This window comes from Fundulus heteroclitus, chromosome 7 (genome assembly GCF_011125445.2).
Source record: "Fundulus heteroclitus isolate FHET01 chromosome 7, MU-UCD_Fhet_4.1, whole genome shotgun sequence".
Classification (NCBI taxonomy): Eukaryota; Metazoa; Chordata; class Actinopteri; order Cyprinodontiformes; family Fundulidae; genus Fundulus; species Fundulus heteroclitus.
Window position 1 is genome coordinate 33,859,629 of NC_046367.1, and position 72,089 is coordinate 33,931,717.

General features: G+C 40.3%; 3 protein-coding genes across 5 annotated transcripts in view; 1 reads left to right on the top strand and 2 right to left on the bottom strand.

The window, feature by feature from the left end:
* The first annotated feature begins 10,313 nt into the window (after positions 1-10,313).
* On the top strand, positions 10,314-11,344 carry LOC105916466 (olfactory receptor 52D1-like). Its single transcript, XM_012850996.2, has one exon. The coding sequence runs from the start codon at positions 10,314-10,316 to the stop codon at positions 11,241-11,243; it is 930 nt and encodes a 309-aa protein (XP_012706450.2). The 3' UTR covers positions 11,244-11,344.
* A 10,288-nt stretch (positions 11,345-21,632) lies between these two features.
* On the bottom strand, positions 21,633-52,628 carry agpat3 (1-acylglycerol-3-phosphate O-acyltransferase 3). 3 transcript variants are annotated; one of them, XM_012850998.3, is made up of 10 exons: positions 52,293-52,628; positions 35,716-35,773; positions 33,790-34,021; positions 31,781-31,950; positions 31,517-31,678; positions 30,037-30,190; positions 29,835-29,937; positions 28,441-28,516; positions 28,088-28,286; positions 21,633-25,519 (listed from the first exon to the last, which is right to left on the bottom strand). In XM_012850998.3, exons 3-10 carry the CDS (start codon positions 33,965-33,967, stop codon positions 25,428-25,430), a joined length of 1,134 nt encoding a protein of 377 aa, XP_012706452.1. In that variant the 5' UTR covers positions 33,968-34,021; positions 35,716-35,773; positions 52,293-52,628; the 3' UTR covers positions 21,633-25,427. The 3 variants fall into 3 exon arrangements, with proteins under 3 accessions (XP_012706452.1, XP_012706453.1, XP_035995431.1); XM_012850999.3 differs by lacking the exon at positions 52,293-52,628 and adding an exon at positions 42,153-42,603; XM_036139538.1 differs by lacking the exon at positions 52,293-52,628 and adding an exon at positions 41,101-41,199.
* Positions 52,629-58,282: 5,654 nt separating this feature from the next.
* LOC105916469 (pyridoxal kinase) overlaps positions 58,283-72,089 on the bottom strand; it is a 14,517-nt gene continuing 710 nt past the window's right edge. The window contains exons 2-11 of the mRNA XM_036139539.1: positions 70,710-70,764; positions 65,080-65,184; positions 62,727-62,810; positions 62,586-62,620; positions 62,310-62,395; positions 62,165-62,210; positions 61,967-62,078; positions 60,791-60,927; positions 60,595-60,661; positions 58,283-59,358 (exon numbers count right to left, since the gene is read on the bottom strand). Coding sequence (XP_035995432.1) covers positions 59,222-59,358; positions 60,595-60,661; positions 60,791-60,927; positions 61,967-62,078; positions 62,165-62,210; positions 62,310-62,395; positions 62,586-62,620; positions 62,727-62,810; positions 65,080-65,184; positions 70,710-70,764 — 864 coding nt within the window. The 3' untranslated portion in view covers positions 58,283-59,221. The remainder of the gene's footprint in view (positions 59,359-60,594; positions 60,662-60,790; positions 60,928-61,966; positions 62,079-62,164; positions 62,211-62,309; positions 62,396-62,585; positions 62,621-62,726; positions 62,811-65,079; positions 65,185-70,709; positions 70,765-72,089) is intronic.

Below are 72,089 nucleotides of genomic sequence, written 5' to 3' on the forward strand. Positions count from 1 at the left end.
CAGCCTTTAAAGTTTATACATTAAACAAAAAAAAAAATAATTACACAAACTCTATGACCAAACTATTTTGTAGTAAAGCTGGTGACATTTTAGCTATTATTTTAGCAAGGATTCATTTTCACAGAACTATGTTTTTCAGTGCAAAGTATTTCTGATGCAGCATTTTACAAGAATTAGTCTTGTTTAGACTACTTTGTTTTTGCTCCAGAAATTTGCCATGTTTTAGCCAGCACAAGGGCATCAGTGTCAGGCATCAGGTCCTGAGTAGCAGCCAGTTTCAGAATGTAATTTTAGTGTCCCCTCCGGACGTTTTGCCCTTCATAGTCATGCGTGCTGCCTAGATTTGTGGCAAAGTGTGTGTGAGCCTTGAGCACAGTTTTGTTTTATTGATGTTAACTACAGAGAAAACCTGTTCACAAAAGGTAGGTAGTCCCAAACATGCACAACATGTTTACAGCCTGGGCTGTAAATCTGGAGTACCCTGGCAGAAGATACTGAAAAAATGTGTCCAAGTCCACTTGGCTTTTCTTTCTTTTTCCCGACAGCAACACCCTCTTAAATAACATTGCTTCATATGCAACAATTTTAATCTATGTCTCTCATGGCTGTTTCATCGTTTGGACTTACATGCACCTCGTCTGAACATGTGCAACCTCCAAAGATGACAGGGTGAAGTTCATGCAGACGTTCGTGCCTCATTTGATCTCTCTGACCACTTTCGTGACTGTGATTGTTTTCGATTTGATGTACATACGCTTTGGCTCTGCAGAAATTCCTCAAAGCCTTTAAAACTTCATCGCTATAGAGTTTCTGCTCTTTCCCCCAATGATGAACCCTTTAATATACGGATTCAAATTGACCAAATTACGAAACAGAATCCTGAGCTTAATTTATGTGCGGATACAATAAGAATTTGTATTTTTTGTTTATTTTTTGTTCTTTCAGTGTTTTTCTTGTAAACTAGCTGTTGTAATCCTCCATGAATGTCAAATAAAAATTTATTCACATTGTAGTTTTCTCTATAGTTTTTCGGGAACCTTGACAGAAAAGCTGTTTACCAAAACTGCTGAGATAAAGTGCCTTTTATCTAATAAGTTACCAATAATTACGTTTTTTTGTTTGTTTTAGATAAATATAAAGTATTTTACTATATGCTGTATTTGTGTTAATGTGTTGCACCCATTTATTAGAATGTTTTATTCTTATAAATGATATGAATATTTACATTATGATTGCGTTATTACTATGAGAATGTAGATTTAGGTGTGGTCTTTTGATAACTGAAAGGAAAACGTTCCAATCAATACCTAAGTAAAATCTGAAATACACCACAAATATACTATTGAACACGTTACATATTACTGATATGGGATTCCTGACATTTCTGAGTGAATCTAAAGTTTTATCATAGTTATCAGGAGTCTGTATAGTTTCAGTGCCTTCTCATGTTATCAAACTCATTGGCTTATTTCCATGCTCTGACTTTATTCCTTGGACCAATAAGCTGCCCAGGGTGGTGTGACAGATGGTGTCAAAGGCTGCACTCAGGTCGAGGAGGATGAGGATGGTGAGTAGTCGAGAATCAGATGCCATGAGGAGGTCATTGGCGATTTTGATGAGTGCTGTTTCAGTGCTATGGAGTGGCCGGAAACCAGACTGGAACTCTTCATACAGGCTGTTGGCAGATAGGTGGGAATGGAGCTGGGAGGCAACTGTTTTTTTGAGAATTTTGGAAATGAAGGGTAAATTGGACATAGGACGAAGGTTGTTGAAGTTGATGGGGTCGACACCAGTTTTTTTTTTTTTTTACAATCGGGGTGATGGCAGCAGTTTTGAGAGGTGTAGGGACAGTTCCAGTGGTGAGGGAGGTGCGGATGATAGCGGAAATGAGGGGGACCAGAGAGGGGAGGCAGGTTTTGACAAGTTGTGTTGGGAAGGGGTCCAAATGATAGGTGGATGGTTTGGATTTCCGGATGAGCTCTGTAATTTCCGAGACAGTGGGAATATGGACGGAGGAGAATGAGTGTGCAGGTGGGGGGAGATCTGCTGAGGTACTGAGATAAGGCATTGATCCAAGGTTCTGGTGAATGTTCTTGATTTTTCCTGTGAAATATGACATGATGTCATTGCAGAAGGAGGTTGTGTAAAGGTGCAGGGGAAAGAGTCCTGGGGTTTGACAGTATTGTTGAGTATAGAGAAAAGTGACTTAGAGCTATATTGATTGACAGTGATTAAGCTGGAGTAGTACTGTAATTTAGTGCTGGCAATGGAGTCCTTATAGTGAATGATGTGATCATTGTACATTTCTTTGTGTATAGTGAGACCAGTTTTTCTGTGAAGTCTTTCAAGTTGCCGTCCTTTGGCTTTCATTCGTCGGAGATTGGGGGTGAACCAGGGGGCGAAGACGGAGAAAGAAACAAATCTGTTTTTTAGTGGAGCAAGTGAGTCAAGAATATTATGGAGACCAGTGTTGTAGTGAAAGACCAGATCATCAGGGGTGAACAGATTATTGAAGTCAAGGAGGCAGGAAGAGTGGATACTTGTGGAATGGGATGAGGGCCATCACAGGGTTCCAGCAGTCCACTGGCATGGGGTTGGAAAGCAGCGTGGACCGGGCCAATGAACTGAACTTATTTTTTAATAGGTTTGATACTGCGGCCCACCCCCCACATCACCCCCCACATCCTCCTCCTGACAGAGCCCCTGTCCGCTCCTCACCACTCCAATCCACATCCACCGACTCCACCCCTCCCCCCTGCTCACGTCCCTCACGATCGAAGGTCCTCACCCCTCCCCCTGTTGCTGCCACTACAATGTCCTTCACACCTGACATGGTGAGAAGACAGCTTACCAGACTGCATTCCGGCAAAGCTGCAGGCCCAGACGGTGTATTCCCCAGGGAGCTCAAAGCTTGTGCCGATCAGCTGTGTGGTGTACTTAGCTTTGTCTTCAGCCTGAGCATGCACCTCCAGGAAGTCCCTGTGCTGTGGAAGTCACCCTGCATCGTTCCTGTGCCAAAGACGCCACGACCCAGCGGCCCTCAGGACTAGAGACCTGTAGCACTGACATCCCACATCATGAAGACCTTTGAGAGGCCAGTCCTGGAGAAGCTAAGGCCCATGGTCAGGCCCTTCACTGATCCACTACAGTTCGCTTACCAGCCCCACTTGGGAGTTGAGGACAGCATCGTCTACCTGCTGAACAGAGTCTACGCTCATCTGGACAAGCCGGCGAGCACTGTGAGAATCACGTTCTTTGATTTCTCCAGTGCCTTCAACACCATCCCTCCGGCTCTACTGGGTGAGAAGATGACGGCGATGCAGGTGGAGGCACCCATCGTGTCCTGGATTGTTGATTACCTAATGAGCAGACCACAGTATGTATGCCTGCAGAACTGTGTGTCTGACAGGGTGGTCAGCAACACTGGGGCCCCTCAGGGGACTGTCATATCCCCTTCCTCTTCACCCTCTTCACCTCAGACTTCAACTACTACACTGAGTCCTGTCACCTTCAGAAGTTTTCTGACGACTCAGCAATAGTTGGCTGCATTGAAGAGGGTGATTATAGTATAGGTGAGTATAGGTAATTGGTGGACAACTTGGTCACTTGGACTGAGCTGAACCATCTGCAGCTCAACGTGACAAAGACTAAGGAGCTAATAGTTGATCTGAGGAGGACAAAAACACCTGTGACCCCTGTTTCCATCCAGGGGGTCCCTGTTGACACTATGGAGGAGTATAAGTACCTCGGAGTGTACTTTAACAATAAGCTGGACTGGACCAGGAACACCGAGGCGGTTTACAAAAAGGGTCAAAGCCGACTCTTCTTCCTGAGGAGGCTGAGGTCCTTTAACATCTGTGGGACACTGTTGAGGATGTTTTATGAGTCTGTTGTTGCCGGCATGCTCTTCTTCGCTGTCACATGCTGGAGCAGTGGGCTGTGGGCTGCCCACAACAACAGACTAAACAAAGTTGTGGGGAAGGAGCTGGACACTCTGACGACAGTGGCAGAGAGGAGGATGCTGTCCAGGCTAAAGTGCATCTTAGACAATGTCTCACACCCTCTCCATGACACACTGGCCCAGCAAATGAGCTCCTTTAGCAGGAGGCTCCTCTCACCCAGATGCACCACTGAGCGCCACAGGAAATCATTCCTGCCTGTGCCTATCAATCTCTACAATGCCTCCCTCAGTTATCCTAACATTCCCTCTCTGTGTCATTTATGCATTCTCTGCACTGTTCTTTGCACAAGTCACCATCACTTCACTGGGATTCCCAAAGTGAAGTGATATGACTATTGTGATATGGTATTACCTTGTGTGGAATGTTGTATATATATATATATATATATAACAATGTGTGTATTCTGGAGCATGTAACAAAAGTAATTTCCCTCTGGGATCATTAAAGTAAGTCTGAGTCTGAGTATTTGAAATAAGGGGGGAGGGATCAATGTTCTTTGTGTTCCGGAAGGATACGAGGCGGGATGTTTTAGAGATAGAGAGAGTAAGATTCACTGCAAATGAGAGGAGAAAATGGTCACTTATGGGGAGTTCATCAGCTGTTATGTTGAGAGGGATGACGCCAGAGCAGCAGATTAAATCCAGAATATGTCCTTTGGAGTGTGTGGGAGTAGTGGTGTATTGCTGATATCCAAAATTCTCTGGGCAGGAAGTAAAGTCTTTGATGAGAGGCAAATTGCTATTGTCCATGTGGATATTGAAATCACCCAGCAGAACTAAGTTTGGTGAAAGAGAGGATAGGTGGGTGAGAAAATCAGCAAACTCAGTTAAAAAGGCACTATTTGGTTTTGGGGGGCAGTAGACAGTAGCAATGATGGATGGAGTTGGACCAGATAGCTTGCAGACAGTGGATTCAAATGTGCTGGAGACTGACACAGATACCGGCGAGACTTTCCATTTCTCGTGATGAATTATCGCGAGACCTCCTCCACGTCCGGAACAACGGGGTTGAGAGATGTAAACAAACCCACTAGGAGTGGAATCGTTGAGCTGAGAGTAGTCTTGGGACTGTTGCCAGGTCTCGGTTAAACAGAGAAAGTCCAGTTTACGGTCAGTGATGAGGTCCTGAATGAGATGTCCCCTGCTTGTCAGTGAGCGGATGTTAAGCAGAGCAAAGTTGAGTGCGGTGGTATCGCAGCTGGTGGTGGTGCTAGCTGACCGAGCTAGGCGGGCTAACACGCATTGGTCGACAGCCCGGCTGGTGGAGCATGGAGGGCGACGAATCCACCATCGGGAGCTGGACCAGATGGATTTTATTGGTGTTGAACCCAGTGGCGGCTAAAAAAACTGAGGGGGCGCACACAAACAAACAAATGAAAAACAAACAAAACAAATCTTAAAAAATAGCACTATTTGAACATGAATTTCACCCTCCTTTCCTTCTGCCCTGCAAATTTCTCAATTACATTCTTGTTAAAGTCAGTCATCTCTGTGACTAGTCTTTTTTCCATTGACAACATGGTCAATGCATTCAGCCTGTCCTGAGTCATTGAGTTTCTCAGAAAAGTCTTGATTCTTTTCAGAGTTGAAAAGCACCTTTCAGCTTCTGCTGTGGTCATGGGTGTGGTGATGAGGATCTTCAAGAGCGTGACAGTTTCTGAAAAGACTTCTTCTAGATTGTTTTCCATAAACAGCTGGAGTAGACCCACAGCACCACAACAGGCTTTGAACTCTTCCTTGATGTTGATGAGAGTAAGCTCTGTCTTCAGCTTACCTCGATTGAGCACTGGATAGGCTTTTAAGGTGTTGCTCAGTGCATCTTCAGGAAATGCTGTGTTGTATTGTTCAAATCTGTCCCCCTGCAGGAGTGTGGCACTAACAAGGTGGTTTGTGAAAGAAAAGCGCTCCCTGGTGTGTTCCAGTATGATATCACAGACCTTAAGAGAGAAGGACAAACATGAAGATTATGATTTTATAATCACATTTTTCATTCTAAATATGAAATGTTATTTTGTCCTTTCTATTAAGTCATAGAAAGAAGGAACACAATTTATTTTTAAACTTACTGATTTTAATAACATTTGCTGCCATTTTTTAAGGCTGTGTTATGAAATGTGTTACAGCATTTTTGTGGGACAAGATTATACAAAATTCAGTAACTAAATGTTTTATTCCCCATTACCCATAAACTTCAGTACAACTTAAATAATAAAATATCTTGCTGACAAACATTACATCAACATACCTACACAGCATAGACAAAACTAAAGGTATTTCTAACTACAACGCACATCTTCCTAATATATTAAATAACACTACTATAAACCAGTGTAACAGTGATTTTCCCCAACAACTCACCTCTGCAGCAATCCTTTCATGGTCTTCTACACTGAGTGTCCGACGCTTCTTCACTGGCTGAGTACTATCTACACTGCTTTGTCCAACCATGGAGTGGAGAGAATTTTTGCCAAAGAGAAATACTTACAATGTTATAATAATGAAGAAGAAGAAGAAAAATCAGCTATTTAAACAATTACCTGATCTTTTGAATGTCCTGCTGGAACTGTTGGATGCTCTCCTGGATACAGACTGAATCTATGACCTTCTTCTGGAGTTTGGCATAGAGAAGGTCCACATGAGGCATGATATGGTGGAAAAGTTGCAGAAAGAACTTAAAATCCTGATCCTCCAGTAGCATGGCAAATGCTCCAGCCTCTCTGACGGTAATGGGGTCAAAGTCACCAGAGTCTTGTATGCTTTCGAAACAGCGGATGAGGTCCTCTCTGTGCTCAAACACAGTATTGATGACACGGCTGTGAAAGTTCCATCTGACATTGCTGGATGCTGGTAGTCTGTGGGCCACAACTTTATCAAGAACGCTTGTGCGCTTGGATGATCTGGGAAAAAAAGCTGGAAAATCCACTAAGGTTAGAAAAAAAAAATCTAACTTTGGTTATGTGAGAAGTAGCCTGTTGCATTATTAGATTGAGCTGATGAGCATAGCAGTGGATGTAGTGGACATTTGGGTACACATCTTGTATCTTCTTCTGAACACCTGCAGTGGCACCTCGCATCACGCTGGCTCCATCATATGCCTGACAGATTAGCTTAGCCTTTTAAACCTCAGGAAGAATAGTTGCAAGACGTTCTTTTAGGGCTGTAGCAATGGAATCAGCTGTAGCTGACTGCAGAGGGATAAACTCAAAAAACCTTTCTTGCACAGTGTTTTTGGCATGGATATAGCGTAGTACAAGCACAAGCTGGCACTGCGTAGCAACATCCACAGTCTCATCTGCCTGGATTGAAAGAAAATCACTGCTCTGTGCTTCTTTGATTATATGCTCCTTCAGAACAGACAACATACAGTCCAGTAGCTCATTCTGCACAGTTTTCGAAGTTCCCTTAAACACAGTAGCATTCTCAAGGTGCTCTTTTAGTACTCCATCAAGAGAAGCAACAAAATCAACCAACCCACGAAAGATCCCGGGATTTTCAGAGCTCTTACTTTCGTCATGACCATGCAAGGCCAGCTCAAAGGCTCCACAAAACTTAACACAGTCTATTATTCAAGAAAGGATGTGCCGATTTTTTGTCACCTCTTCATTGTGCCTTCTAACAGCAATCCTGTAGCCTTCATCTAGCTGTTGAGCAATGCTAAGTTTCCCCCAAAAACTTAGCTTCATTACATTGTCTAGGTGGCTGCGGCTGTTTTCGTGCCGTTTGCATTTTTCTGAAAGATGTTTTAAGTCTCTTACCCCAGTTGTTGTCCACATTGCCTCCGTGACAGAACTTTGAAATAGCAAACACGGAAAGCAGTAAAAGGCATTGCTTACATCACATCCAGCTAGCCAACTCCCCTTGTCATAAGAAGAGCTGGAAAAAGCTCGCGTGTAGGATCGTCCACGATCACTTGCCTGCTGCTGAATTTGTAAATTGGGACGATCCGGTCCAAGCTCCTTTATCCTGTTTTTTTCTTCAAGTGAACGCTTTGTAAAAGCATTTTTTTGTAAAGACAAAACAGAATTTTCTCTCATTTTGAAACTACTCCACTTTGCAAACGTAAACGTGAATCGACCTAACGAACTGCAAACCTGCCACTTGCAGGTGAGCGGGAAGTAGAAATATCCAGACGCAGACAAGCAGGATGTATGTCCTGCCGGTCCACATTATAAAAAAAAATGCCAGGTGAGGCTCAAACCGGGGCAGGACAGGTGAGCTACCGATAGTAGCCTAGCTTGGACTCACACAACCTGTAGTGCCGTATTCCCAGTAAAAACAATTGCACTGTCCGTTAAAAAGTTAAAGTTAAAAAGCTACCGGTGAGCAAAGGCCACGGGCAACAAAATTCAAAGATACTGGCGAGCAGCGGCAGCAAGTCCTGCCAGCGTTCACTCACGTCAGATCAACGTCATAACCCTAGGTCAGGGTTCAAACTTAGGAGTTCAAACTTAAGTTCTAGACAAGTTCATCAAAGTTCAATGCGGCTTATGTATGATTACCATTGTGCTTAGTGACTGATTTTATGTGGTACAATGCGCTAAAAAATATGTTAAAATGTGTGAGTATGACTTTGGTAACATATGAAGCTGCTCCCTCCGCTCAATGGATATTTAGAGCATTACGGTACACCGTGTCACTACCTAATCGGACCCCTGAGCTGTCTACAAGACTGCCTGACTGTAATTATCGAAACTAGAAGTGCATTCATGTAACGAATCCCACATTCTCAGCCATCGTTTACTCTGCAGAGGTCTGCGCCTAAAGGTACGTGCACAGCTCAATTTTTACGACTTCTCGGCGGCAAAAAGTCTTTACATCGAACTGTTATATATGTGTCACCGAGCTTGAAACACGGAAATACTCCAAGCAGGCGGACGCAAGGACACGCTGCATCACAGTCCTTCCCTGTTCTCACTGACAGGTGGGAGCCAGTTGGAGTGGAAACAGCTCTAGGTGCTCAGCTAGCTACTCACACATTTCATCATCCGTTCTGCTGCTTCGTCCCATTGGCAGAAAGTGTGGAAATTGTAGGAATTTGCTACAAGAAACGTAGGTAACAAGAATGCTCAACTATGAAGGGTAAAACGTCCACAGAGAGTCAGCGTGGAGTCCACCAAGCTCACAGTATGCACACAGTACGCCGAAGTATGTGGGAGCCTTTAAGGAGCCCACGCCCAGAGCACACCCTAGCAACGAGAAACCTAGTAAATTAATCCAATATAAAAGTTATGTTTATTTTTGCCTTATGTTTGAAATAGGACAGTGTAGTCCAACTAATCTGTCCTCCTGACAGAGACGGATAGTTCTCCCATTCAGAAGAGAACTGTGTACGTGAAGGGTGGAGTGATATTACACACTTGGGAAAAATAATTAGTGCGCCTTATAATCCGGTGCGCCTTGTATGTGGACAAAGACACACACAGACACGTTAATTCACAGTGTGCCTTATAATCCGATGAGCCTTATGGTCCAAAAATACGATAAAGCTTAAAAGTCTTTTTAAGTGGGAGCCGAATGTCCGCTAGCATTAGCCTCTGTTAGCTTCTCTAATAACTCGCTAAACCACTAGTAAAACATAACTATGGCTAGTTTTAAACATTATGTTTGTTTTTGTTTCACCCCACCATCTTTCAATGGGGCGTTAGTACGGCATTATTAGGGAACATTAATGTTGATTTAAGGGTGTTTTGTGCCACTTTAAGATTAACCCATCAAGCTAATGGCCACATGTCTGCTACAGCACCCTCTATTTTTCTAAGTTACCAATTTGAGTTTTGTTTACAGGAGAAAAAAATACATTACTAAAAATCAAGTGTCCTAAATGTTATTGAATTTTATTCAGCAAATCATTCTTTAAAATTGTATTTCCTCAAATACTGTCTTATCTAACTTGGAGTGGCATTGTGAGTGGGTTGAACACATCAAATGTTCCAAATTAGTTAAACTATTTTAACCTCATTCCACGTTCTTTAAGATTAACTTTTGTTCTCTAACATGGATCTGCAGTGAACCCAGAATTCACAGAATAATTCTTGATGATTACTTTTGATCTTTTGCGTGTACATAGTTCTTTAGTTTGTACAGCAATAATCAAATCCATGTAATTTAAACAGAAAAGTAGTTTGTTGTTAAGCCACTAAGGTTAGTGAATAATCAGCTGTTTTTTTGTTGCTCTAATTGGTTCATTATGTTTGTAGAAACCAAAGGCTGGAGTCTACATACTGAGCTGTCAGTCAGACTGGTTATTAATAGCTGAAGCAAAAGGAGGAGAGTCAGAGCAGAGGGCACAGCGAGCCTCTCAGCTCTATCGTGCTGTAACATTTTACAGGATAAACTCTGATCCTCTTTGATTATGGATAATGTTTCTGTTGTAAGAATCTTCACTCTCACTGGGTTAAATGAGACAATGGACCACAGAACTGCTATATTCTCGCTTACTTTGGTGTATTACTGTGTGGTTTTATTTCTAAACATCTCCCTCATTGTCATTATTGTTTTGGATGAAAACTTGCATGAACCCATGTATGTTTTACTTTGCTGTGTTTGCATTAATGCAGTTTATGGCACGACCAGTTTTTACCCTAAATTGCTGATAGATCTGTTGTCGTTTTCTCAGGAAATGTCATACAACTGGTGTCTCTTTCAAATATTTGTCTTGTACTCCTACGCGTGCTGTGAGCTGTCCATCCTGGCCCTCATGGCCTACGACCGGTACCTGGCCATCTGTCGGCCGTTGCACTACCACACATTAATGACCAGGAGGATGCTCTCTCAGCTGGTGAGTTTCTCCTGGCTGACTCCTTTCTGCATTGTATCAATCAATATTTTGGCCACATCCAGACTGGAGCTATGCAGGTTTACAATTAAGAGACTCTTCTGTGTGAACTGGATCATTGTTCAGCTCGCCTGCCCCAACAGCAACACCCTCTCAAGTAGCATAGCTTCATATGCAACAATTTTAATCTATGTCTCTCATGGCTGTTTCATCATTTGGACTTACATGCACCTCGTGCGAACATGTGCAACCTCCAAAGAAAACAGGGTGAAGTTCATGCAGACGTGCGTGCCTCATTTGATCTCTCTGACCACTTTCCTGACTGTGATTGTTTTTGATTTGATGTACATACGCTTTGGCTCTGCAGAAATTCCTCAAAGCCTTCAAAACTTTATCGCTATAGAGTTTCTCCTCTTTCCCCCGATGATGAACCCTTTGATATACGGATTGAAATTGACCAAAATACGAAACAGAATCCTGAGCATAATTTATGCAACAACACATTAAGAACATATTTTTTCTGTTTATTTGTTTAGTTTTATTATTAAAATGTTTATTCTCCATCATCAATTTGTGATCAAGCTTTGTGTGCAACCCATGTAGGATGTTTTTCACATCACAACATAAAAAATTATGTTTTTCTTGTAAACTACCTGTTGTTATCCTCCATGAATGTCAAATAAAATTTTATTCATACTGTAGTTTTTTCTGTAGATTTTTGGGAATCTTGAATGAAAAGGGGTCTACCAAAACTGCTGAGATAAAGTGCCTTTCATCTAATAAGCTACCAATAATTATGTTTTTTGTTTGCTTGTTTGTTTTGTATAAATATGAAATATTCAAGAACATGTGAATATTGTTGCTATATACTGTATTTGTGTTAATGTGTTGAACGTCTGGGATCACATTGTTTCCCATTTATTGTTTCCCATTTATTTTATTCTAATAATATGAAGATTTACATTATCATTGCATTATATCACAATGTAGATTTAGGTTAGGTCTTGTGACAACTGAAAGGAAAACAAATATTTACAAGATAATAGCAAATAGTCAATTTCCAATCAATACCTGAGTAAAAACTGAAATATACCACAAATATACTGTTGAGCATATTACATATTAGCTTCAAGTTCCCTTCTGTGGTTTCTAGTCTCGCTCTAATAGCCCAGAGGAGATACAAAATGGTTGTTACATGTATGGAAATACAGGTACGTCCAAAAAAATGTAAAGTTGTTTAAAAGATCAATATTTTTGCTAGTCATCTCAGAAAGTATGCTTGTATATTATATAGAATCTTTACAGAGTGATGTATTCCAAGCCTTTTTTCATGTAATCCGGATGATTATGGCTTACAGATAATGAAAACCAAACCCAAAATTCAGTGTCACAGAAAATTTATGTAATTATTGGAAACTAATAGTGTCACACCCTAATCAGCTTATCAAAAACAATCTCAGTCCGTCACTCAGGGTTAGTGGGCGACATGATCACAGGGAAGCCTGCTGACTACACCAGGGGTGTCAAACTCATTTTAGTTCAGGGGTCGCATACAGCCTAGTTTGATGCTAAGTGGGTCAGACAATTAAAATCATAGCACAGCTCATAGCTATAAATAATAAATTCATGTTTTCCCCTTTGTTTTAGTGAAAAGAAGTACAACTACATGAGGATATTTGACTTAATGAATTATCCTTTTACAAAACATGTTATGAACTTCAGATTTCTCAAGAAAAATGTGCAATTTGATTCAGTTTATCATTTACATGTGTGCATTACAACTGATCAGTGTTTGTACACAGGAACAAAACTTTAAGTCACAGGTATTTAGAACTGAAAAATATGGGAGTTTGTAGCCTTTAAGATTAAATCAACAACAACAAGATATAGGAATTATTTTTACTCCATTTTCCACATGTATAACAATTCTCAAAACTTATATTGACTCCCTACATCTTACAAACCAAAGTGGAGGCCATTTTAAACAAATAAGAAAGAAATCTCCCGGCCTTTAAGGTTTATACATTAAACAAAAAAATGTACACAAACTCTATGACCAAACTCTTTTGTAGTAAAGCTAGTGACATTTTAGCAATTATTTTAGCAAGGATTCATTTTCACAGAACTATGTTTTTCAGTGCAAAGTGTTTCTGATGCAGCATTTTACAAGAATTAGTCTTGTTTAGACTACTTTGTTTTTGCCATGTTTTATTCAGCACAAGGGCATCAGTGTCAGGCATCAGGTCCTGAGTAGCAGCCAGTTTCAGAATGTAAATTTAGTGTCCCCTCCGGATGTTTTACCCTTCATCGTCATGTGTACTGTTGCCTAGAGTTGTGGCAAAGTGTGTGTGAGCCTTGAGCACAGTTTTGTTTTATTGATGTTCATTACAGAGGAAACATGTTCACAAAAGGTACGTAGTCCCAAACATGCACAACATGTTTGCAGCCTGGGCTGTAAATCTGGTGTACCCTGGCTTTGGTGAGAACACCAAAAGCCAGGTGTTCTCACCTTTTTTTTTTTCCCCCAGTGTCCTGTCTAGCAATGTGGCAACAAGAATTGGTATCTTAATGCCAAATAGAGCTCGACAGATTTTACTTTCACAAGTGGAGCAAACTTACCTGACGCCGCCAGATAGATTTGCTCCGCATATCCATCTGGAAACCTTCCGTTGAAGTAATTTTGGGAAGGGGCGAAAATACAGGTTAGCTGATTGGCCTATGTTGGTGATAGACGGCCAAATAAACCAATCAGATTCCTCGTCGCTCTGTTACGAGCGACGACGAAAACACAACCACAAGCCAAGCTACTCTTGCTGCTGCAGGTAAAGGCTCGTTAGCTCAGCAAAGAAATATTCTGTAATTCCGATAAAACTTGCTCGATAGCCACGCTAACGCTAGTTTCACCGGCTGAAGCCGCCATGTTCTTTAGACTGAACTGTCGCACTTCCCGTTGCGTCACACCTCAACCCGCCTCAAAGCCAACGCTGATTGGACGTTCGTTTGGTGAACGGCTCCAAATTTTCTTTAACGGAGAGTAGCCAGACTGATCTGCGAGTGAAACCTTGAAAGCTCGCGAGATCAGGATGGTCTCACGAGGCTAGGAGCAAACAGCTTTCGCCATAATGCTCCGCTTGATTTGTGCATGTAAATAGCTTTATTGTGATTCCTGCAGGGAGAATTTCAAATTATATTGACACTACAATGGGAAAGTAGGAGAGTAAAAGAAAAACAAGAAGAGAAAAAAAAGAGAAAGAAGAGGTGAAAGAAAGAAGAGATAAAAGGAAGAGAATGATAAAACGTCCTCTGTCTGCTCCATCACCTGGAAAGAGACACAAAAAGAACAGCACAACCAACAGACATAAAGCAACAGATACAATCGTGTAACACCTTGATACCATTGCTAAATCATATGTATTATTATTTAAGCTGACATGTGTAATGTGATACCTAAAAAAGAAAGTAAAAGAAAGTAAATAAATAAATTATAGCCTTTCTGTATATAAGTGAACATTTAATACGGCAGAATATGGCAGAAGATACTGAAAAAAACGTGTCCAAGTCCACTCGGCTTTTTCTTCTTCTCCTTTCAGATGCTCCATGTCTAAAACAGCGTGTCCCTAGAGGACAATTTAGAGATAGTTAATTTAAAAAACATTCTAGTTCTGTCAGGGTTTTGGATAGGTTTTTGGCCCACATGCAGAACACACTCAAGAGACAGGAAAAAAGTTAAGATGTTTATTTAAAAACAGTAAGAACTGGTGGTTGAATGTCCGGGAATGGGGAATGGTTCTTCGGCTCTGCAGCAGAGTATGACAAGGCGGTTAATAATGAAATAGATCAATGGAATCAGCTGTTGAGCTGAGGCGCCAGGGAGGAATGAGTGGGGTGATTTGTGGTGGAGGTTAGGAGCCGGTCTCTGGAGGTGGAACTGTTAGAGGGTGAGTATCTGGAGGCTTGAGTCTGGTCATGAGAAACCCGAGGAACGTCTGGAGATGGAATCCATGGAGGAACACGGAGCCAATCTGAGGAGGAATACAAACCACTATGAGCCATTGTTGTCTGAATCAAACAGTTGCTTCTCTGATACGTCACATCTACGAAAATCCTGCCCAGTGATCCTGATTGGCTGGTCCTTTTTATGTGGTATTGAAATCCCTCCCAATGGCAGCGAGTCCTGGTGGATGTGTGGAGCCATGTGGAGATCTGCGGAATGGAATCCATTTGGTGAGAGTCAGGTTAGGTTGATACAGCATCAACAGGCCTTTAATGTATTTTAGTGCTAAGCCATTCAGTGATTCATAAACTAGCAGAATTACTTTAAAGTCTATTCTCTGAGCTACGGTGTAAGTATTGGGTTAATGTGCTCTATCTTCCTGGCTTTGGTGAGAACACCAAAAGCCAGGTGTTCTCACCTTTTTTTTTTCCCCAGTGTCCTGTCTAGCAATGTGGCAATAAGAATTGGTATCTTAATGCCAAATAGAGCTCGACAGATTTTACTTTCACAAGTGGAGCAAACAGCTTTCGCCATAATGCTCCGCTTGATTTGTGCGTGTAAATAGCTTTATTGTGATTCCTGCAGGGAGAATTTCAAATTATATGGGCACTACAATGGGAAAGTAGGAGAGTAAAGAAAAACAAGAAGAGAAAAAAAAGAGAAAGAAGAGGTGAAAGAAAGAAGAGATAAAAGGAAGAGAATGATAAAACGTCCTCTGTCTGCTCCATCACCTGGAAAGAGACACAAAAAGAACAGCACAACCAACAGACATAAAGCAACAGATACAATCGTGTAACACCTTGATACCATTGCTAAATCATATGTATTATTATTTAAGCTGACATGTGTAATGTGATACCTAAAAAAGAAAGTAAAAGAAAGTAAATAAATGAATTATAGCCTTTCTGTATATAAGTGAACATTTAATACCTGGGACCCAGCACCTGTGGGAGTTTGTGAGAGTGCACTAGTTTAGGTGAAAATTATCCAGAAGGAAATAGCTTGATAGTGATTGTGGAGAATCGAAGACCCACCTTCCTCGAGCACAGAGGCAGGAGTCAGGGGACCCGTAACCCCGGACTCCCAAAGGGGCCCCCAAAGCAGTGCGCCCGAGAGGGGCCTTCACAGGAAATCTGCAATCCCCCCCCCCACCACCGAGGAAAGAGGAGAGACGACCCCGAGGAAATCCCCCAGCCACCGCAATGCTGATGCCCCCAAGAGCCGCGGGGACGAGCCAGTGGGCTCCGCCGGCAGCCGGCCGCTCTCAAGTGGTCCTGGCCATGGGCGCCCCACCCCCGCGGCAGGGGCCCCGGCCGCCCCCCGGGGGGCCAGGCCCCACAAAGTCACCGCCGGGAATGGGCCGGCGCCCACCTGGGAACCCGCCCCAAACCCGAGGACCGCCAACGCGCCAGAGGGCCAAGGCGCCCGCCAACGCAGCGGAGGAGGGCAGGACGTGGGGGGATGGGCTCTGCACCTATCGGAGACTTGAGATGATCTTGGGAGAGGGAGCGGACCGAACCCGAACCTGGGAAAAAAAAAAAACTCATTCACACCATCCCTCCCTTGTGCCCCACTCGCCACACACAGACACAAAAAAAGGGACGCTGTACACACATTCCCACATAGCATTCACATCCAAAAATCCCAAGTGGGGGGGGGTCACCACAATTCAACAATACGACTGCCTGTGCCCGACCCCCGGCCCCGCCCCCGGACCAGATGCCCCCCGGACCAGACGCCCCCCGGACCAGGCCCTCCAAAGAGGGGGGGCTGACACGACCCGTACGGGCCATCCGACCAGAGCCCCCCCTCACCCACTATAAACCTAATAAACCCCCTCCCACCCCGACCTTACCCTAGCCACCCCTGCCCCCCATCCCTTCCTGGGTAGAGCAGAGGCGCCAGCCCCAGACCCGGTAAGCCGCTGGCTGGCCGCAGCAGCCCCCCGCCAAGACCCCGGACCCAGTGGCCCGCACCTCCTCCAGGCCCCAGACTCCGTGCCGCGATCGGAGATCGGGGGTGTGCAAAAGACCCCCGATCCTCCCTACGCCCGCTCAGATGTTGTGTTGTTGCATGTTGATCTCAGGTGTGTTTAAAACTGGGAGCACCGAAGGGGGTGCACGGCACAGCCCACCCCCCCTCCGGAAGGAAGCTGGTGCCAGCGCCCCCCCTCCAAGCAACTACCCAGAACCCTCAATGTCTAAATGCAAGAGGGGGTGAAGGGAGCCGCCCGGGGCGAGGCTCACACAACATAACCCCCCCCCCCCCCCCCCAGACGTCTTCCCCCCACCCCCCCATATCGTGGCCTACATGAATGTGCGTTGTGAAAATGTTTGGAGTGAAAGTGTCTAAAATGCATGATAAAATTGGGGAGAGGGACGTCACCAAAAGGTGGCAACCTCCAGTAACGCCCTCTCCCCAAGGACCTACATGTGTGGCGGCGTGATGGAGCAGGCAGAGGGAGGAGTCCGGGGATGGGGAGCAAAGGACTGGGGAGCCAACCCAGGGAGCCAGCTCCCCTACTGACTCCAATAGGCACTCCCGCTCCCCGAAAGCTCCACCCGGAGAAAGGGGCCCCTCCAGCGGCACCACCATAGCTCGGGGGCCGGGGAGAGGCCGCAGGGCCCGCCAGCCAACCACCCACCAGGACCAACACCTCTACCTCCCCCAGCCCACCCCCCATGCCTACTGTATTTAACCCCCCCCAAAAAATTTAATAATAATAATAATATATATATATATATATATATATATATATATATATATATATATATATATATATATATATATATAAATAAATTAAAAAATAAGTTAATAAGATGGGGGACCCTGGCCAGCCAGCCCGCACGAGCCATCCCAAACCCCACCCCCCAGGTGAAACCCGCACCGGGAGACTAGACGGACCAGGACCGGGACAGGGGGCCGGACACAAGTCCACCAGAACGTCCAACAACCCCGCCCACACACACACACACACCACCCGTAGATTTAACCCCTCCCCAACACTAACATTCAACATAACATGTCACTACACCCAGATTTCGGGGCCTGATCACTAGTGTGTAGTTGTAATCACTAAAGCTGTGTGCTGACTCTAGCTTGTTCTTCTTTAGGTCCAAATATAATTACTTCAGTTTTGTTTCTGTTCAGCTGGAGTAAGTTTTGGCACATCTTTGATTTGATTTGTTCTAGCATTCAGTGCATGGATAGGTTCATGGTCACCTGGTGACATTGTAACATTGAGCTGCGTATCATCTGCATAGTCATGGTAACTAATCTTGTTTCTTGCTATAACCTCAGCTAGTGGGTGCATATAGATATTTATTAGAAGGGGTCCTAGGATTGAACCTTGTGGTACCTCACATGTGACTTTTGCCCGCTCCGATGAGAAGTTACCCATTGACACAAAGAAGTCTCTGTTTTTCAGGTAGGATTTGAACCAATTGAGTGCTGTACCCAGCTCTCCAGTTGCTTCAATAATATACCATGGTCAACAGTTTCAAATGTAGCGCTGGGGTCCAACATCCACATAAATTCCACTGTCTGAACTTATGTGGATGTGTAAGGAAGCTACTTAACCGTTGAAACAGCTTTTTCAATAATTTTACTGATAAATGGAAAATTGGAGTTTGGCCTGTAATTCTGCAGATTTGATTTGTCCAGATTGCTCTTTTTTAATCAGCGGTTTAATAACTGCTGCTTTTAAAGCCTGGAGATAAACCCCTGATGAGAGTGATGGGTCTACTTTTTGGATCAGGTCAGATGCAATGACACGCTGGACTTTAAGGAAAGTTGTAGGGAAGATACCAAGCCAGCAGGAGGAGGAGCTTAACTGATTTATAATTTATAATCTTTTATAGCTGAGTAGTTGATATGTAGTTATTTTGTCTACATTTATTATATTTGAGCATAACATAGGTACTGGATTTGGTGTGGATGTGCAAATTAACACCCTAATCTTTAGGAAGTTTCTCTGCAAAGAAGTTGGCAAATGCATTGCAGACCCTGGTAGAGCGGAGCACTGGTGGTACAATCACAGGACGGTTTGTGAGTCTTTCAACTGTGGTGAATAAAGCACGCTCGTTGTTGAAGTTTTGGTTTAGAATTTCCGCAAAGAACATTTCCCTTGCATGTTTTGATGAGTGACAGCTTTGCAGCCTCTTTTTATAGATTTCATAATAAACATGAAGTTGAGTTTTTAGCCATTTATGACCCAGAAGCTACAAATACAGAGAGACCAGGATACTGTTAAAAGGTTTGTTGTAGGTTGGGATGACGGAGAAAATAAGGAAGTGGATCTGGGGACTGGCTGACTGGTAAGGCTGGTCGCAGACCGTAGGGAAGTGAAAGGATAGAGGTGAGCACTGTTAAAAAGCAGAAAGGCAAGATGCTGCGGCAGAGGCTGACCTATGGGAAGTTTTTGGTGAAGCCAGACTTGACTGTGGGTTTACCCGACTGAGGAACAAGGAACCATGGAGTGACTTTGAGCTAAGATTTGGTCAGGTACCGCTCAGGGTGAGCTAATCCTCTAAAGCCTTCCCTCTAAAGCCGCCTTAAATGCTCCTAATTGCCGTGGATGGGAAACACCTGGGCTGCTGTCCACCTGTCGTGCTCAAGAACACCACCACACCTCCAGAGCACAGTAAATAGGCTGGAGTTTTCCACTGTTAAACTTCAATATTTCCTCTTATCTGTACCTGAGTATGGCATATCAATACTCTAGATTAGACTAGTATGTTTATTTTTGTTCTGCTAATAAATGTGTTTAATTGTCTGTGTGTCTTGGCCACTGTCACACTCAAATTTCCCCGTTACGGGTCAATAAAGAAATTCTTATATTATATTATCTTATGCAAGCTATAGTATGCTCTATAAAGGAGCTACCTTGAAAGTTAGATTGTATGCGCTTACATTTCTGCTGCATGCTCCACTCTTATTACAATGCAATGATTGACACCGATTCAGTAAAGGATGCTGTTCCATCCGAGATCTGAGTTCACGTCTGGCCAGCTTTACTTTCCTCCATCTTAAAGTGGCATTTTCTGCAACCTCCAGCATCTCCACGTTGGTTAATCTGAACGTTTTTAATCAGTGGTGATCACATATCCTCGTCTTCCTCCATCTTTGTTTCCCGTAACCATCACATCAATCTTCTGAAGCAGTTCTGCGATCTGAGCATCGTCATCCTCCACCAAAACACTTGTGTGTAACAGACGGTATCTACATGCACACTTTATGTGTAATTTTGCAGAGAGGTTCCTCTCAGTTGTTCACATCTAGTGTCTAAAAAGCTCAAGACCTCCCTCTACTGTCTGCTTTCTGCCTTTGTGAGTTGGACCAGATCATTAAGGTGTGCAAGCACTTTTATTGTTACAGATTAATTGGTTAGATTTGTGCAGGGATAGGGTTAGTGGGTGTGGGTTTTCTTTAGCAGGGACAGGAAAGGTGGTCAGAATGGACAGAACGGATAGAGTGAAATAAAGGGCGCTGAAGGAAGAGGCAGCAGAAGACTTGATACTGGAGAGGAGGCTCACTTTCCAGCAGGACAGCAACCCTAAACTTACAGCCAGAGCTACACCGCAGGGGTTTAAATCAAGCATGTTCATACGATAGAATGGCCCAATCAAAGTCCATCTGATCTGAGCTTGAGCCATTTTGCAGAAAACTGGGAAAAATATTTGCATTGACATCGATTATTTATTTCCTGCGTCACAAACATGCTCCACATCATGTACACGAGACGTATTGATGTTGAGGGGTTGGAATGGGAACAACTGTGAATTGGTTCATAGGGATTAAATAGTTTTGAGGCACTGCAGTTTTCTGTCATATGTGACTTTTTCTGCCACAAAATACATCCATTGACTAAATATACTTTATTGTCCCACAGTGAGGAAATTCAGGTGTTCTAGAAGCAAAGTGAAGGCATACGAAGACATGCAGATAAACAAGAGTAAAATATAACATAAATGAGACTATGCAAGGGAAACTAACAGAAGAAAAACAGTAATAGTGAAAAAAATGACAGTGTAAGAGAAAAGTGCAACTTATTAGGATACCTTTCTATTCTTGCTGAAAATTGTACAGAATGTGTTTGTATATGAACAAAAAAATATATTAAAGAGTATTAGTCTACGTTTTTTATTACTTTGGGGAAAGTAGAAATGTATTTAGTTTATGAATTTAGCTTATTTATTCATATGCTTACTTAAATATGTTTTAGGGTTTAAGGCTTGCTTGTAGCTGTATTAATGACCACAGTGAGGCAGTCCAAGCAGGAAATGCCCAAATCAAGTAAAACACCCAGTGACATTTTTTTGTCAGTGGGTCTTTCAGAAGAACCCGGCTCTGCTGGAGTTTTTCTCCCCACCGTCGCTACGTGCATGCTTGGTATGAGGTATTGCTGCAGTCAACGAGACATTGCAGGCAACTGTCCTCTGTAACTACATGCTCATCCAGGAGCGAAGGCTGCAAGTCTGACTCAATCTTTTTGAACATCTTTTAATCAGTCTGAATAATAAACCGATTTTGACTGCAATGTTTGGCAACCAAGGTCAACTGGGAATAAATGTATTTGACCTGGAACCGGTCTTTGAAATTTGATTGAAATGATTTTGTAAAATACCTTGGCTTTAAATAAACTAAATTGAACCTTTAACCTCACAAGTCACAAAAGACAACTGTTTTAGAATAATTTGCTGCAGACTACTCACTACTGTGTTCACAGTAATGCAATAAGCTTTTAAATTATTTGAGTGATTGAAATCCAGGAAGTCATTGAAACTGCACAGATTACCTCCAGCATTTTAGATAGTAATCCCTACAGCTACATAATTTGTACTAGCTGATTATCCAAATAAAATGAGAATGTAGTGACAAAAAAAACTGCAAAGACACACAGGTACGTTCCCCAGAAAGCCTCTTTATTCAGAGTCAGAGTTAATGCCACAGCAGTTGCATCACCAGTCTGTAAAAGAATCCCTGAGTCAGATTGAACTCAATTCACCGACTGTGCAAAAAAAATGCACATCATGCAATTATAAAAAAAAAAAAAAAAAAAAAAGGGGAGTGCATTAAGAAATGTTTAATCGCGAGGTCCAGAAAGAGCTTTGAGAGCATAATTTAACCCCAGCTCCCTGTTGTGGTTTCAAATGAAAGAGGCGTCGCAGCTGCAGGTATTTACAGCTCCACTTTGATCTTTCTTCTGTTGCCCCCCCAGGGGTAGAGATTTGGTTGTAGCCTGAAATAACAGTGCAGTCATTCAGAGAGCACACTGTGGAAAAACAAGAAGAGCATCTAGGGCATTTCTAAACAGAGCATCATCCTTATTTACATTATGTACAAGAAACCCTGCGGTTGTAGGCGGAACACCGACAAAACAGGTCATTCAAAAAGTCTAAAAAGCAGCTACGCACAGCTCTAGTTTCTAAAAGTGTTGGACATTCAGCATTTAGTTTATATACACACACGTCTGTAGTTTACACTAAGTCCCACCGCTGTCACCTAATGTGTCGAATGGCAGGTGAAAACTGTGGATGTGTGGTGAAAAACAAAAAGGTGAATGAATGTGAGCGTGACTCTGATCATGGGTGGAAAAAGCAGGCTGCTGCTGCTGCACACCTTTCACCTGCAGGCTGCGTGTTCATGCACAGAGAAACTCAAGACACACAAATCCAAGGAGTAGAAGTTGCTTCAAGATTAAATCCTTTAATATTCTCAAATGTTTATGTGGAAGAAAAACATAAAAATTATAGCTGTAGAAAAAAAAACAACTAATAGCTGATGCAAGAAGTGCAACTAAAGGAAATAAATTGATGATTTTTCCAAAATAAAGCGCTAATAGTTGGCCTTTATTTAAAGAATCATTTCAGTGTAATAAAAAAATAAATCAAATACAGAAAAAAAACATGTTTATTTATATGTAAATAAAGCATCTTGTCTTTTCTGCTTTGCAATGTGATTTTCCTGTGAATGGCAGAAATTGTTGGGATATAAACTGGTGTCAATGCTGGTTCTGGTTCAGAGAACACGTATGAGTAGAAAAAGAAAACTGTACTTAATCCCAGCAAGCTGCACATTTACCAGCTAAAATTGGGTCCTAAATTCTTCAATTCAATCTCTGCCACATGGGTTAAGGTCTACACCTTTAAAAATAATAGAAATAATAACCAAGCAGCACTAATTTCATGGCCAAAAGTGCCTCAATCCAATTGAATCGCTAAACAAACATCAATAAAGGTGACAATTTAGATAAAAAAATGAAGTACATAAATTAAATACCTCAACAACTACATGAATGTTTAAATATTTTATATATTGCATTGTTCGAATTGTTTCAACCCTAATATTTTCTATTAATTACTTCATACTAAACAAATAGCAAAATAATGAATCTAAAACCTTTAATAAAATTTTTAAATCAAACTACATTTAATGCTTTTTTTCATTGAATAATCCATTATATAAATTTTTGATATAAATACACGTAGATATTCATTATTTCCAATTTAAATTGTCACCAATATAAATGCTTATTCAGGATCTATTTACTGGTATTCACCAAATTGTGGCACTTTTGGCCCTAGATACTAATTAAGGCTTGCATGAAATCTGTCTGGTTAGAGACGACTACAGAAAGAGGAGCTGGACATTTTCCTGCTGTGGAGTAATGATCCCAGAAAGTCTCATTCATCCATGTTTTGCTTCCAAAACGTGACCCCAGGTTCTCTCATGTGCCACCCAGGAGGACCGGCAGTGTGGAAACCTGCCTGCGTTTTAAATTCAAGAAATCAAAACCTTCCTATAATGTATTCAAAGTTGTTTTTGTTTAAGTTTTTTTTTTAAGACAACAAAAATAAATTCCTCGAATTCATCTGAAATGATTTAATATGGATAACAAAAGATCCTCCTATAGAAAAAACAAAAAAAGACCGTTTGATGCAAAAAAAAAAAAAAAAAATCAAATTCCTTTACGCTATTGAATGAAATAAAGCGTTTTCTCTTGTCTCATAGATCATTTTTCTTCCTAAAACAAACTAATAAATTCCTTTTATGTCCACTCTGAAGATTTAAAGTGATTTGATCAAACAAAGCTTTACAAAATAAACCTTCAATTAACATGTTCCTATTAAACGACTGAGTTAATTTCAAATTCTTCAGTAATTGTAGTAATCAACTGTTCCTACTCCACCATGCATTAGTGTACTGACAGGAATCAAGGGTGAGTATTTCAAACGGGACCAAAGTGGCATTATGCATTTCAAAAGGGAGGTAAAATAAGCAATCCCTTGCCTGAGCAAGCTTGATTTAAGGCAAAGGTTAAAAATACTCCTATTGCAGTCTACGCTAACAGCTGTGTGGCTACACGTGGACAGTCGGTGAGCTTTGCCCCCTGAATCTGTGTTGAAGGAGCACATTTAGGAGGTCGGAGAACGTCCGGATGCACGCTGATGAGAAAAATGCGAGCTCCTAAATGCGGAAGTGAAATCCGACCGGCGAAATGAAGCGACGTGCGTTTTAAAGTTTGCGCATTCAGAGCCCTTGGTGTAGTTTGACGGACACCAGCCTGTCCGATCCAACGTGTGACGCAGGTCAGCCGAAACCAAGACTAAAGGCGCGCTGATACGTCTGTATTTAGAGAATTTTGTTAGGAATTTCAAATCAAATGCATTATTTCTTTCCATTTAAATATGTAATAATAATAATAATAATAAAAAGACTCTCCGACAGCCATTAAGCGTCCCTCTGGAGACGATTTTCAAGCTAGTTTTAGATTTTCTCTTAGAGATGCACCGAGAAAAATCGTCTGGTGGCTCCAATCAGCTGATTTTCAGCAAGTCTGAAACCAAAAAAAAAACCTCATAATCAGTGTCGCTGTGGGGCAGCAGAATAGAAAGTTTGACCCTTTTGGGCATTCATTCATCCCATTTTATTCATTTTGTTTCTGCTTTTCAATATTAGTAAACTAAATTTTTTACAGCGATTTCGCTCTAGCGGTGCCTCTTCTAGTAAAACAATGGCTCAAAGCAGGAAGGAAAAACAACATTCTTAACGGGAATCTGTAATTATGAAATCTGCAGCATGCAGGTTTGAAGCTTCACATTAAGTTGAGACTGGATATTCGCCACAGAATCCTCATCGGTGCACCTCTAATGTTCATTTCACAAAATTTATTCCAGCTTTTTGGCAGGTTTTGAGTGATTTTTGTGAAGCGACCTGATAAAAAGGAAAGCCAGGCTGGGCCTAAAGGCACCGATTTCTATCACAAGATCTTCTTAAGAAAAAAAAAAAAAAAGATGGCGCTAGATGGCGGTGTAGATAAAGACAATCAATATGGATTAGACCGCTTTACGCAAGCTCAAAAATAATTCCCAAACTGGCTGACGGCTGACAGGAAGTGAACGGGGCTTTTGTAGTTTAGAAAATGACCTCGGAAAATGGACCCCCCCCCCCCCCCCAATAATCTGTGATGCACCAGAGAGCCTCATTCCCACACCTTCTGTTATTCTCTCCCACTCTAGCGCCGGCAGGATTTTTTTTTGACCCTGGTGTTAGTTATGTTTTCACAGGTGGGCCTCCTCCCCGGCCGGCCGACGCAGTCGATGGTAGGAGGAGGACGGAGCTGGGCAGGGAGGGAGACACCGCGGGGGGGGGCGGCCGTACGAACACGGCCCAACACGGGAGGGGGTTAACACAGTTTAGTTTTGTTTCTTGGCCTCCTGGTTTCCGTAACTGGACCCTGTTTTCTTCACCTCTGTGACTCCGATGAGACGTCGAATAGCTACAGAGGCTGGGAAGGACAAAAGAGGGACACAAAAACAACAGCGGTGAATGAGGACGTCAACACAAAAGGCAACACTTATGATCTATAATCCCTTTAAAAGATTGTCATACCTTTTGAACCTTTTTAACATTTTTGACATTACAACCAAGAACTTTAATGCGTTCTTTTCGGTTTACGTGTGAAAGACCAAAACAAAGTTTTGCATAGTTCTAACAGAGAAGGAAAACTAAAACTACAGCTGCAAGTCTTTTGGGGCATCTCTCTACAGTTTAAAATTAGTTTAAAATCGCCTTTGACTGTTCTAGTTAAACTGTTTTTAATGTTCTTCTTTAATGTTTTTGTTTCTACATTCTATCCCTACTTGCTTTTATTCTGTTTTATTTTCCTATATTTTAATCATGTAAAGCACTTTGCATTGTCTCTGTACTGAATTGTGCTATATAAATAAATTTGCCTTGCCCTGCCTTACAGGATTTGTACATCTACACCAGGGGTGTCAAACTCATTTTGGTTGAGGGGCCGCATACAGCTTAATCTGATCTCAAGAGGGCCACACGAGTTAACTCGTTGCAAGATTAAATAGAACTAATAAAAGTGGACTTTTTGTTCATTTTTATATGAAATGAATTTCACTTTTACACAATATATTATGAATAACCTCAGCGTTTTTAAGAAACGTATGTGCAATTTCAACAATATTTTTACTCAGTTAAACATTTACTTAAGTGCATTATGCATAAGAACTGATCACAGTGATTGTACAATGTTGAAAAACATTTATTCACATTTTTTGGAACTTAAAAACACTGTCCTGCATGACAAAATACATCAAACAGATTAAGAAATTATATAAAATCAATTTTCCACGTCTGAAGCTCAGGGCTACCATCTGCTGATTTAAACACAGCGCCCCTCGTGGACAATATAGGAACTGCAGATTTTCAATTAAACGAAGTACATGTTTTTTTCAATAATTGTTTTATCATTCTCTTCCTTTTATCTTTTCTTTTGTTCTTCTTGTTCTTCTTTTCCTCTCCTACTTTCCCATTGTATAGTCCATATCATTTGAGATATTCCCCGCATGAATCATAATAAAACTATTCACATTCATAAATCAAGCGGAGCACTATGGTAAAAGCAGTACTGCTCCACTTGTGAAAGTCAAATCTGATGAGCTCTTTTTGGAATTAAGACAACAATTCTTATTGCCACATTGCCAGACAGGACACTGGATTAAAAAAAACATATTTTTTTATAATGATAATGCATTTAGCCACCGGGCCGGACTAAATTGTTCGGCGGGCCGGAACCGGCCCGCGGGCCGTATGTTTGACACCCCTGATCTAAAGGGAAAATATTTGTCTCGGTAGGTTGGCTGTGGCATTTCCAAACGATAAAATTTTGCTTCCACTTAAAAAGTAAGCCTACTTTATGGTGCTTTCCCACATTCATTTCTAATAAAACACATTAAAGTTTGAGTTAATAACATTAAAAACTGCAAAACGTAGTATAGATATTCCTGCACGGTGCAGCACCTGGTTTTGTCATTCAAAATTAAGTTGCATTAGATTTTCATTCTGGAGCCCGTTTAACTCTAACCTGACAACAGCCAGCTGCATGTATCGCTCCGCCTAGCTCCACTCACATACATCTGGGACACGGCTCATTTAAAGTGATTTCCCCAACCAAATTTTTGGTCTGGCCAATCAGGACGCAGGGCGGGTGTTTCATGGATGTGACGTAGTGGAGAAGCCACCGTGAGATTCCAACAACAATGGCGGCTCGCATCGAGGAAGCAAGCGTTAGCATTGATGCTGCTATTTCTTCCGTGTTGTCCAATCTATCTGATATTGTTTCATTAAAAGAACATCAGAGAACGGCTCTGAAGGCTTTTGTTGGTGGAAACCATGTTTTCGTCCTTCTCCCGACCGGATTTGGCAAGCGGTTAGCCGCTAACAAGCGGTTAGCGGCTAACCGTTAGCGGTTAGCGCGAACCATGTTAGGAGGCCTTTAGTCCTCGACGCGGTCGGCCCAGGATCGACTCCGACCCGCGGCGCTTTGCCGCCTGTCTTCCCCCCTCTTCCTGTCAGCTCACTGTCAATAAAACGCTTGCCACTACAGTGTTTCCCGCAGGAATTTGCTTATGCGAGGCGGACCGACTCGCGGGGGGGGGGGGGGGGGGGGGGGGGGGTGGGGGGGTGGATGGATGACTTTTTCTCCGCGGACCGGCTCGCGGAGCGGCGGGGGGGGGGGGGGGGGGGGGGGGGGGTGGACGACACGTTTTCCGCGGCCGCCTCGCCAAGATAGCGCTGCGGGAAACCCTGCACTAGAGCGGCAAACACATTAAAACTGCGTCGGTCTCATCAGCGTCACGGGTTAGCTTCGGTGTGAGTGGTTGAAATAGCACGTCGATAAAGATGACAGACAAGTGGCTTATCCAATCATATGCAAGGAGTTTTGATAAGGCCCAGCCTTCAGTAAAGGCAATTCCTATGGCGGTGTCCCAGATGTATGTGAGTGGAGCTAGGCGGAGCGATACATGCAGCTGGCTGTTGTCAGGTTAGTTTAACTCACCGATGATGAGGAAGGTGATGAAACCAATGATGAGGAGCGGGGAGCCGCTGACGACCACGCCGCACGCAAAATTGATGAGGGGCGACAACAGGAGGGTGGCCCAGAACAGGAAGTTAAGCAGCGTCCACGGGCGGCGCGGTGGGATAATTGTAGGTCCGGGGAACTTTCCTTCCTTGTTGTACTGCTCCTGTAAGGCGTCCTGAGAAACAGAGAGCAGAACACAACATCATTATAAACCATAAACCATAAAAGGTACATTCAACCACCGCAAAATAGATACTGACAGAATGGCCGCTCCCTTGTTAAAGAATATAAGAACAGAATGAAGAAGATCGGATTAAATTTATGCTCACCTTCTCCTGGTACAGCTTGTGCAGCCAGTTGGCACACTCCTGCTCATCGTCCGGTATTTCCTCCACAGGAAACCGCCTGGATGGGAGAAAGCCCACGATTACATGGGACCGATCGCAGAAGTGGACTTCAGCAAAGTCCAAACACAAATCATCACACGGGATGTAAACTAACAAGTCCACGGTCCTAATTCCAGCTGGAAAAAGTGTCATTTTAAGCATACAGTAATATTAAATAATAGCCGTGGAAAGATAAAATGCTTTTTTAGGTGGAAAAAGACTTTCAGCCTGAAGCTCCACACAGATTTTATATAAAATATATATAACAGAAATCTCTCCCTTGACATTGATGCTGCAGGTTCTGCCTCGGGATTATCTTTTATGTTCAGTTTCTTTCGTTTAGATCAGATTTAAAGGAGGTGAAGATGCTGTGATTTACTAATTTTGATTTATCTATTTTTCTTGTTTACTAAATTCAATATTGTATTCAATATTGAAGGAGAAGATCCAGTATTTTTTTTATAACATTATGGGCCTTTAAAATGTTGAAAAAGATTAACTTTGATAAAGGCTGACAGCAGGGGATAATTATGCATGTTACACACATCATGAAATACCCGAAAGCTGAAGTAGGGCTATGATCCTAGTTAGTTCAAGAAGCAGTGAGACGGCCATTTAATAAAGCTTTTAGTTTGTTTGTTTAGTCTTTACATTTATTTGTGTAAATCAATTAACTAGTGTTGGTAATTACAACAATAATAATAACGATAACAACGATAATATTAGCTGCACAGCGTTTAAAACAGCAACTCAAAGTTATGTCTGAGAAATTGCAAGCAATGCCTTTATTTTGTTAAGGAATAAATAAGAGATTCTAAAAATAAAGTAAATAATAATCTTTGAAAAACGTATATATTTATTTCTTTATTTATATTTATTTTTTTTACACACATCCCCCCAGACCTCTCCAGGGGTGGAAAATGATAAAAGCAAATCCTTTGCTTGGGAGACAGCGTAGAGACAATGAAGTGAAAACATGTGGTCTGCAGTGCTGACTTTTAACCACCAGGGGGTGCTTTGTCAATTAATTTCAATCCTGGAAACCCCCTGCAACCTAGAAATAAATCCTCACAATCTATACACCCTATGGTATTTTTTTTGTAATTTCAATTAAATGACATTTTTTAATCAAAATTCAGTTCCTGCTAGAAATGTTCTAGTTTCTCAGTCACCTAAGATGCGTTTAGTCATTACTCAAACCATTAATGTGCTGGAGTCTAACCTGCTCCATTCGCCTACTGATGACTGAATCACAGCAGGAGGTAAGAGACATTTATCATTAATTCTTCTTTAATTGAAAAAACATAAAGTAAACAGAGAAAATGAGCTGAACTTACTTAACGCGCAGGTCAGCTTTGTATTTCTTGCCGTTGACGATGCTCAGCAGAGTGGGAGTCTGCTTGTCCTTGAAGTTTAAAGTCACATCATACACAGCAGTGACTATGAGACAGAAAAAAAAAAAAACACAGTGAGAACAAATAAAGCACCTTAGTTTATCTCAGTGTGTGATGCTGGTGTGTGTCAATGTAGCTAGCGCACCTGTGCCTTTAAGACACTGCATCGTGGTGGTGAATCCTTTGGTTCGGGGTAAAAGGTGATACTTGAGCTTGGGCAGACCTTTACTCTCTGCTACCTGCATGCTGATTTGGTGCTTCTTCTCCGTAAAGCGCGTCCCTTCACAGTACAGCAGAAACTGTGGAGACAGAGGCAGCATTTATACAAAAACAGTAGGAAGAAAATCAAATCACAGGATACGGCGGTCCTCTTATCTCTTGTCCTGCTCCCTCTGCTTAGTTGAATTACAGATCAGATTCACCTCAGTGAGACATGATGCTCAAACAATGTCACCATCTAACCTCACGGGAGCACTGAAGCTGACAGATGGAGGGTAAACCAACTTAACTGGGCCCGACTCGATGGGAGAATAATGTCTGATTGGAACAGCCTTTTAAACTCAATGTCTCAAAAAAAATAAAATAAAAATATATATATATATATATATATATATAATATATATATATATATATAGATATATATATATATATATATATATATATATATATATATATATATATATATATATATATATATATATATATATACTCTACAAAACTGCATCTCTTCTTACATTTACAGCAGATTTGTGCATCAAGAAATACTTGAACATGTGAGAAAAAGGAAATAAATTACACAAACATGTCATTTAAATCCATTATTAAACGGGTTTTCAGGGTTTCCTTTTTTCACCTCTGGAATAATCGCCAAAATTAGAAATATTCAGGATACATACACTTGGTCTGGCGTTCTGTTAGCTGTGACATCATCCAGGGAAGACAGATCATCCGCTATTGCCATATAACATAGAAAGTATTCCTGGGTCAATGTGTGCTTCTGTGGTTTCTGTGTCTCTGCTCTGTCTTCTCTAAACCCCAGTCGGTCGAGGCAGATGAGCGTTCACACTGAGCCTGGTTCTGGTTCTGCTGGAGGTTTTCCTTCCTGTTAAAGGGGAGTTTTCCTCTCCACTATCGCCTCATGCATGCTCAGTATGAGGGATTGCTGCAAAGCCATCAACAATGCAGACAACTCTCCTTGTGACTCTACGCTCTTTCAGGAGGAGTGAATGCTGCTTGTTAAGACTTGATGCAACCTGCTGGGTTTCCTTAGATAGGGGAATTTTTTACTAATCTGTCTGGATGATTTGATTGAATTTGTCTTTGCAAAGTGCCTTAAGAGGACATGTGTTGTGAATTGGTGCTATATAAATAAAATCAAATTGAATTCTGTTGAGAAATGTTAACTTCAGCTGGTGCTCTCAAGTAATCAGGACATCAGAAATCCCTGAGTGAGTAGTTTTATTCTGATAAAATTGTTTAAAGAATGGAACCAGTCAAAGATAGTGTCTGTAAGAGCTATGTTTGTATAAACGGATGTCTGCAGCCAGGTGTGACAGATCTAAAACAGATAACACATCATCACACTTCAACATGCCAGGAGATCAACAGCCAAGACAAGTACGCACCCACATATATTCAGGATAGTCCTTGAGCCTGTCCAGGCCTGCAAAGACGGTGTCTCGGTCCTCCTCCCACCTTCTTTTGCAAAAAACTATTTCTAGAAAGTACCAGGTCCAACCGATCAGAGGGACCTTCAGCAGCTCATGCTTGGCCAGCACTTTTGAACTCTAGAGAGACCAGAAAGACACTTTTACAGTTAGAACGATGTAAAAATATACAGCTAAGAACTATTTCCGATGTCCGTGGTCCCAATCTGGCGCTCCACTGACCCCTAAGACCCCATATCTTTCACATATGGTCCAGCCACAGAGGAAGTCGATTTCAAAGTTGTGGTTGAGGATGATGATGACGTGCTCCTTGCCGAACTTGTCCACCGTAGCCTGGTCGGTGTATAGGGTGCATTCTGTGCCCGACCACCACTCCAGCATCATCACCAGCTCTGCGTGAAAACAAACAGTGACTGCATGATGATATAAACACTTTAAACGTCAAAAAAAAATTCAGGCATCTGTTCTGCTCTAATAAATATTTGGGTAGAGCTTTTCCAAGTAAAAATATCTGTCAAAAGGTTAGCAGCAGCCGAGTCATTTGTGTCTCAGAGTTTGGCGCGGGACTGTGTGAAAGTTCAGCCGACGGCCCCTTGTCCTCCGCCTGCTCTGTCAGACGTGCAGCAAATAAAGGAATCCTGCAGCTCTCTCTGTCTGACACAGAGCCTTTCACATTTCCTCACATAGGAAGGAACTGCGTGTGCGAGGCTAGCACAAAATGACATGTAATTGTGGTAACCCTTGAGGCGCTGCAGAGATCTGAAGCTTCTGTTGACAAGACAGCCTTTAGTCCACAAATCTGACCTTAAGGCAAGGAGAAAAGAACAAGATGTCTGCTCATGAAGGGGGACACAGCAAATATTAGGACTGGATAGATCTAGGATGAGCCGATTCCAAATGATTCTCAATATAGCTCAGCTTAATTTGATTTGACTCCAATGTCAAGATTTATTTATTACTTTCAAATTAATGCTCAAAGTCATTCAATCAACAGAACCAGCCAAATATTATATTTAAGCTCAATTTATTGAACGCTGATATATTAACAGGAAAATAAAGTGTATTTGGTTCAATGCATTTAATGTATGACAGAAACAAAAATGTGCCCAAACGTCTGATTTTAGGGACGAAGGCGCTTCTAAAATCCTGTCGGACATGTCACTACCCGATCCGTACCATCAGCTCATTTGCGCGTGTGCAAACAGAATAACTTCCGGTGGGAAATATTTCGTTTTTCTTACTTTTTTATTCTTTTGTATTTTTTCGAGGCAGGGGTTTCTTTTTGAATATCTTTGTATTTGCGGCAATAATGCATATTCTAAAAAATAAACAACAGAAATATATAAAAAATACATTGTTTTTTTTATAGCAAAAATGTTTCCCAGTTGTGGTTAGGGAAATAAAAATATATAAACCATTTCTTAAAGTACATAAACCCCCAGCTATAAACACATAGGAGTACAGAAACGTATTTGATTTTGAATTTTTTTAAAGTTAGAAGTTTTTTTTATCATTTATTTGATTTGCATATGTATGCATTTTGTGCTTGATAAATGTATTTTAATAAGGTATGCCTTCGCTTTGTGTGTGTTCTTTGTTCTATTCCCTGTTCGTTTTTCTAAAAAAAAAAAAACAACAATGCGACTACTATAATCACAAGGTTTTCTTTAGTTCATGATGTGTACACCAGAGGGCGCTAATTTCTCAATCGATAATTTTAACTTTCTAATAAAATAAATGTTTAGAACAAGATTATTTGTATAACGAAATTCATCGTATAATTGTATAACTGATTTTAGGGACGAAGGCGCTTTTAAAATCCTGATGGCCGTTCCACAAATTCGTCTCACTTGCACTTCCTCATTGTGAACAGTAATGCAGCTCTGTAATAACGCCCCCTAGGGGTTGGGAGGTATATCAATATTGAAAGCCAGAATATCGATATTAAATCGTTTTTAAAAAACATCGATATTAATCTTTGTATCGATTTTTATGCACAGCCCTAACAAACATGTGGAAGGAGAGTTTTCTAGTCGGGTGAGACCAAGACTAAACTTTTTCTGTCTCGGAAACATTCTAATAATGACAATAAAGGAAACCTTAATAAAATATGCTGATGTTTGTGGTCGTAGCGTAACAAATATGAAAGATCAGGGGGTGTTAATACTTTAGGAAGGCTCTGGGCGGCATCAGAGAGAGTCCAAACATGCAAGGCAGGATGATGTACTCACGACTCCACAGAGAGTAGGAGAGCCGGCAGTTGATTCTGCGGTAGAGCTGCCTGTTGATCGGCCAGAGGACGCAGGTGCACAGCTGGATGAAGTTTATGATGAGGCCGCTCACCACAAACACAAAGCCCATCAGCAGCTGCAGGATGAACAGGCTCTTCAGGTAGGTCAGGAGACCCATGGCTGAGGGGCCTGGAGGGGCTGAGTGGGCTCCTCTCTATACACCACGACCAACCTGAAGTCAAAAGAGCAGAACGTTGTTTAGATTTTGGTAAGATGCGGTTTTTATTTTAAAGGGATCCGTGATTAGTTGAACATGCTGGCCTAAATATTAATAATTAATGATAATTTTCCTATTAACTTAAAAATTTCTGTCTGAAATACGTAAAATGTATTTACTTCAAAAGTTGTATATCCTTTGTTATGTTTTTTTCACCTGTGCAATGCATGCTGGGTTAATGACGCGGTTAGGTCCTACTGGACTGGAACCTACAGTTGTTTTTATTTTTTCCCATTATATTAAGTTTGAGTGGTGTAAATTTAGACAATGCCACACATTATCGCTGTTGGCTGCAATTTCAAAACAAAAAAAAAAAACCTGAAAAAGTGAGGAGAGTCTTAATCTCTTCCCTCAGGAAAAAGAAAAAGAGAAAAGCAATGAGAAAAATCAACCTCCATTGGACCCACAATTGTGCTTTCAACACTTCTCTCCAGGAGACTAAGTACTTTGTGTGAACAAAATTGATGAAGGAGCTAACAGGTGGTCGTTACCTACCATGCCGACTATTTTTATCCATAAAGCGCCTAAACCCCGTCGCCTTGCGACAGAATGACACTTAGAGAAACAGAGACAGGCAACACTGGAAGCCCTTTTAAAAGGAGCTATAAGTAATACTGACACCTTGTGGCTCTAATTGGAACAACAGCTTGCCAATCACAATCTAATATGCCGTTTTTAAATGGTGTTGCTGTTGTAAATTTTTACTTCCACAGGACAGGTCTATGACGATGTATCTTGTTCTATTTCCGGTCCGCTTCTCTTACTGGCTTCCATGTTTGCAGGCTGCTGCTCTTTTACCAAGATAAAATACCAAATGTTGCGCTCTGCTTTGGGAACTCTGTGAACTCTCATATGATTGGCTCAGAAACCAGGAAGTAAACACGGGCTACACTCTGAACCCAAGTAGTTCTGGACCGTACCTCTAAGTTTGACAGGAGAAATATTTGACTAAAACATTGTTGATGGAGAGGACTGATTGTTTATAGGCAATGTTACTTCCATCCCAGGGGACAAATGAGAATGATTTAGGTTCATTTTACAGTAAATATTTTACTTATAGCTCCTTTACATAACTGAGGTACTGCCACTGTCGCCAGTACCAAATGTGACATCACAGACTCGACAACGCACCGAAGACCAGACCCTAAACAGTTGTTAACAGACCGAAGACCGGACCGATCAGATCCTAAGCAAGTGTTATTGGACCGGACACAGAGCACTACTTGCCCGGATCACACCGCCTATGAGTGTTATGCGTCGTTTTTATTATTATGACTATATTATTATTACTACATTGCCTTTAATTTCAAAATGCTCCAGTTCAAACTGAAAAGGTTTAACGTTATTCATTGTTGTATTGGCTGGACAGAGCTAACGCTAAAGGACCTGTAAATATAATTTACCCAGAATGCATTGCAGCATAAAGAACATGGGGATGCCCGTGTGACAATATTTTATATGCCTTTCTAAAAAAAAAAAAAAGCATCTTATAGTATTTTTATTGTGTTGTTTTTACATCTAAAAATAGATATTTCCCAAATAAAGTCTGTTGTTGCGACTAATCGTGGATCCCTTTAAGGATGTGCCTGGCTAAACTCGGATGAACTTTCAGGCAAATGTCTCTAAAATTACACAAACGTGGACCTTACCACGGTGGAGTTCCTTTACAAGCCGCGTTTACACGGCCCTTCAGCCAACACCACCGACCTGCGAACAGACAGCAGAGGAGACACTCGGTCAACGGTGAGAAGCAGCAACACAACAAAGGCAGCAGTACTGTTGGTGCAAACCTGCTTAAAATAGCAGAAGCAGAAAATAGCCTCTTTCTTTCTCAGCGTGGGTCACAAGTCAAAACCACTTTGAAAAAGTGAACTCGTTTTGAATAGTGAAAACTCCTTTTTTTTTAAATAATGTTGCACTGAAAACACAATGTAAGGCATGGGCTGGTTTAATAAGGGTTCAATAAGTCAAGATAAGATGCTGGTTAGCTGTTGGAAACATCTCCGGTAACAAAATAATCTCGGGACAGACGTGTCATGTGAAAACTTCAGGAGCACCACCCGTCCCTCTTATTAAGGGCAGGGGTGTCCAAGGTGTGGTCTGGGGACCATTTGCGGCCCTTGCACTGTGTAGCCCCCCAACCACAGTTCAAGGACGGTATAAATTGGTAAAACCAAACGATGCAAATGGACACTTCTGTAATTGTAAATGGCCTGTACTTGTTTACTCTTTATTGGGTCCAAGGACTCCAAAACGCTCCAAACTAGGGCAGACTGACAGAAGCGGAGCTGCCAGACAGTCGGCGCCGCCGGGCCCTCTGACCACCGCCAGCAGACAAAGCGAGTAAAGCGTCTGGGCCCACGGTCAGAGCCAGGGTTCAAACTGGCAGGACGAATTTCTAGTTTTTTAATGACAACTTTATATATTCTTAAATGGATAATGTTAGGTATAAAGTCTATTTCATTAATTGGTCATGGATTTTTGCATCAATGTTATTTTTCACTCCAGACTTGGGCACAACCAGTAAACTTGGCTAGACACAGCAAGAGTTTCCAAGTGACCCTTGCTGTATTTTCAAATACTTACTTTGTTCCATTATAGTCAAGCATGTTTTATTTATGGGTGAAAAGGTAAAAATGAAACAATTCACAATAAATGATTGAGCATTTTTAACTGGAAAACTAACTATGGGCCCTGATTGTGGTTTAGTGTATAAAGATGTTTTTTATTTTTATTTTGTTCCCCTTAATTCATGCCAAATGCTTTTAACATTGCGCCTTGTTTTTTTTAGAATATGTATGAAAGGAAGAAAAAAAAACTTAAAATTTTTTAAACTCTTGAAGCTATTTTTTTAATTTGAAATTATACTTGAATATTTAATTATTAATATTCCTTGTTTGTAATTGTTTTGCTTAATAAAATCATAATTCTTTTGTATTTTGTATCATCAGTATGACAAAAAAATGTAGCTTCCCAGTCAAGACCTGTTATTTGTTCAGGTACGCTCAGAGATGCACATCACCTCATGGGCATGAATGTCATAATTTCAGGATTTTAAGGATGAACCTCCCTTTCCAATCGCAGTGATTTTTAAAAAAATTAATTAGGAGCACAGGTTTTAATCTGTTTTGGATTTTTTGTTAATCTCCAAAAGGTCAATGTTCTATATGTTCTCAAAAAGTGATCACAGAGCTTCTACATCTGTGATGTTGTCAAATTTGACAATTTGACAACAGCAACAATAAGTGATAAGTGATAAGTGATTTGATATGGGCGATGATGGACACCACTGTACGGTTTTATATCTTTAAAACTACAGCTGGCAAATTACAGAAAACGAGCTGTTTTTAAACAAAACTACTTGATAATGGTACCATATTTTTACTCAATGGTATCATACCGTGGTAATCTCATACTGACCCATGCCTACAATGGAGGTTGGCTCTCAGATGGTTTTGTTGTATGAAATTTGAATATTTTTTTAAATCTTTATTAAAATTCAGACGGTTAAAAAAAAAAATAGCTCCAGGGATCTGCTCATGACAGCGTCCCAAATCTCCAAATGTGTTTTCTTTTAGACCCATCTTAATTATTAATGTGGCTTCTGGATTATTATGGTGAAGAAGAATAAGACCGTATAGTCCAGTAAATGATTAACAGCAGTTGCTGGAGGTTACCTTTCCTCCAGTGGGGAAACCAACGATTCACGGTGGGACTTGATCAGAACTCGGCAACAGCCTGAGGAGGAGTCCAGGCTGCCGGTGTACTGTAAAGCATGCTGAAATAGTCCAAATCAGGAAGACTGTCTGATTTTTTTATGCAGACAAAGACCGGCTGCTGGGTTTTAAATGATTTACACCCTGACCTTGAGATCCATTTGGTAAAATATATATATATATATATATATATATATATATATATATATATATATATATATATATATATATATATATAAAAAATCTGATTTATAAAGCTCTCTGACAGAAAACCTGTTTTTGGAAAAGCAACCAACACACAACAATGACAAGGGAAGCTTGTTAATGTTTGTGCAGGAAGGTGGCTACAGAACAATCAGGAATGGACTGTTCCCACAACTGCAGCAAAGCCCATTATAGTGTAGGCTAAGCCAGTTTTAAAGGAGTTCTGACCAACGTTTCTAATCCGAGATCCGGTAGCAACCCCATGGTTCTTCAGGCTCGGCCCACTGGCTGCTTCCTTAAACACTCTTCTCTCCTCATATTCTGCCCTTTTGAACTTAAATCCAATAAGAAACGATCCCAGAAACTATAACGGCTACAAAAAATAAAAATACTAAATTTCCTTCACCATGAGTTAAAATTCAGTAATACACGCTGCAGCAAAACAATTTTATAATTGTTACAATAGAGTACTGATCTCATGAAACCAACAGTGGGAATTTTTTTTTTACATCCTTTAAAAGCAACAATCCCAACAAACATTAATTTCAACATTAAATATCATTGATGTTTTCCTATAACAATAAACTGAGTTGCTGCTTCCCTAAACACATCGGACAGTTTTTCAGGTCACAACCTTCACAAAATGTGGGAAAAACAAAGATTATCATCTGAACAGACACTAGGTTTTCAGCTGTCTTGTTACCTACAACGTTTTCTATAAATAAACCTTTGCTAGTACTAACAATATTGAGCCTGAGAGTAAAGTGTGGTGAAAATAACATATGCAGGGTTTTGGTCAAAAAGAAAGCAGCAGCCCATTTTTAAACCCTTAAATACCCCTTCACATTTCTATTTTCTTTATAAATACCAGTGACTGCGAGGTGAGGCATCTTAATATTAGGTCAAACAGACGTTATGAGGCCAGACTGTTGCAGGTAGGGGAGAGATTTTCATGAAAGGAACTTATTAGGGGAAAAACAAGGTCTGATTTTGGAGCCAGTAAATGCAAAAATTCAAACACAGTAGCAGTATTGTATTGGGTACTGTAGCGAGGGTGGATCATCAGTTTAAAGAGGAATAAATGTGTCAGCATGATGCTGCAGATTTGACCTTTGTGATGGTAACATCACAGCACGGTTTATCTTTAAAAATGAGGATGGTGGTTATTAGACATCTATGGTTTCAGGCGGTGAGTGAGAGCAGGATGTGAGTCCAGGAGTAACCCCGAATGAGGAACAGAGAGGGCTTATCAGGGTTTCTGAATGCTTCACTAATTTTATTAAATTTAGAATTTCTTAGAACCAGTACGGTTTAAATTTGAGATCTAAATTAATTACAAAAATCCTGAATTATGTTTAACGACCTAGGAAAGTTACACATCATTTTATTAGCTTAACTGGTGTTTACCTCTATGTGAAGTGAGTAGTTTCACACCTAGAGTACCAAGCTTCAACACCTCTAGAAAGCTTCAGCAGTTACTAGCAACACGTTTCAGCAAACCCCTGATATCTCCGTTTTTAAGCCAAGCCTCCTCATGTCTAATATCTTAATTGAGCGAGCTGATAATGGAAACTGTACAAACATCTGTTTGGTTTAATTATCTAAACATACAACAGGTCAGTTTCAGGGAAAGATTCCTCTTTCTAGTACTTTGCATAAGACGCCTGAGAAGAGGGTCCAATTGACCAGAGTTTTCTCTGTTTGTTTTAAGCATAGGGTAGTTTAATGCTGCCCCTCCCCTGCCTGTTGCTGCATACGTCTACAATTGTAATACTGCAACACCTTCTCAGGTATAAAGCCCTTAATAATTAAACATCATACATCAGAGCTCTGATTACCCCGTATATTTCTAACAGAGCACTTCGCTCTCAGACTGCGGGTCTGCTGGTGGTTCCTAGAGTCTCTAAAAGTAGAATGGGAGACAGATCCTTTAGACATCAGGCTCCTCTCCTGTGGGATCATCTCCCAGTTTGGTATGTGAGGCAGACACCCCGTCTACTTTTAAGACTAGGCTTAAAATGTTCCTTTTTGATAAAGCTCAGAGTTGCTCAGTTTATCTTGATCTCTGTAGTTATGCTGCTATAGGCTTAAGCTGCTAGAGGGCGTGAAGACCCAGTTTCCCTCGTTCTGCTGAAATATACTATTCTCCAATTTTGAATTGTTATTTTAACATCAAACTTAATGTTCTCTTTTTTTCCCCCTCTACCTAGTAGCTACATCTGGCCTTGTGTTTAGCTGTGAAGCATCACTGGGGGGAGGGGGGGCGACTTTCAATAACTTCACCTTATAGATGATAGACTCTGTCTCTCAGACGTAGCCATTACCTAACCTGTAATTCGACTAACTGTCTGCGCTCTCTTTCATCTTCTTGGCCAAAAACCTCGCTTGGAGCCCGTCTGCTCAACTTTGTTGATTTCTTAGACATAGCCACCTATGCATTTAGTCTGCCACTGCCCTCTCTTACATAGAAAGTATGCCTGAATTAGTGCTTCGGTGTTCTTTTTGTGTCTCCGTCTTCTCAAACCTCCAGTCGGTCGTGGCAGATGGTCGTTCACACTCAGCCTGGTACTGCTGGAGGTTCCTACCTGTTTAAGAAGTGTTTTCCTCTCCACTGTTGCTACATGCATGCTCAATATGAGGATTTGCTGCAAAGTCAACGACACAATATGCCAGGAACTGTCCACTGTAGCTACATGCTCATCCAGGAGTGAATGTTACAGGCAAGTGACTTGATAGACATTTTAACTAATCTGTCTGTATGATTTGATTGAATTGACTTTGTAGAGTGTCTTGAGATGCTGTGATTTGGCACGATGTAAATAAAAATTCCCAGGTTAGCGTATTTTCTCTCTCTTAGATAAGCAGCAGGGGAATTTCTTTTTAAACCTACAATAACCTTGTAAATTTGTTTCTTTTTCCACCCCCACCCCCCAGCTTAGTCCCAGAAAAACTCAAAGATCACAGATGTTATTCTAACAAGTACTGACTGCTTAGAGGCCTCCAGGCTGGCAGAAGAATCCAGGTTTGTTTTCCAGCCTCTCTCACATCTGTCAAACACATGAATCCAAAAACAAACAAACAATATCCGTGTTTGCTAGATTTAATGATTCTTACAATCAGGATCGCCGTTTCTCGTTTACTGTAGCTCACCCCTCAGCGGTCAGTCACTGTTGGTATGTTTCGTCTCGAGCTGCCAACAAAGTTGCTTCCTCGGCCAGATTCTTTGCTGCTGCAACATGCCGGGCCGCAGACCGATTTCCAAATAAGTCATGAACTTTGCTCTCATTTTTTTTTTCTCTTTCTACAGACACTCCTTTCTGATCCCATCTATGCCACGAATAAGGTCATAAACAGCAACTACAGAGGATTCAACACAACTTAGAGCTTAGACATATCTTTTCAAACATGGTTGCAAATAACTTGGTTATATTATTAATAAAAAAAATAGATGTTAAGCTCAATTAAAGCTGCACAGTCATCTATAAACCAAACTGGCATTCAGCCGCTCTGCAGTGCAGCTGTCTTTTGTTATCAGCCCATAACATGGAGATAAAAAAGTGGTTATTTTTTTAAACAAGCACTTATATCAGTTTGCGCCACTCCTTTGTTTCCAAAACAATATAGCACAACTTCTTCACTCCATTTCCACCTGCTGTTTTGCAGGATACCTCAAAAGGAAAACCGTGTGGATCAGCGTACAGCTCAGCAGTTGGGAGCAGACGTTCTTTTTTTTTATTAAAATGCTCAATAAACGAATGAAAATCTGAAGAAAATAAAAATCTAATGGAGCACATCAAAGTCCTGTGCATTGTGGAAAACATAGATGTGCTCCTGAAATATGAGCGAAGGGATTAACCATGAACAGGTGGTTGGGGGAAATAATAAATGTAGATGGAGACGATGAAAGCGGGCCATACTTGTGGCTAAGTAACGCTGACTGGGTTAAAGCTGCTTAAGGCTGGACGGCTCTCCTATACTCAAAATTAACCCCTGCATGTCTTAAAAATGCAGAGGTTGCAGAGGAATTAAAAAAACAACAACATTTTGCTTGAAGAGAAATACTCCAGATACACTCAGAGGTTTTTTTGCTGCATTTTAAAATGTGGAGTATAATCAGACTGGACGCACATTTCCATTCTAAAGCCAGAAGCCTTTGCTGGACTTACCAGTAGACATAGTAGGCCATGGCCATGAACACCATGGCCCCACAGATCCCAGTGAAGATCATGACCGCGCTCTGGTTCAGCATTTTGCCTCTTCGTTATCCCCCCAAATCCAAAGTAAATAAAAATGAAAGTAAAGGCCTGCGGAGAGCGGTGGATGGTCACAGGCTGGCCTGCCTCATAGCCACGATAATCCCACAGCAGGGGGAAAAAAAAATTGGATTATGATGATGACAGCAGAACAGATCCCAGAACCTGATGGAGGAACTGCCTGGTCAGCGTGGGCGCAGGAGCTGTGGCATCACCCATCAGCCGCAGGACGAAAAAAAAATTACCAAAAACAACGCATTTCCCTTCTGAATAAGCGCACAAACCAACTGAACAGCCCCAATAAAGAATATCTGGAGGATAGCTAGAGAGACAGTTTACTTCTGGAAGGCAGGAGCCGCACATGTACTGTAAGGAGCATCTTGGATTCACGTCGTCTAATCCAGTGGATCAGATTAGCGCTGATTACCAGGCTATGTGCACCCTGAATATGTCAGATCGCATTAACACTTACATAGAACAAGACAGAGTTTGTTTCTACCAGGATACTGAAGGCATCTGCTGAGCTCCAACAACCAGTCACCGTGTAGACGGTCTTCACGCACCTGCTGCACTGCAAAAAGAGAACTAAAAATAAGTAAAAGTTTCTTGAAATTAATGTATTTCTCCTTTATTTGAGCAGGTGAATAAGATTATTTGCCAATGGAATGAGTATTTTTAGCCCTTAAAATAAGATAATTAGATATACTGCACTTGAAATAAGATGATGGAGATGAATTGTTGCTATTGTAAGTGTAAAAATCTTATTCCATTGGCAAATAATCTTATTTACCTGCTCAAATCAAAGAAAAATACTCTAATTTCAAGAAATATTTTCTTATTTTTAGCTCTATTCTTGCAGTGTGATAGGAACCGACATTAATAATCATTTCCAAATAAATGTTTTCTGTGTGTGTTGCTAAACTCTGCGTCCCACCTGCTGTAGGTAACAGTGCCTTGTTAAAGTATTCATACCGCTTGAACTTTTCCACATTATATCACATTACAGTGATTTAAAAATAAAAATCAAAGCTAATAGATGTCCTGTGGACAGACTCTCTCCCCTGAGCAAAGGATCTCTGCAGCTCCTCTTTTTTTTACTTTGTCAATATCTTGTTGTTGTTTTTTTAGAGTACTATTGATTTTTGGGTTAATTAGATGGTTTATTAGAAGGTTATTTAATTTTCCAGGAGACTGGTACCCTTTCTACAAGTAAAGAGCCAGCAATTTATTTTATTTTTAACCAGATCAGCAGAAACTGCACTGCAAGAAGGGAACTAAAAGTAGGGGAAAATTTCTTGAAATCAGTGTATTTTTCCTTGATTTGAGGAGCTAAATAAGACTATTTGCCAATGGAATAAGATTTTTGCACTTAAAATAGGAACAATTCATCTCCATCATCTTATATCAAAGGCGGGATATATAATTATCTTATTTTAGGGGTAAACATACTCATTCAATTGGCAAATTGTCTTATTTAGCCCCTCAAATCAAGGAAAAATACACTATTTTAAGAAATTTTTACTTACTTTTAGCTCCCTTTTTGCAGTGTGAAAGAAACAATAGGAAATGAATCTCAGTTTATTGCTCGCCAAAATGGATAAATAAGCAATATTTCTCTTGCTTGCGTACAAAATCAGATTTGTGGGACGTTTCTCTGAGAGAGTTTGGTTAAGATTTTGCTTTATAATTTAAAGCAAATCTCCAAGGCCTTAACAGAATATTTATACATCAAGATAAACCTGGTATTCCCCAGTTAGGTGAACTTTGTGAGCATTTGATTGCACCTGATTATTTTTTGGGGGTATCCGAGGAAAATGGCCTGAATATCAAAGACACACCACACTTTTCAACCTTTTCTGAAAACACAACAACATGACTAACTGTGTTGGTCACTTAAAATTCCCCGAAGTACTTTTGGTGTTTATAACGTGACAGAAAACTGTTAAAACGCTCAAAGAGCACCAGTCAATTTCAAAGGCTCTGCTGATGGGAGCTGAATATCCAAAAGCCAAATGTTTACATGCCATCCTTGAGTTTTATTTCCCCCCAGAGAGAATGGCCTCCAGCAGAATAACAGCGCTGCTTTACACAACAACCTCTGGGTTGTTTCAGGGACGCTTTCATGGTTTTGGTAAGCCGGCGGAGCCGACCTGTCCAGAGTCAGAGGAGGAAACTGTTGAAGGTCACAGAGCCGTCCAGGGGCTCCACCACCAGGCACAGACGCCAGGAGATAAAAATAGGAGAGGAAATTCTGTTCATGTTTCATCGCTCTCACTCTTCGCATAGCGTTACAGCACCGCCCTGAACTCAAAGCAACTTAAGGTATACTGCTGCTTATTTTAAGGCTGCACTTCCACTACAGCCAGATGTTGCTGTTGGTTAGAAAAATAAAAATAAATCAGCTAGAGAGGTTTCAGTTTCTGGGACGAGCGGAAAACCACCATGGAGAAACCTATAGCCACAAAGCAAGAAATTAGAACCAAAATGATACATTTTTAACCCAATATTTACCCCGAAGAGAGAATTTGTTTTAGATTTTCTGCTACAGTTATTTTAAAACTATGTAAAGGCTTTCCATGTAGTTTCTAATTCAAGATGTCATGCTTTTCAAGAATTTCTACATTTTTTTTGCAGTTTTTACAACATTATGAACATGAGAACAAGATATAACTCCTGTAAAAATCGCTTGATTGACATTCAGGCTACAACTCTTGGACTTAGATAAAGAATGGATTGTCCCTATTTCTGATCATTTTATCTTTGTTCCCTTTACTTTATCCACATTTGCAAAAAAGACAGAAAAACAAAACCTTTCCTGCTTTGTTTTGGATTTTTAATCACAGTTCAGGGTTCACTTAGAATGTCAAGTTGTCTAGAGCAAGGGTTCTCAAAGTTTGGGTCATGATTTGATGTCGATTTGCTAATAAAATTAAGCATTTCCTTATTTTTGAAACAGATGTCAAAGCATAACTTCACAAGATTCTGCACATGCCTCGGTTTAATGCAGGGGGAAGACTGCACTTTTTTGTAAAAGTTCTTAAAGAAAATCATACTTTTATTTGGTAATTTTACGACTTTACTCTCAAAATTTAAAAAATGAAAGGAAATAATCCCTCCTCTGGCACGGTTATTTTGGGAGTCGCAGGCTGAAAAGTTTGGGAACACCTGGTCTAGAGCAATGGTTGTTAATTCAGGTCCTGATGTATGAGGATTCAAACAACTAGTAAAAAAAGTCCTTCTGATATTTAAAAGGCTGCACATTCATCAAGTCAGTAAAAAATTAAAATACAGATGGGTTTAATGTTACAATTAAGATCTGATGTAGCAAATGAATATTAAAGCTTCTTATGTAAATACAAATTAATAAGAAAGCACTACTTAAAGGTTTGTCCTTTAAAAAAAATCTAAGAGGACGGAAAACATTTTATGCAATGAATTTTCTTTTTTCCTAAACTTTTCCAGACATTTGCTACAGGCATAGGAACCTTGAATGTATGAAAATAAAGAAAATAAAGAAGGCAAAACACGACTAAGCTGACAAACAACCAGCATCAGAACAAGTCGCATTTCAACCATTTCAATTCATAAAAGCGAAGAAAAACAAATCTTGCAGTATCCCCATTTTTTTTTTGTATCCGGTTAATTTGAAATTGGGTTATTCCAGACAGGACAAAACTAACAAATTAGCCATAATGAAAGGCCCTGCATTCCTAAAACGGGATTAGAACCCCTTCAAAGCTGCCTCAGCACTTTGCTAATAGGCTCTAATAGGCAGACAGTGACTGATAAGACCCGAGGATGCCCCAGTGCTTTGTTTCTGTTGTAGGGAAAGTCAGGGGACTAATGGAAAATGGGAGGAATTACTGCTCAAGTCTGAACGACAGAAGTGGCTGTGTCTGTCTTAGTATTGAATAATCGGTAAATAACAGACTACGATAAAAGGAAGAACCTTTGATGGTTTGTCCATGATGTCACTTCTGAGATAAAGCCTTATCAATGCAGATATACCTCAAAGTCCTATAGGCCAACACTGAGCTTGATAGGAGGATAAGGCAGATCAATGAGTTACTGTCACGTTGAACTTTGCACAAACGCTTTGAGGAAGAAGACCCTCACCAAGCAGAAGCCTCGCCTCTATCTGCACAACGTTTTTCTTTCCACACTGTTGTTTGTGTCGTTCTTGGAAGAACAGCTAAATTAAGCAAGCCTGATCATGTAGAGCGTTTTAAGGAGAAACAAAGATGTTAATTGCCCTAAGCTGGAATCAAAGAAATATTTCTCACAGGGTGGGAAGCTGCACAATATATTGAACTGCAATTTGTCTTTTGCACTGTGAATCTGTGAGAAAATTTTACTTGCATAAAGATTGCTTGGATGCAATATTTGGCATGTTATTTTACATCTGGCCATTGGATGGAGCTTCAACTAGCCTCAATCCACACATGAGACAGCGATTTTAGAGGCCAGCATGCTAAAAGATAGAAAGGAAAGAGCACAATCATGTGATTTTAGCATTTAACAATACTATAACAACGATAAGCGTCTTTCAATCTGTGCTTCCAGTCAACTGTGTGACGTTAGCGTCGTTGGGGCTATAAACTGTCAGGTTTGGGCGTTTCCTGCAGCGAGACTTCACATTAAAAAGGTGTTCCAACCACTGAGCTGGAGTGCTGATTTTGCCGAAAAACTGAAGTCACTGGCCGCCATCTTGCTACTCCCTACTCTCACAGAACCCCATAGGATTTGCTTGCAATAACAAGCAGTTTTCTGGCTGAGCGAAAACATTTCACAGGTAATTCTACAGTCAGTGGATGTACTAACACAATCAAATACTAGGAAATTAGGTGCTGAAATATTTTACATGTTATTGATATTAAATAAATATATGTGTATATATATATAAGTATGTGTATATGTATGTATATATATGTATACACATATGTAAATATATGTTTTTGTATAGTTATTTATAAATGTTAAACATATATATTTAAGTGAATAAAATGCAAAATATTTCAGCACATGACTTTCTCAGTACTTGATATGTTTAGATCATAACATAAAAGTATATGGCATTTGACATTTTAAAAGTCTTAAGCCCCCCCTGAACATGAGAAAATCCTCGTTATTCGATGCTGTAGCGCACATATTCCCAAGTTACTGGGGGGAAATAGGGAGTACCAATATGGCGGCTGGTGGCTTCAAAGCGACTCGTTCTAACAGCCGGTGATTAGCACTCCAGTGTATAATATAGCTCAGTGGTTCCAACAGTACATTTGGGACTGGGACCAATAGCCAACACATATTAAACGTTAATATGGACTGTAACACAGGAGAAAACACAAAGGCTACTGTGTCCACTGATAAAGGGAACACTTTACAATCCAACATAAGAAAATAAAGGGAAATACAAGACTATCCACAGTTATGCCTCAAAGCATACATTCCTAACCATCACTGGTTATTTTATTAAACGCATGTGATCAGATTCATGTTATAGATGGAAAGTTGCAGCAATTCTTAGTCTTCAATAAATAAATGTGAAAATAAGTTGTTTTTTTTAACGTATTTTACGTGTTTGTGTGTGTTTTCACACACACAAACATCTCTCAGGTTTACAGAGACTGATCTAAAAAAAACAGCGACCGCTGGGCTCACAATCACAACATGTGGATATGAAAGGACAGGGGAGAACGGAAAGATTGGTTTGAAGTGAAATGTAGCTCAAAATAGCTATTTGCTACAACCAAGGTACGCAGAATATAAATTAATAAATAATTGACAGTAACATAAAAATGTTGCTTAGTCTGGTGATGCAATTTCAGCTGCAACATTTAGAGGAAAGGCCCAGAATTTGGTGGAAAAAAAAAAAAAAAAAAAGGGATGGACCCATCCTGCAGCTGTTGTTCAGGCCATGGCGGTGGTGTAATAATGAAGGGGACATTTTCTTGGCACACTTTGAGCTCCTTGGTACCAACTGTGCATTCCTGACTACTGCTGCTGAACGCCGCCCCCTTTATGACCTCAGTGCAGCCGTCTTCCCCGGGCTACTTACAGCAGAACAATGCACCATCTCACAAAGGTACAAACAGGACATAGGCCACCAGTTACCAAATCTCTTAAAAAGCCCCTTTATGTTGTGGCTGGAACAGGAGGCCTGGAAGTTGATGAACCTGCAGCGACTCCATGACGCTATGATGTCAATAAAAACAAAAATTATGAGGGAAGCTTCTGGAATCTGGGCTATAAAAACTTAAGGAGGGCAGAAAAGGGTTTTGGCCCTGTACCAGTAAAGAGTACTTAATAAACTGGCAAGTGTGTGTATTTTAATAGGCCATAATATGCAGTCAACGTTGATTGCGACCAATACTATCATTCCAATAGTCCATAATGATGGTGCAGGAGGGCATGTTCCTAATATTGCACTGCAGCATATTTTATCCCAATAATATGTGTAAAGCTGGAAATAAACTGATTCTTCAGTCGTGCAAGAATTTTTTGATTCGCCTTTTACGACCACCTCCCGATCAGAAACTGGACGGTCGGATGCAAATCAAACATGTTTGAAATGCAGTCGGCCCTCGTGAGGCGATGGTGAGCGCGTCCTGCTGTTGAAGCGGAGCTACGAGCCGATTTCCCCCAGACCTCGCACACTGCGCACGCGCAAACAAGGAATTTCATCTTCGTCTTCCCAAACGAGAACATAGTGGAGAGAAATATGATGGCGGTACGTGTGACATGGAGTCAAACTACGGAGGAGCTACTCTTAGATTTGTCAAGGCATCGCGTCTTCTTCTTGTGAGCCTCATTTAACAGTGAGCATCGACACTTCCGCCTTTTTCTTCTTCTACTGTTGACATTTGGCTTCCAGGTAGAACAGACCGAGTAGCGCCATCTCTCTACGGGGCTGAGTCCGACTTGTGGTTTCTGAATATACAGTGTGAGCAGTCAGGTTGCATCAGAGCCGCACACTGTAAGAACAGATATGGTGAGCTGGGAACTTTTAAACCCTGCGGTTTGGTCGTAGAGTTTGAGCTGTTGATGAGTACAACAATAGAAAATATCGTACAGTGTATGCCCGGCTTAATAGAACCCAAAAATTGTTTTGCTCAAAGAGTAATTATATTAAAGTGTAACTCGCCCCCATGTAAAGGCATTATCTTCCACCCAGACAAATCTGAAAAACTCCATCAAAGTAGGCGGGTATACGCGGGAACGGAGGGGGTCTGTGTTCAGGATGGGGGGGGGAGCAGCTGTAAGTTTGATTAGCCATACTGAATCATGGTGAATGAGCAGAGTTATGCTGGTAGTGACGCCACGGTTCAGTCTTTTGAGGGGGAGGATTTTTCACCCCACTCGTCCTTGGAGGTTGAGGGAGGCCAGCGGTCCAGAGCCTTATCAGTTCGAGCTGCTGCTCAAGGCGCTGACTGAGCAACGCCTGAAGCCGCCGCAGCCAAGGCAGTGGAGAACAGGATCGGTCCAGTTATATATATTCATTAGGGCTGGGCGATAAATCGATTGAATCGATTAATTCGAATTTACAATTCTTTAAGATTTCATTTTTGGAAAATCTGGATTTTATTTTGCCAATACACTCATTGGGTTTCCATGAAGAGAACAGCATGTGATGCTGAATATATGTTTAGGCAAATATATTGTCAAAATATTGTTAAGTGGAAACTTTTTTTTAACCATAATACGAGGTACTTCATTTACTTATTTACTTTTTTTTTTAACTTAGTTTGAAGTTCACAAGTGCAGTGAAGGCTGTTCTTAGCTCAATGTGTAATACCACTAGCAGCAAATGTTTTGTTATATTTTCATTGTTTATAATGGCACGGCTGCCATCTTGTTTTACAAGCATGTTTCACAGCTTGTTTTTAGTTGCACTTTGAATTCAGGTCAACTCCCTGACGAAATACTTGACATAAAAAGCAAGGTTTTAAAATAATTTATTTTTATGAAACAAAAAGGAGGAAAAAAATCGATTAATTGGATTTGGTATGATAAAATCTGAGATTTATTTTTTAATCCATATCGCCCAGCCCTAATATTCATTTCCTGCTTTGAATCCAGACCGGGATCTCCGGTAGCTTTGAGCATCGTGATTCATTTGTAATGTGGACACGAAGCGTGGTTGATCTCCTCTTTGCTCTGACAGCAGCAGCTAAATTTCAATACGAAGGAAGGCAGAGAGGGAAGTTCACAGCCACTGCGGTGAAGTTAGTTGTAGTTTTGAAATTCGCGCTCCGCTGCTTCAGCGACGTCTGCCTCCTGTAGGAGCCGATACTGGGAGGTCTACCCAAAACACAACTTCACCACGGTCTCACACCAGCCAATTCCCGGCTGCCTCAAGACACTAATGGCAGGGCAATTGGTTGCTTTCATGTAAATTCGGCAATAAGACATAAAAAGTTGGTAGATTTGTTTCTTGTTGCTTTTTTGAAGAATAAAAAAAAAGTCGCTAGAGGGTGTGAAAAGTGCAACAGTGCTCGCTATGGAGGCACAAGATGGAGCTTTGTTCTGTTTTCTGAAGAGGGAGCTCTTTTTATAACACAACAGCAGAGCTGCCGACATCACTGTCTCAGAATTACGCCACAGCCACCGAAAGCCATGTTAATTTGAAATTCAATGCAAGACCAACCGTTTAACCCTAAAAGGCGCCACGTTGATGATTTTAGACACAAATGCAAAGGATTTCAACAAATATGCACACACTTTTCATAAAATAATGACCGGGATATGTAGACGGCACTATAAGACAACCATGTTAACAGTCTATTGGAAAAAAAAAAAAAAAAGCTGATTTGGGGGCTGAGTTACACTTAACTCTTGATAACGCAACATGCTTTCTGACTGAATGAATACGAGAGGAACAAGTGCACTTCCCCATCTGAAAAGCAGCAGTGCCAAAAGTTTCTGATGTAAGCTTCTTAAAAAAAAAAAAAAATACAATGAATAACAGCGTTAACTTAATTACAAAGCTAAAATTACACTGGCCATCATAGCAGATTTTGCAACAGATCACAATATCGCACATTAGAGTAAAAAAAATGCCTCCTGTCATGATGCCTTACATTTCTTCCTCGTTTAAAATATCATCTAAATATAAATCTATGAAAAAAATTTATTCACAGCGTGTTTTTCAGATCTCTTATGCTGAAAAAAAACAAAAAACAACATGGACTCTTACCAATACGCCCTAGACTCCCATAACAGGATCACACACTGAAATATAAATATAATTGGACTTTTTCTTTTAAAGACTACAATCAATAACAGCTTTAACTCAATTACAAAGATAAAAATACACTGGTCATCATATCAGATTTTAGAGTAAAAAAGGAAAGAAATGTAAGGCATTTCTTCCTGGTTTAAAATATGATCATCTAAGACTGAATTTATCAGTTCATTGGAGGCAGGGAGGGAGGCAGAATGAAATGAACTCAGGTAACCTTTGGGAGAGCTGAAAGATGGGTCACCTGTAAATATAGCGAGTCATGACAGTAACTGTGTGCAGCTCCGGCTCTGCAGCATGTGGATCTAAATGCCACGCTGCGGATAAACAGGGCAGCACTGACAACGCTTATCTTATCACACACATGGCTTATTGCGGGTTCAGTAAATGACTAGACAACTTTTAAACCTAACAAACCACCACAAAATAAAAAATAAATAAAAAAAAACACATAAGATGCGTGATGCATGCTAAATTCATATTATCACCGTCATGTAAATGGGTGAAATCCGGCAGCGAAACGCGATAACACAAAACTGCTGCAACTCATGAGCAGCTGCTGCTAACGGCTAGCATGCTAAGTTAGCTACATTTGTGTCGCAGCGAGAAAAAAAATATATCTTTTTTTATTTTTAAAAGGACTGAAGTTGGGGTGTTTTAGTTTAGCTGCTCGGCTGACAATAAGTCAGCAACTTCCTCCCCACGCACACACACATATACCGGCCACGCTGTGTTTAAATTGGTAAGTGGAAGTGGGCTAAGCTAGTTAGCCGCTGACATTGACAGCCGGAGTCGGTAACGGTCTCTGCTCCTACCTGCAGGGTAATCAGTCCGGAGTGTCCGGGTATAGCGGCGCTTTTTTCGGCTTTCTGTTCCCTCGGAGGGCGCAAAATGCACCTGTAAATGAACGCTGCGCAAATTATGCTCCTCCTTTTCCCTATAAAAAACAAACAATCAAACAAAACAAAAAAAAAAAGGCAGCCAGAAGGAGTGGAGGTGAGAGGATTTCAGACGGGCGCTATTGTTTGCCCGTTAAAGCACCACATTTCCTCCGAGCCCGGCTGAAGGTAGCTGCTGGTCCCACATCCGGTCCGGCCCCTCATTCATTTCCACGGATCGATAGAAAAAACTCCGTTAGCGGACCTCAGCAGCGGCCCCGGGCCAATTACATGGGAATCAGCCCGGTTCTGTCAGGTTTTAGTTGGTTAAAACTCCCTCACATGCCATTTATTCAGCACAACACACATACTACAGCTTCAGCTCCATATAAGTATATTTAAAATCTAAAATTGTAGCCGCGGTATCTGCTGCTTCTTCTTCTTCTTTTTTTTTTTTTTTTTAACCAATAAGGAAAATCTGACTGTCAAATTTTTATAAAAACTAATCAGATTCCACAATTGACAACTAGAGAGAGGGAAATAAGACCAAGCTGGACCAAGGCATAAGCGAACCAAGCTGCTGCTTAGTGCCCCCAAAGCACACATGGGACCCCAAAGAGTGCTTGACTTTTACCATACAAAAAAATAAAATAAAATAAACACCTGCATCTTAATACATTGGACTGTTATTAAAGAGTGATTTAATTTTCAGTAAAACAATTCAAAAAAGGAGGATCATAAATTGAGTAGATTTATCACACACAGTAGCCGTGTTTACATGCACAAAATTTCACGATCGGATTTAAATGTATTTGGATTAAACAATCAGATTGTACCATTTATTTGGGCACACAATCAATTAATCAGGTCATAATGTGCGTGTGTGTGCACCTGGGTTTATTCGGAAGAGAACCCATCTGACATGCACAGTTATCAAAATGTCCCTTAAAAAAATACAGAAGAAGAAATTATGTGTTTGCTGAACACAAAAAACATGAAAACAAAGCAGTATTATACGAGTTTGTCTTCCGATCACCTAGGCTAGACTTGCACCAGGTTCTGATTACGGTTGAAACGTTACAGAATAAATAAAAAATTTGAGCTCTTTTAATGTATTGAATAGAAAGGTTGTATCGGGAGCTCCGACAGTTTTGCTTTTCGACGTATTTCCTCCACTCAACAATGTGGAAATACGTCACGTTTACGTTGGGTGGACTTTCGGAATGACTTGATCCTGACAAGGGTTTACATGCATGTTGATCGGATTATCAACTGTTTTACAATTTCAGCCCAATTGAGCTTAATCCCATCACAATATTACGATTGCCTTGTTTACATGACTAATTTTTTATTCCGATTACTTTTGTCCATGTAGACGTAGCTAGTGATACAGTCAAAGCATTTATTACTGTGAATGCAGTAGGCATTCACAGTTATTGAGATCCTCTTCCGCCTTTTTACTGTTTAAACTTTGCTTCGCTTCTCCTCCTACAGTTTTTCTCCGATTTCAACCATTCAACTTTTAAACAATTCAGCTTCTTCTGGAATGGATGGCTATGTCTTTTTGTACTTTTAACTCTTCAACTTTTTAAAATATTCAGCTTTTTCTGCACATTTTCAGCTTTTTTTTCTCCCATAGGAAATGAATGTAATTCACTAAAATTCCGCTCATTTCAGCTGCCTTTTGACAGCTTACTGCTTCAGCCTACTTTCAGCTAGAAACGCCATTCAACTTTTAAAATGTAGTGATATCTTTCAGCTATTATGGTCTATTTCAGCTTTTTCATATCTTTTACCATTTTCATATAGTACCTCCTTAAAATAGTTTTGGCTTTTCAAGAAATTCAGCAAATAACATGCGTTGCTATGGTAGTCAAGGAGGCAGTTATAGAGTGCGCACTCTAGAAATTCAACAAATTCTTCATCTCCGAACAACGTCTTCTCACTCGCTCAATTTTCAACCTATCCACATAAATTATACATCAAAACGTAGGAATTTTTGTCTGGAATCAGGAAATGTAACCCTCATTGGTGTAGCATTTATAGATTTTTCGCAAATCACCTCAGAGCGACACAAACCCGAAACCTCCCTCATTCATTTCCTATGGAGCGGTTTTGAAAAATGACGTCTGAAAATCCAAAATATCACACGTTTTCGCATCGTCGCTACTCCTAAACCCTTTGATGTACAGGCATGAGACTTTCACATATGAATGTCCCAACCCTTCTGGCACTCACAAAAAAGGAATTTTGTGGATAACTGTTACAGTTTTTCCGTAGGAACAATTTGTTCGGGAGTAGCGAATGTGCAAAATCCTGAAAATGCTTTAGAGCTGCATTGTTCCACATGATCCACTTTTTTACATCGTCGCTGTGCCTACACCGATTTTTGTACAAACATAAAAATGAGAAACATAGTCCTCAAAAGCCTGCTGATACTCACAGTGAAATAATTGTTTTGATATCTCTTATACTTTTTCAGCTACAGCGATTTGTTCGGGACTGTTTTTAGAGGATTTTGCAAATTCCTTAAAAAACCCCTTTAGAGCATAATTTTTTACACCTTTATTAAACTTTTTCGAGCAAAAAACGATAGCTTTTCTTCTTCCCCTATCCGTTACGAACTAAACACAGAAAAAATTACGTCTCTACCATTTAGGGATCAGGAGATATGAAGCGTTGTTCGGGGCAAAGTTCTCCATTATAATCCAATGGGACTTATTGTGAGCAAAGTCTCTGCACTTTGGTAGACTGGCCGCTGCAGGTGTGTCAGTGAGTTTCCATGACGACGGAACTCTGAGGGCCAGAGGGAGAGGATCAATTGAGATAGAATGGCAACTTTCGACGCTCACCGCAGTTGCTGTGATTAATGTAGGAATCTGAAATTCGCACAGTCACTTCCTCTTGACATTTTAAAATTTTCAAGTGACGTTCAGGTATGTGTCATTTTTCTGTCCCATTTTGGATTTCACATGCTTTCCTAATGGGCCTTTGCTTCCAACAGGACCTGGCATGATGCCCAGACACGACCCAATTGGCCAATACAGCACCACCCACATGTGGAAAATGGCGCTACTGACCATTTTGGTCAAATGTTGAGTTCTGGGCCCAGATGTGGTAAGGCTGAGTTGCTAAAGGAGGCCAATCTGACCCATGAACTTTGGTCATGTTTGGTGACATTAAGTATTGGCAACCCTATTTGAGGCACTTCCCAGTACAGGATTTGGACCAAACTGACAGAGTACAATCCCCCGGTGATACTGAACACAACCATGTTAGCGGCTAACGGTTAGCATGTTGCTAATCGGAAGTAGCTCTAGGAAGCTCGGACAAACTTCTGCTTTACAGAGTCTGTACCTCCTTTATACAGAATGCTCCACAATAAGTTTGGGCCTCGTCATGTAAAGCATCTCCAAGTTAGGAGGTGTCAAACATCCAATGCTTTTCAATGGGGGCGAAACCCCTTATACTCCCTAGAAATGCAGGCCCACATATGGCAACAGTATATTCAAGTTTGAAATTCTACTTATGCTTTGTTAAACGATTCAGTGTTTAGAATGAGTTAGGAAATGTTTGGTGCCTTTCCCTCAGTTTTTTCTTCTTCTAATAATTCAGCTATTGTTCTTTCATGTTCAAATTCTTCAACTCTTTCAAATTCTTCAACTTTTTCAACTTCTTCAACTTTTTCAACTTCTTCAATGCTTTTCAGCTATTTTTTTCTCTTCTTCAAAGATCTTCTGCATCTTTTGCTTAATCATTCAGCTATCTGCATTCACAGTGCATTTTCGCAGGAAATGCAAATTTTTCTAGTTATGTATAGAGCTACTGAAAACAGCACAAATTCAGTTCCTTTGCATAAAAGAATATTACCTAAGACAAATAATTTATTTATTTTTTACACAGAAATGGCCTGTATCCAGTGTGAGCAACAATTACATTCCAAAGAGAAACCTTTTGCCTCACTCCTATTAATTAAAAATTGTCTAGGGTTGCAAAACCAATCCTTCAAAAATGCAAAGCGTTTTCATGATTTTTCATGATTACCTGCTATTTTGGAATTTGGAAACACAGTTGTAGACCGTTTTCTTTGAAATAAAGTAAATAAACATAAAAACATAACATAGTTATGAAAAATAATTTTTCAAAGCTTCCATTATAACCAAATTGGAAAAAAAAAACAACAAGGAGATTGAAATAAACACTAGCCTTTTTTTATTGCCTTTTTGTTTTTAGTGACACAACTCCTTTTTATGTCATTTCTGGGTTAATTTATTAAGAACCACAATGGAGGGCCTAAAAATCTGCACTCAGCTCTGGAGTCAGACGTTTTAGAGCCGCCCTACACAACCATGCCCAGCAGACCGTCACTGACAACCCTTGCAAGGAAATAAGATGCAAAGGATCTTTGCTGGAGAGGCTGTCCGTTCAAAAACTGCTGCATCAAAACATGTTCTCAAAAGGTTAAGTGTAAAAAAAAAGTGTGGAAAAAGGGACAGGGAACCCCCACCTTTAGGAGGGCTGCAAAGCTAATTTGAAAGTTTGGCAGATATTTTGCTCCTTAAACGCCTCGGTAGTGCCGGTCTGATCGACCACACCAAATAATGAGTACATTTCCTCTACAGCACATAGACAAACCTTCTAGTAGTTCCACATTTGTTTACCAAAAATCCTTTGTCTTATAGTCCACATGTCCTGATAAAGCTTATTTTGTGTTTTCATTTGCAGCAAACAATAATCCTAAAAAGTAATAGAAATAAAAGCTTAACATACAGAACACTGTGGGTGTAATGAATGTTTAGTAGCGTCACTTTCAGAATAACTGAAATAAACTTTCCGTGATTTTCAAATTTATCAAGAACCAGTTGTAGTTTTGCTGTTCTTCAACATCTACCCATTAGGTGTGCCTTCTCATCTTCAGCCCTCTGCTGGTACGTTTGGAGAACTACACCTCCGATAGGCAGCAGTCGCTTTTAACGCTTTTAAGAGAAAACTCTGGCTGAAGACATCCTGTAATAATTCTTAATATCTACATTCTAACAAATGTTTCTTGGTTTTACACATGTGGTTTGCTATTTGTTCCTTTCCTTGGTATCTTTTAAATCACTTTGGATTGCCTTGTGAAGGAATGTTATTTAATTCACAAGCTTCCCAGCTGAACAGATGAGGTTTTTTTTTCCTTCTCCTGTTGCATACTTCTCAAGAATAAACTGCTTCGGCCTTGCTGCTGCGCTAAGGCTGCAGTTGGCCAGACATAAAGCCCTGCCTGGTTATCTGGGCTAATGCTGGCTAGTCTTATTGTGGATTAGTGCCGGTAAAACAGAGCTGCGTCACCTGGCCCCCAATCACACAAGGAAAGAAACCATCTGGCATGACAGCTAAGACTTCCTTACCTCACATTTTGAAGCTTCAAATAAAACATGCCTTGGTCATACAGTTGAAGTCAGAAGTTTACATACACCCCCCACAGGCGTTCATTTTATGTACGTCTTGGAGTTTCGGTGATTTAAGGGAGCCGTTCTATGTTTATAGCTGGATTGATATTACAATTTTCACCACCATCATGCCTTACCGTTGGTACGTTTGGAGGTGAATTAAACCTGTGCACCCATTTGTTTGTTCTTTTATCAGTAAGGCCTCAAAACCCATGATATCTGCTTGTAAACGTCTGACTATAGCTGTAAATGAACAACAGTAATGCAATATGTCTTGTGTAGATGTTGGTATAATCACTAAAGCTCACCGTTTTCCTTTTCCAACTTCACTAGCCCCAATTACTCTGGTAATTTCAGAACCATATCATATCAGAAATGGCTCTTTCCGATCTATATAACTGGGGAAAAAAATGCATTTGTATTTGGGAGGCCACTCCAAAACGAGTAAATAAGTACAAACATGAAAAAACAAAACAAAAAAACAGAATCAACACGTTTTCAGCAAAAGATTAGTCATTTATTTTCTCTGTTCATTACATTGCTCTACAAATGAGCAACAGTTAAAGGTTTGGCACTTCACTCTCCCAGACACCATGTTACGGTTCTGCTAAAAACATTCGTGACCGATATATAACCTCTTCTCTCAAACCTTGTTAAGGCTAAACAGTGTGGTCTCTCCTACGGGCTCTTTACGATGACAACAGAGTCACAAACAAAAACAGAGATCACTGGTGAATATGTCAAAGATTATCTGTGCAAATACCTCAATTTGCGACAGGACATGAATCTAACACGCCTGCTTGTTCAAGAAAGCGTTGCATAATTAAAAAAAGGTGATTAAAATAACTGTTTTTTTTTACACCAGTCATTAACATGATTATCATTAAAGTTACATTTTCTTTGAAAATAAAACAACGTGTAATTAAACAGTGTTAGTAAATCTAGACCGTGGTTAGATTTAGTTGCATAAAATGTTCCACATCTTATGGAAGGTGCGATAAATATGTGAGCAGTTTCCTAAATTCATGATGTAATAATAGTTTACTTGAACAGGAGACTGTTGTGCTTCTAAGTAGATGTGACTAGGTCTGATCAGGCAAATGCACTTTTTTTTAAATGTATTTATCTGGAATGAGTTGTTTTAGAGAATGAACTCACTTTTACTATTCTAGGACAAATGAAGCACAATTATATAAGTTTTAACTCAACTCTCCTTTTTCTGTTATAACCGAGGGCCAAATTTCATCTGCAAACACCGTAAGACGGACACATATGGCAGTGGCACCAGAGCGTTTACATATAACACATCCTGCTGACGTGGTCAGAGGTTTTGTAAGGCAGAGACATGAATGCTGTCATCAATGAGTACGTTTCACATGTATCCAGCTGAACAACTGGATTCGTACCAATGTTTTGTGAACGTCCGCAGGAAGTCTACTTCTTTTGGTGCGAAGACTTCTGTAAGACCTTAGCTTCAACGACGACGGAAGGGTTTTCAATGTCTGCTTTGCTCTGGATCATCCTCAGCTCCAGCTGAGCGGCACTGGGCCTGTTCCCGGGGCCGGCCATCTCTGCAGGACGGGAGGACGCTCGGTTAAAACATAAAGTTCTTACCGTTGACTTTGTGGGTCTTTCTCGCTGTCCTTTGCAAAAGTGTTCAGCCATCTTGAATTTTTTCACATATTATTACAGCTAAACCCTTTAATGTGTTTTATTGGGATTTTTTTTTAAATAGACAAACACAAAGTAGAGCATAACTGTGAAGTTAAAGGAAAACCTATGAGATTTTATACATCATTTTACAATAAAAAAAAAGGGATGTGCATTTGGCCTCAAGCCCCTCTACTAAGACATTGGAAGCCAGGTTGCTACTATTAATTTGCAATATAAATCCAGCTGTTCTGTGAAGGCCTGAGAGTTTGTGGGATGTCTTTAGTGAACAAACAGTCAGATAACCCCACATAGAAACATTATGATGGCAGCATCATGCTGTGGGATGCTGTTCTTCAATAGAGACAAGGGAGCCAGTTAGATTTGATGAGAAGATGGATAGAGTGAAATACTGGCCAATCATGAGTGTGATCGCTTTTGTCAATTTATTTAGATTATTTTTAATTTAGATTTTCTTTACTGTTCTTTGCCAACGCTGTAGAGTGACTGTGTCTGTTTTTTTCTGTGTTTTACCACTGGCTGAAAGGAAAATTTCCCTATGGGGACAATATTAAATTTATACAGATTACTTTGGATTATACTGATAATGAAAGAAAACCTGTAGCAAGACAAGAACATTCATGTTCGCATTCACTTCCCATCCAATCCAACTGAACTTGAGATATTTTCCTAGGAATAATGGACAGCTATGTCCCTAGATTCACAAAGCTGCTAGAGACAGACCCGGAAAGATGTCCAGATTATTCCAGCAAAATATTGGCTCAGTTGGGTCGAATACAAATAAATTCATGCCATACATTTTACATTTTCTTCATATATATTTTATATATATTTTAAAAAAAAAATCCATCTCCACACAGCACAATTTTGCACTACTGTGTTTGTCTGTTATACAAACTCTCCATAAAAATACACAAAATTTTGTTGATGTTGCATCAAAAAATGTAAAAGCTTAAGGGTCTCCAATCCTCGCGGAGGACTATATCTTTGAAATGACCAAAAATCCCAAACAGGCGCAGTTAGTTAGTATATTTAGTTAGTATATTTCAAGACTTTAAAACAATTCTTTGCCGTGTTCAGAAAACGCCTGCAGACACACAGACAGCCTAGGACATAAAAATAAAAACAAACCCTACCATTTGCATAAGTGAAGGTCCTCTTAACGACATGCTGCATAACCGAAACTGTCTTTTCAAAGGCAGTCTGTAAAGTCAAAAGAAGACAGGGTTACACTGAACCACATTTTTAAAATAGGTCGAGTTGTTATGCGGTTAGTAGTATTTTAGGAGGAGTTTTTTTTGTTTTGTTCTTTTAACTGAAAGCATCACCCACCTTTAGGTCCTTGGGATGATGGTGAGTCCAGGCTAGCAGCATGGCAGCAAACAGATCTCCTGTCCCCACAAACACCGCATCCACTTGGGGGATGTCCATGCAGATTTTCATGCTGCTGCTGGTCCCGTCTGGGTTCCCTGAGGATAACATAGGGTTGTGACAATCAACACCGCCACAGCCAGAAGACAATCAGTATGTGTAGATTCACTGAAAAAAAACCTGGAAAATAAAGACATAACTTTTGTTTCTTAGTAAATACAGTGGAGTGAAAACATATTCTTCTTACAGATTTCTCCTGTTTTGGTAAATTGATAATAATAATAATAGTCCAATTAAATACAAATTAGATTTTCAAATCATAACTTAATGTATTAAGAGTAGAGCTATCCAATAACCTGTTCCTATTAGTATAAATACAAAATATTTAGTTATAGAAATATGAATTGCCCCCTTAAAATAATTGGTTGTGGGACCCTGCTCATTGGTTCCTCATTGGAACTGCAAAAGAGCAACTAAATTGAACTTAACTCCGGACTTTGACTTTATTCTGAGCCATTCAGAGGTGGACCCGCTGGTTAGGATTACTGTGTTGCTCCATAACCCAGTGCTGCGTTTGATTTCTATAAGAAATAAAACCTCAAGCTCTGGAAGTGACGTCATCTCAAAGCTCAGAAAACCAGAGTCAGAAAAATGTACTATTTGTTTGCAAACTACTCTTAGTAATACAAATCAATACATTTCTCTCTTTAATTAAAATCACATTGACCCAATCGCGCTCAGCAACACACATTCATACACCGCTACACTAGACGACTTAAGTGCCACATGTGGCAGGAGGAAGCTGGAATCCAACCCACAACCTTCACCTTGCAGGAAAACTATTCTACCCACTGATCCACACATGCCTCTGGTGCTAATAGTTTATAGAGGTAACTTTTGCTACCTTCTATACACACGGCAGCCATACTGAATTATAAACTTGGAGCTGCTCTATGAGTTGATTTTCCAAGTTGGAATTTGCCATTTTTTGCAAAAGGAGGGAGAAAAATAAATTGTAATCAGTTTTATGAATTTGTTGACGTAATCTCTGGATCAGATGAAACAGCGGTGGATTTTTCAGCGACTGAGAAAATGTTCCTTGCTGTGTTCTGTTGTGGGGAACACTGAATACTTTACTTGTTTTTTGGCTCCCAAGCGCCACCAAGAACTGGTCCCCGTGTTTTGAGGGCAGATCGGTACTGGTGAGGACCACGGTGTCTGGACCCATCTCATGAAGCAAATCCATCACCTGGAGAACAGATATGCGCTCTCTCAACGACTGACATTCAAGTAGAAATCCAAATTCAGCAAAGAGGAAAGGTACAGAATACTCACCTCAACGGCATCGTCTTCGGTCTTTATTTTCCTCCCAGTTAACAACCTGATGAAACCAGAAACGTAGACCACACACACACTTAGGAAAGATGTTCAACAATTTTTTGTGTTTTGGGTAACTGAGAGCAGCTTTTAATGCCCTTACTCTGCTTCAAACTGGTTCGGGGTGAGAATATCTGCCAAAGGCACTACTTCGTTCTTGTAGACAGGCAGCAAGTTCTCTGGAACATACTGACAAATGCAGAGAAAACAAAGTTTTACTTAAAAAACAAAAAGAAAAACTTGTCAGCTATTTCAATAGACCATCACTGTCCAAAGAGAAAGTATTCATGAAAAAAAAAAAAACATTCACAGCTTCAAATGTCAGGGTGTTTTTCAGATCTCTTATGCTGTAAAAAACAAATAACACAAGGATTCTTACCAATAAGCCATGGTCTCCCATAACAGGATCACAAACTGAAACAAAAAATATACTTTGGTATCACTTGAAAAAAAAAATAACCGCTATGTTTTATGGTTTTAAACTGAAAAAAATAAATAAATAAAAATCATAAATACCCACCATATACCAAGCCGGGGGTGGCCTTCTTTAGTTCCTGGATAATACTAACCACCACTTCCAGGAAGGACTTGTCCTTGCAGTACCCTTAAAAAAAAAAAAAAAAAAAAAGAAAAAAAAAAAGAAAGTGACCTGACAATTAACTTTCTTTACGTCAACGCTTTAAACGCTTCAGTCTTACAGCATTGAACGTGGAAACATAATGTCTTTATGTACACTACAGTGGACGCGTAGACTACAGGTCAGCAGTCTCTGGTCTATTTAATCATATGAAATGGTGGCAAATGGAAGAAAACTACACTTGAAAAAAGGACAAGCTGATTTACAGAGTTGCCATTTTACATTTATGGGGAATGAAACCCCCTCTGGGTCGGGGGTCAGTCTCTGCCTTAAGAGGAGGAGTGTAAATATCTTGTCTTGTTCACAAGAGATGGTAGGATGGAACGAGAGATGGACAGATGGATCAGGGTTTGGTCTGCAATGAGCTCTCGATTTACCGCTCTGTCTACGGTCCGACCCTCACCTATGGCCATGAGGTACGGACCTCATCTTGAAAGAACGGGACTTCTCCACATCGAAGGGAATCAGTTGAGGTAGTCGGAGATCTGGTCAACCTTTGGAGGTTTTCCCAGGCACAACCCACTGGGAGGAGACCCTGGGGAAGACCCAGAACTTACTGGAGGAGCTAATATAGCCATTCTTAGCTGGGAATGCCCCAGAATGAGCTGGGGAGAGGGATGTCTGCACTGCAAAAACATAACTAAAAATAAGTTAAAAGTTTCTTGAAACGAGTGTATTTGTACTTTATTTGAGCAGGTAAATAAGATAATCTGACACTGGAATAAGATTTTTACACTTAAAATAGAAAGAACTTATTTTAAGTGCAGTATATCTAATTATCTTATTTTAAGGGTAAAATTACTCCTTCCATTGGCAAATAATCTAATTTACCTGCTCAAATCATGGACAAATACACTCATTTCAAGTAAATTGTACTTATTTCTAGTTCTGTTTTTGCAGTGTGGGGTTCTCTTCTGGATCTGTTGCCCCTGCGACTATTTCAGATAAGCGAAAAACGACGGATGGATGGATGAAAATCAATGATCAAATATTTGCAAATGATCATGTTTCTTTGAAAAATGGGTGAAGTACGCTAATGTAAACACTTTTTACATTAGTGTTTAAAGATCTCCTACCCTTTAGAGGTTATTAACAATTAATAGCAAGTCACATTACAATCAGGTTATTCTTTTTATCCACTGTAAGGAGTGTTTTCTTCAGAGATTAAGAGCTGATCTTACTGAATAAAACAAAACAACATTTTAAAAATACCTTTCTGTTGCTGCTGCATCATTATGTTCATATATTACACATAAGGATGGAATGGCAAGTAATTTCGCTGCTGAATAAAATGAAATAGGAGCTCAACATATCAGGCTGCAATTAACTGGTTTAGTGATCGTTTTATTAAAAAAGAATTTATTCAGAAACCACAAGTGTAACTTTTTGTCATGAATCAGAAACAGAGGACCCTGAATTCAGCAAGACAAGCAAAGGTTGAAATAAAAAAAGGTGATTTATTAACAGAGCAAAAAACCAAAAGAGGGCACCAAGCCAAAAAGCAAGAAGGCAGTGTCCATAAAACTCAAACAGTGCACAGCCCACAACCTAAAATAAACTGGTCAAGAGTCAGGTTGGTCTAATAAAAAGAGCAGAACAGGTAAAATTAATCCAGGTAAAAACTAACAGAATCAGGTTGGGTACAGGCAGAACCAATCTAGAACACAAAATAAATAACAAGACCCAACGTAAGATGGAACCAAGACTGAAACGGGACACAAGCTAAAAATAGAAAACAAGAACCCAAAAACAGAAACTAAACTAAGGCAGGAACTCAAACTATGACACTTTTAGTGAAAAAAGATTACATTTAACCAAACTAAATGACTTAATAAAAATATCAGATAAGTAGCAAAGTTAAACACGAGCACGTCTTTTATTTAAAAGTAGTTATGCACAATGGATATTGTCTTCAAACATTTTTATCCATAAAAGTTTGAAACGCATGGAATCCATCCACATTTATCCTCCCTGACTCAACACTTTGCAGAATCACCTTTACCTGTAATCAAAAGCTTTTAGGGTAGACACAACACACACTTCCAGTGTTTTATGAGTTAAAAAGGTTTTTTAAATGTCTTTCCTACCACTTGACAGTCATTACCGGCTTTATGCTGGTCTATCACACAAGATACATTGAAGTTTGTTTTTGTAATATGCCAAAAATGTAAAAAAAAGACTAAAAGGTTTTCGCTTCAACTTATTCTTGCGAAACCTGCCGTCCTCTTAAACCCACCTGTGAGAATATAGTCGTACCGGTTGACTTTATTGAGCTTGATGCCTTCGTAGAGCTCGTTCAGCTCCTCGGCGGTCAGCACCTGCCCCTTCCAGTGGGCGTAGCCTGCGCAGAAAAGGAACAGGACAAAGGTCGGGTTGTTTTAGGGCAGACCGGATTTGATTGAAATCACAACAATACTCAGAAACGGGTGTGTGAATGTCTGCACGTTAGTGAGTATGAATCTAGTGCAAAGCGCTTTGAGTGGTCAGGATGAGAAGAAAAGCGCTACATTAATTTAGTCCATTTACCTACCTGCAATGTAAAAAAAGAATCCTTTAAAAAAATCATGACACTTTACATACAGATAAAATGATTTGAATTGAAAGCTTATTTTTAGCCAGATGGGCACTTGGTAAAACCCTGACAAGAATATCTTAATTTAGTTTCCTCTTCTTTGCTCTTTGTGGCATCCAGGGCCAAAAAATGGGGCCTCCACACTTACTAAATGGGAACCTTGTTTTCTGGAGGCCAGCTCCCTCTGTCTCTCCTCTCCCGCTCACCCCTAACCTAGAATAAACCCAAAGATGCTGTTCTGATTCCAAATGCCGGAGGACATAACAGACACACACAAAAACCTGTTTTTGGCGTCCTGCACGCAAAGCTCGATACGGAGCCAGAAAATGCTCATCAATAAAAAGGAGAAACGGCAGAAACGTGTGCCGTGGTTACAGGTGGGACATGTTGCTTACACATACCTGTAAGAAGCAGGTGCCTGGATAACAGCTCGGTAATTCTTAGACTTAGACAACTTTGTCATTTTGTATGCACAGAGTGCGTACAGAACGAAATTTTGTTTGCATACAGCTTGAAAAATCACAGTAAATTGCAGTAAATTACAGGATAAGGTGCAGCAGTGATTTATGTAAACAATTGAAATGTAAACAATGTAAACAATGCAGGAGAAATAGACAGTGTGCGTGTACAGGTGAGTATTATTAAAACCGTGTAATATACGAATGTGGTACAGAGTCCATTTTGTGGCTTCAGCAGTTCAACAGTCTGATGGCATATGTGCAAATGTGTAAATGTGCAGATATACGATGATATAATTCATTGTATATCTGCAGATATAATTCACCATGAAAGTTTCAAAAGAGAATAGCTTCAGCGTCCAAAGAACTGATGTTGATAATAATTCAGCTGTCTCCAAATCCTTTGGAGGAAGTACATTCTTTCCATATTTTGGCACATGAAGCACAGAAAGTAATCCCATTATCTCTGCATGTGCGCCCCAGTCCCATTCTAGTTTCACCAGCCTATTGGTTTTCCTTCATGTGGCTGTGTGCAACATTTTACCACCAAACTGTGTCCCAAAGGTACCCGGTATGTGTGGGAAAACGATAGCACCGGGTTTGTTTCCCGCATGTGGTTGCACGAGTTAAAGAGAAAAATGGGTCGACATATTAAAAAGGTCTTCAGGAACCTCTCCTAAATTTAATTCCCTAAAGTTAAGGCCTCCTCTTGTTTTTGGCAAGTGACACTTGTTTTCCAAAGACCGTTGAAACTTGGAAAACCAAATCAAGTAATCAAGTTCAGGCATGAACACAGCTTCAATCAAATACTAAAAGAAGAAAAACTAATCAGCACACCCACAGACTTTAGATCGACGAAGAGTTAAGTGCGAACTGAAGCACTGAGTTGAGTGGGGTGATGTAACCTACCTGTGAGCAGTCAGTATATTACCTGCAGAGGACATGAGTCAGAGGGATCTTAGTTCAGAGAATTAGTGAGAAATAATCACTGGAGAGTCAAGCTGGTTGTATTTCCCTCATCCGGATTTCTGGTGTTGCTCTTGTTCCTCTAAACCCAGTTCGTTAGGTGGCTGATTTGTGATGTCAGACTTTAAAAAGCTTTCACCTGCTATGACCGGTTTTAGCCGATTCAGATTTCCCTTTAAGAATTATAATGTGACATATAGAGCATGGGTAAAATATTGTTTCTAGCCTTGCTGCTGTGAGCGGGTACTAATCATGTAAACAATTATACATTTTATTTCAAAACAAAAATTCACCTACTGTTGCTTCAGTAATATTTGACTAAAGGGCTTTTCCATCAAAGTGCTTCCAGTGCCCGTTAACCATCAAGGTTGTAGCCGAGGCCGACTGTTAACCAAAGCTGCTGCTGGAGCTAGATTCTTACCAGAAGTGTTTTTTTTTTTGTTTTTTTTTACACAGACAGCCAATCTACAGTAAAGTCATTATGCCACACGTTACCCAGCAAAGGTTTTGTCTCAATTTCCCCTGAGACTAAATTCCTAGGGAAAACACTGCGACCTGTTGGACCTAATTTGTCCTGATTTGGGACAAATTAATGATTATAGGGAGAGTAGAACTGCTGCTTCAGCTATATGCTGTCCACTGACCTAATCAAGCTCTAGGTGACATAAATTAAACAGTGGAGAGATAAGAGACAATGAGTTGATGTTGTTCAAGAGCTTTTCATTCATGTTATAGCTCAAGGTTTATACTGATCTTTGTCTTAAATTAGGCATATCAAAAGTGAATGTAAGCTGGGAGTTTTAAAGACTTTGTGGGGTAAGTCTCCATGAGCCCACCTCTAGCTCAATAGTTGTTTCTTCTGGCCCAGCTAAGAGTTGCCAAAAAGGCTCTAATTTACACCAGTTTACCACTGGAGTGGCCATGATAGAAAAAAAAACAAAAACACACCTACCAGTATTTTCCCCAGGTAGGACGCCCATAAATACTTCATATGACTACCAACCAAAAATGAGTTATATATTAAAATAAAACAATGGCTTGGCCTATAAAGCAGAACCAATTAAGTGCTTCTCTTCTTGACCAAAACTCAGGACTAAATAACAAACCACTTCAATGCTGGTGAAGATTCTCAGTCATCCAGGTCATGGTCATTCGCTTCAGCGAAACGTCTTCAACTACGGAATACAATCCAGTTGCTTTGTTTTTTACTTTTTTTTGGAAAAAAACACTTCAATGATTTGTTAAAGAACAGCTCGAAACAGTGATGAGCTCATATACCCCATTTATACTACCCTTTTTAACCGTGCCGAGACCAGTCCGAGCTCGGTAACTGAGATAACTATCGAGTGTAAATGGATCGCAAACTGAACTGAACCGTGCCAGACACAACCAGACCGCGCTAAATGCTGCCCAGTTCCAATGGTGGACTCAGCACGGTTTTTCAGTGACACGGTTCTCTGATAACAAAGAGCGCATGAGCAGACCACGTCATCTTACAGTCAGCTGACTAATTTTGCGGTTTCGGACATTCATAAAAATACTAGCTTCCCTACTGTGCCACACGATTTCCAGTGATGATTCTGCTTAGCAGTGTGATGGACCTCAACGTCTGTCGCTGTTTCCTGCGTCTGTAAATCCTGATTAGACGTTCGTTTGTCTTATCCCTGTCCCAAAAGCCGACTCCGTCAAGTAAACTCACCAAAGGTTGCCTTCTTCGCCTGACTCTCCGCAAACAACAAAATATAACTAAACATAACTTCCTGAATGTTACAGGCACCGCCATTTTGATTTGCTTGAGTCCCTCCTTCAATCCTAGAGAGCAGTAGTACCGTAGATTGTCACTAGGAGGCGAGGAACCGTGCCAGCGTGACGTGTAAACGGTCGTAAGAACCAAGCTCGGCACGGTTAACTGATCCAAGCTCGGTCCGAGCTCGGCATGGATCGGTTAAAAAAGGGTAGTATAAATGGGACTTTAAGCTCCAGAAATTCTTCCAAACATGTAGTTACTTCAGGTAACGAGACAATTAGCAATTGTGTCCAACCTACCACGTATCCTTATATAATCCAGTCTAAAGTTTCTGATCATCATTGTGCGAGAACTGTAACCCGTTTACATTCTGTGTGAAGAGTTTTTGCCTAATAAACAATAACTTAGTAATTAATTTCTCATTTTCTCCACGTCTCTGAACTGGAAGGCTTTCTTTAAAAGACAGGCAGATTAAAAAAAGCGCGCACAGAAAACCTCTTTACTAGTAACACAAAGTACATATTCAGTGGATGTATCTCTCCTTTACTCTGCCACATAGGGGGCCTCATTACTGGTATGTTTTTGTCTAAACATATTGCTTTAAAACGAAACTAAAACAACTCCTCATAGATCAATTTCGAAACCTCGTTATAACCGTCCTTCCTGGGAAAGGATATGAATGAAAACAGGCCATGTTTTCTTACCTTTTCTTTCTTTTTCTCATTTGTCATCTATCTGTTGTTTTTTTCATGTTTGAGAGGATTAAGAATTGGGTTTGGCCATAAAACTTTTTTTTTTCTTCGAAAATGCAAATGGACACGACAGACCCTTCTACTAAAAGACGAGTTCACAAAAACATAACCTTGGCACATCATGACTGAGCAGAATCCATTTTGAAATATGCTTTTGGGGGGAAGTTATGATTAAGACGGCTGGTGTCCCTCTGTTCAGTCTTTGTCCGGTCATCTGAACCACATTTTGTCCAAGCCAACAACAGACTTCTGGGAAACAAGTGGGCTGCAGCCAAAGACAACATAGTGGGATTGTTTTAAACATTCAAACAAAGGAGATTTTCTTTCTTTATTTCTTTTTTTTTTTTTGCTTTGGTCAAGCAAACAAGTCAGATCCAGTTAAAAATACACATCTTTTACCTTCTCATATCTTCACAAATGTGTGTTGTTGGCATTTAGTAACAATAAAAAAAATCTGAATAATGATGTTTGAAAAGTAAACAAATGGGCTCTGTTGGTGAGATTGTTATTTTTACTACTTTTTAGCCTAGAGATGCACAACATAGCAGCATTAACATCGGTATCGGCGAATGTTAGTCATTTTTTAACATATCGGTCTGATAAGTAAAACTGGGCCGCTATTAACCAGCAATGTTTATTTCCTTCTAGTTCCCGTTTGTGCTTGTGTTCCAACAGAGAGAGGGGAAATGGAATATCAGCAGTGTGTGTCAAAAGAAGACATAAGAAAAGTGGTGTGTTAGTACACTATACCTTACATTCAAAAATTCAAATATCACACTTTTCAGTCTGTACAAAACTGTACAACATTTGTCCATCACAGAAACATAAATTTGCACGCACACACATCGGTAAATATCGGTTATCCACCATAACAGCAATTTAACATCGCATATCAATATTGGCCTACATTTTCATACTGGTGCATACCTGTTTTAACCTTTCCCCTTAATTCTTGGAAATAGTCTGTAGTATGCTGGTGCTTTTCATACATAATGAATACGCATTTTGCATATCTGTTTAAAAATGTGCTAAAAATCCTCATTTTGTTTACCAAAGCCACCTGTTGTATTTAACAGATGACCACAGATGATCAGGTAATTTTTAAATCAGCATATGGTGTAGGCTCAGGTCTTAGCTAACTTTTTCCCTCCAAGCATGTATGAAAAACTAAAGCTGGAAAAAAAAAGGAGGCATCCAGTAAAACTTGATCTCGTCTGAGCAACTGTGTTAACACACTGGCACACATTAACAGGAAAAAAAGACGACTTCTCGCTTCTTCTTTGACTAGAAATGATTCATTCACTGGTGAAATCTGTAAAGCAGCTCTGAAAGGGAAAGCATTACGATCTACTCTGAACAAACAGAACCAACCTGTGTGATTGGAAAACTGCACAGAGTTGATGGAGTCCACTTCAAAGCCCAGCACCTGGAAAAACAGGAATGAGGCAGCTGTGAAAAGGGAGAACAATAACATCTCCACAAACGCTGACCCGACTAGCCGTCTTAATTTCACTGAACAATGAGAAGAAAAAAGGGCACAGGATCAAATTCTGTTTTCCGTCCAAAAGGAGATTCCCAGAGAGGCCAAACACAAACCATACAGTAAATTAATCTCTCCAGCCCTCCATCAGCTCTACGATTGACTTTGTCCTGTTTCAGATGCATTTGACATGTAAATACTATTAATTGTTTTAGACTTAGGTAAAGGTTAGACATCACAATGAAACGATTAGCTCTGAGTTAATGGCTGACTGGGAATCACCATAGAGGTGCATAATCCTGTTATTCCTTTCAAACTGTTTGCTGCTCCGCATTATTTAATAGATGCAAGAAACTGAAGAGCTTAAAGATTTACACTAAAATCTCTAATTAGTATGCACAGAAATACAATGTATTTGGTCCAATTAGCCTTGAGAGACTCAAAGATCAACTTTAGTACGGCTCAGACTCTAAAAGCAGAACTATAAATATCTATTTCTGGCATTTAAAATGGAAAAGTCCAACTAAGTCACTTTCAGTTTACAGTGATCACCTTCCCCAAAATAAAATGTATTGCAAACAACTGCCTACAGAGGTCAAGTTACTAGTATAGGGTATTTAATATATTGTTAATATAAATAAAGCTCTTCTTTGAAGGCCTCAGAGCTTTGTTAGTGAACATTAGGGAGCATAAAGCCTCACAAAGACCAAGGGCTGTTTCGGCAACAAGGACAGGTTAAAAAATGTAGTTCTACAAAGCATTAACTCAAGGGAGTCAAATCCAAATGTACTCCACACTTTTCAGATTTGTATTTGAAAAATAAACAAAACTCTCATAACCATTTATAGCTGCACCCACACCTCACAGTTTGCACTGCTTTGAGTTTATCTATCAGATAAGATCCCAATGAAACATGATAAAAGTTTTAACGAGACAAAAATGTCTAAAAGTTCAACTTAATAAATGCAGTTATCAAAGAGCCATGTCTCATACGTCCAATACTGTCAGGAAGACAACTATTATCATTGATGTTAAGGTTTTATTGCTCTAAATTACATTTGTTACTTATTGTTCTCATGCATATGACAGGTATTTGCTGACAGAGGCAGTTTTCCAAAAGGAGTCTCTGTATTTCCTGCTTTGAGATTATAATCTTTGAAAGAGCTTTGTCCTAAACTGCAAACAATGTTGTGACTGTCTTGTGGCACATACTCACTCACACACCTTCCACTTCGTCAACAGAAGTTGGTGCACATGTATTTTGCACTTCG

What these genes read in the sequence shown, in the direction of transcription:
- LOC105916466 (XM_012850996.2), top strand. Translation starts at nt 10,314, where the DNA reads ATGGATAATGTTTCTGTTGTAAGAATCTTCACTCTCACTGGGTTAAAT.
- agpat3 (XM_012850998.3), bottom strand. Translation starts at nt 33,967, where the DNA reads ATGGGTCTCCTGACCTACCTGAAGAGCCTGTTCATCCTGCAGCTGCTG. An exon ending in AAAGATATGGGGTCTTAGGG is followed by an intron (nt 31,679 to 31,780) that starts GTCAGTGGAGCG and finishes TGGTCTCTCTAG; the next exon opens with AGTTCAAAAGTGCTGGCCAA. An exon ending in AAAGCTGACCTGCGCGTTAA is followed by an intron (nt 28,517 to 29,834) that starts GTAAGTTCAGCT and finishes TCTCCCATCCAG; the next exon opens with GCGGTTTCCTGTGGAGGAAA.